Source organism: Pleurodeles waltl, chromosome 4_2 (genome assembly GCF_031143425.1).
Source record: "Pleurodeles waltl isolate 20211129_DDA chromosome 4_2, aPleWal1.hap1.20221129, whole genome shotgun sequence".
In the NCBI taxonomy this organism is placed as follows: Eukaryota; Metazoa; Chordata; class Amphibia; order Caudata; family Salamandridae; genus Pleurodeles; species Pleurodeles waltl.
The window spans coordinates 636,454,317-636,526,405 of NC_090443.1; positions in this window are offsets into that span (position 1 = coordinate 636,454,317).

A 72,089-nucleotide genomic window follows, 5' to 3' on the forward strand; every position below is an offset into this window, starting at 1 on the left:
TGTAGGGCAGTCAACCATTGTGACTGCCATCCAGGGACTGGCATCCCAGATGCAGCAATGCATTGCATTACTGGAGGGCATTCATGGTGGTTTGCCAGTCCAACAGAGATCGATTCAGGCTCTGGCCTCATCTCTAATGGCAGTCATTGTCCCTGTTTCTACCATCTCCTCTCTAACTTCCACTTCCCAGTCCCATTCTCGTCAACCCCAACACATCCCAAGCACACAGAGAGACGGGCATGCACACAGAAGCCAACACCCAAGTGTGGCACAGGCAAACACAAGCACTATACTTCATACCACAGGCACTCACGCAAACAACATACTGTTGCAGACACAACAACATCCACAGCCTCTACTGTCTTCCCCTCCTCCTCATCTTCCATCTTCCTGCCTGTTACGCCCACACTCACACCTGCATGCACTACATCTACATCTACATCCACTATCAGCATCACCACACCAAACAGAACACACACAACACTGGCAGACACCACCACAACATCCATGCACGTGTCCCCTGTGTCCTCTCCCACAGTGTCTGTCCCCCACTCCTAAAGTACACAAACGCAAGCACTCAGACACAAAACAGCCATCCACCTCACATCAGCATACAGCCCATGCACCTGCACCAAAATCCAGCAGACATACACCTCCAATAACCACACATCCTCCACTCCCATTACTCCTCTCTCCTCCTGCCCCAATGTCCCTAAAAAGCTTTTCCTTGCCCAACTTGACCTCTTCCCTACCCCCGTCCTGCACGTATGAGCAGGGCTCCAAGGACATAGCCCGGCACCTCAGCCAAACAGTCTACGGGGACAGTGGTAGCACCACCTACTCGTGCTGGTAAGGATACCAGACCTACGACACAGAAGGGGATGGAGCCAGCACCACCAGGAATGAAAGGGAAGAGTACTGCACCAGCTATGAGGAAGGGGAAGGAGCCTGCACCACCAGGCAGAGAGGGGAAAAGCCCATCCACTCCTGCCAGGAAGGGTAAGGGACCCCGACCCATGAACAGGAGGAGACGGGGCACTCTACACCAGCAGAAGCTGTTAGGCAAACACCGCTACCACAACCGGCTGTCATGGGGCCCCCACCGCCAGCTGTGGATGTGCAGCCATCAGTGAGTGCAGAGGCAGCCTAGGGGCCTCCTCCAACAACCACCACCATGCAGCCATCAGTGAGTGCAGGGACTGCCCAGGAGCCTCCTCCAACCACCACCACAGTGCAGCCGTCAGCGCTGGTGGACGCCATGTAGGCCACCCTCCAGGGCCTGCTGTGTGGGCTGCCCCCTCCAGAACCAGTGGGCAAGTCACCCACTCGAGAGACTGTGGCCTTGCACTCTTCAGGACAAAGCAATGGGCAAGTTGCTTCCTCCAGAACAAGTGGGAAAGACACGCTCTCCTCAGACTGTGACCTTGCACTCCCCAGGACAAAGCAATGGTCATGTTGCCCCTTCCATAACCAGTGGGAAAGACACCCATTCCAGAGACTGTGGCCTTGTACCAAATATGTCAGACACTCAGTAGCAAATACAGGTGATCTGCACAGATGGGAGTGGTCTGACGCCTTAAAGCTACATTTTCACATATTCAGAAGTTTGTACCTGGAAATACTAGATGGGTAGGATGACACAGTAGCTTGCATACGTATGTATGGCTGGGTGGAGCCGCACATGTGACAATGTCAATTGTGCATCTTTACATGCAGTCATAGATATACCTTGACACAGGTGATCTAAACATGCACATGACCAACTCTAATGCAAGATCTCCATCTATTAGTCAGGCAATGTAAGTATTATGTATTCCCACTAGTCTACATCCATGTAGCACCTACTACATTGTCACAGCTGCTAAAGTGTGACAGCAAACACCATACTACCAGAGCTGAGTACAAGGATACAGTCAGTATTTACTCACTTTTGGCTGCTGTGATGCCCTCAAATGCACATTCACCAAAGGGAAGGCCACCGCCACAATGCGGGCCATTGGGGGGGGTCAGGGTCCAACGGGCCCCCCTCCCTGTTGTGATGACATCCCCAGCTGGGCCTCAAAGGTCTTTTGGGCCCAGCGTCTCAGGTCCTCCCACCACTTTCTACAATGGGTGGTCCACTGGCTGTGGACCCCCAGGATCCCCACTTGCTTGGCGAAGGCACGCCAAATCCCCTTCTTCTGAAAGGCTTCGACCTGCATGGATGACACAGCTAAAAGGAGAAAGTCATGTATACATGCACCATACCAATAGGAGTGGTCAGTACATATCAGTCAGATCAAGAATGCACACATACCCATCCTCTCTACTCACACGCCTTCACATTATGCCATCTGCATGCATTTACACCCTCACAAGTTTACATTCCCGATGCAATGTCACACACAACACCTATCACACATGGTTAGGGCATTGGACTCACCTGCTCATTTGGTGCCCATATAGGGATAGGGCCTCCTCCACCAGCCTCTCAAGCTCTTCCGGGGTGAAGGCAGGGGCCCTATCACCTGCAGAACATGGCAGTATACAGCAGCTCTCATCGTGGAGGTCTTGCTGGTAGCAGTGTCAGGAGTCAAGTGAGCAATACTACAGAAAATGGCAGTCATAGCCACCACATACAGGACCGTTACCGCCGGCGGTCATACCCATTGGCCCAAGTCTGCCAAAGGCAGCAATGTTAACCAATGGCAAGTTGCACAATGGTTGTAACCGCCTACTGCCATCACGACTCCCGCCGGTGGAGTTAGGTCACTTCCAATTGTCCACTACAGTAGGTTTGGCCATTTTGGGCATGCCATTGATGGATGTGCTTACTAATCTGCATCAGTCACTTACTCCTCCAAAACACTGTGTATCTGTATGTAGTGCCATAATGGTTGTGCAAAATATTATGCCACATTTTACAAAATGACATGTTGAGGGAGTATGTATGGTGAGAACTATGTAAAGCTCCTCTGAGGTATATTGCATAGGTAGATATTGGTAGAATCTAAAACATATGTTTTAGTCGCACACACATGTACCATAACATTAGTTTCATATGTACAATCCCATTTACATGTTAGCCAATGTGCAGCAATGAAGGTGAAGGATATTAGGTGTCAGCTAATATACAATGTGTTAATGATGAGTTCATACTGCATAACTCATAGTATATTCCTTTCTCTCAACATAGTTATCCTACCATGAGGAAAGTGAGACAACCACCAGTGTACTGTCCACTAGTAGACCAGGTAACCATGGAGGAACGGCATGTCATCCAGACATAGGCCCTCATTCTGACCTTGGCGGTCGGCGGAGAGGCGGCGGTCGGACCGCGAACAGACCGGCGGTATTAAAAATGGCATTCTGACCGCGGCGGTCACCGCCACGACTGACCGCCACTTCCCCACTCCGACAGCCACGGCGGTCATGACCGACGGGCTGGAGTCTGCGCACTCCGGTCCGGCGGTCGACCCAAGACCGCCAACGGTATCATGACCCTGCTTTCCGCCGCGGTTTCTGGCGTCCGGGAACCGCCATGCGAACCATGGCGGTAGGCACTATCGGGGCCAGGGAATTCCTTCCCTGGCACTGATAGGGGTCTCCCCCACCCCCCACTGCCCCCCCGAGTCCTCCCCCCACACCCTCCACCCCCCTGCCACCCCCCAGAGGTGGTACGAACCCCCTCCCCACCCCCACCCCGACATGCACATACACGCACCCCGACATGCACACACCCCCAACATGCACATATACACACCCCCTACACACACACATACACAACGGGGACACATACCCGCACACATACATGCCGACATGCGCACCCGCCGAACTACACACATTGCCCATAGGCACAGCAGCACTCCCCGCCCGCATGCACGCACTCACACACCCCCTCTACACACTCACACGCACACCCCCATGCACGCACACATCACACAACACCCCCCCAACCCCTCCCCTCACGGACGATCAACTTACCTTGTGCGTTGGTCCTCCGGGAGGTGACAGGAGCCATGGGGAGGTGACCGCCAACAGAAGACCGCCAACAGAAGACCGCCACACAGAAATGTGGGTCGTAATTCTGTGGGCGGTGTTCTGCTGGCGTGGCGGTGGAGGTTGACCAGTCTCCACTTTCCCGCCGACCGCCAGTGTGGCTGCTGGCCGCTTTCCGGCGGAACGCTCCCAGCGGTCAGAATGCGCACAGCGGCATACCGCCGCGGTCGGCGGTCTTCACCGCGGCGGTAACTCGGCGGTCTTGCGAAAAGACCGCCAAGGTCAGAATGAGGGCCATATTGTCTGAATCCTCATTGTTAGACCTGGCATCTTTGGTGTGGTCTCCCCCATCTTTTTTGCTTCTGCTTCCCATGTTATTACCGTGTGCTGGACTCTGTTTTTGCTGTTTTTAGTAGTCTGGGTACTTTACCACTGTTGACCAGTGCTAAAGTGCAGGTGTTCCTTGTGTAAAATGTATGTTAAATATGTTTTTTCTATGATTGGCACATTTGATTTACTAGTAAGTCCCTAGTAAAGTGAACCTGATGGGCCCAGGCCCTGTAAATCAAATGCTACTAGTGAGCCTGAAGCACTGGTTGTGCCTCCTACCTGAGTAGCCATGTAAACATGGCTCAGACCTGCCACTGCAGAGTATGTGTGTAGTTTTACACTGCCAATTCAACCTGGCAAGTGTACCACTTTCCAGGCCCAAGCTTCCATTTGTACACATGTGCGGTGCCCCTAAGGTAGGCCCTACGTAGCCCCATGGGCAGGGTACAGTGTATGTTAAAAGTGGGTCATGAACTAATGTATTTAACATGTTCTAACAGTGATAAACTACCAAATTCATTTTTCACTATTGCAAGGCCTATCTCTCCCGTAGGTTAACATTGTAGCTGCCTTTAAATATCTTTTAAGTGTATTTTTCCTTTAAAAGCAGATAGAAATTTGCAGTTTGGTGTACCTGAACTCACAATTTAAAAATACATATTTTTGTAAAATTGTTTTTGAAAATGTCAGTTTGAAAATGCCACTTTTAGAATGTGACATTTTCTTGCTTAAGCCATTCTGTGACTCTGCCTGCTTCTGTTTTATCTGTATGGTTCAGACTCACAGTTGGGCTGAATGTGAATCCCTTATAGACAGTGACACAAAGTGAGCTGCGGTATAGCCTGCATATCCTGATGAGGCATCTAAGCTAGAGTGGAGGGAGGAGTGGTCACTTATGCCTGAATGGGCTGTGCCTGACCTCACACTATGCAGTCTCTAATGTCCTGGTGTGTGTCTGGGGCCAGGCCCGGGCAAGGCAGGATATTGTGAACGACAGAGGCTTTCCTTTGAAGTTTGCCTACTTCAAAGGCAGAAAGGGGTATAACTAGTGGGCCCAAAACCCTAGATTTGCATACTTCTGGAACCAAGAGGAACCTCTGCCAAGGAAAAGAGCTGATGAGCTGGAGGAGGAGTATTGCCCCTTTGCCTGTGACTGTGCTTTGCTGGGTTGACCTACAGTTGATGCATCTGCCTGAAAGAGGACAAAGACTGGACTTCATGGTATATTCCTGCTTGTGAAGAATCTCCAAGTGCTTGGACTGAGCTGGCCTCCTGTTTTGAAGTCTCAGGGCCATCAAAGACTTCCTCTGCCAGCACCTGGACTCTCTGCTGAGACTCCTGCCCTGCCAAGTGGTGCCCTATCCAGTCCTTTGGCCCTTGAAAGGTGAAGCTGGTAGAACAAGGACTGAAATCCAAGCACAGGAAGCTGTGCAAGGAAAGGTTTGACGCACCACTTGCAACACTGTACAAACAACACGCCACCTGATTTGCGGCTGAAATTGATGCACCAGCTGCATCGTGGTGGGGGAAATTGATGCATCACCTGCATTGCAGCTGGAGAAACGAGTCAACATCCGCTTGAGTCTGCTGATAATGATGCAAACCCACAAAGCATTGTTTTCCATCACTGTGAAACCGGATTTCTCATGCATTGTCACTGGGCGTCAAAATCATCGTGAACCTGTGGTGATCCAAGGTGCCCCATCTGGAAATGGACTCATCGGTCTCTTGCAGGAGAGAAAATTACGCATTGCCTTCCCGACCGGAGAAGAAATGACGCACGGCCTCACATGGGAGTAAGGAATAGACGCATCACAGACTTTTCCAATGCACTCTCACTTGTGTGTCTTTATTTTTGACGTAAAACAGGTACTTTGTTTAAAAACAACATTTCCATTGTTTTCTATGGAATAGGAATCTATTCTTTTGAAAATTCATAACTTTACTTGTGTATGTTAGATTTTTGTTGTTTTGCTTGTTTGGTTTAGAAAAATATTGCCTATTTCTCTAAACTGGTGTGGTGTCCATTTCGTAGTGTTTTCACTGTATTACAGTGTGTGTTGGTACAAACATTTCACACATTGCCTTCGAGATAAGCCTGACTGTTTGTGTCAAGCTACCAAGGTGGTGAGCAGAGGTTGTCTTAGGAGTGTAACTCCCTTACCCTGACTAGAGTGAGGGTCCCTGCTTGGACAGAGTGCAAACTGACTGCCAACCAGAGACCCCATTTCTAACAGCCATACTATCATGGATCTTTGTACACAGGTGGGGCCATATCTGATGCCTGCCATTCTCAATCCATATGGCATACCTCCCATTGTTCAAGCCTTGTCAGTGCTACACTTCCTGCCCACAGGGTCCTTTCAAAATACTGTTGCCTTAACAACAGGGATGTCTCAGCCCATGTTCAGTCTGGTGTTGAAGGATGTACTGTGTGCATTGTTGAAGCACCTCAACAGCTAAAAAAGGTTTCCTCATTGAGCAGATTTGGCCAATGTGAAGGAAGACTTTTATGAGATGGGACACATTCCTCATGTGATAGGAGCCATTGATGACAACCATGTAGCCCTGTTTCTGTCCATTGTCAATGGACAGGTGTATAGGAACAGGAAGAACTACCACTCAATCAATGTACACCAGTACATCTCACAAATCACAGCCAAGTTTCCAGGATCTGTGCATAAATCCTCCATCATGCGGAACAGCAATGTCCCACATCTGATGTCACCACCCCAAAGAGAGAGGGCCTGGCCGCTTGGTACGTTTGCATTGTAGTGTGTGTTTGTGTGTTATGCCACCTGTCATCACAATATAGCCAGTCACAGGACCTGTTTATGAGTTGTTCAACCACTGTGTTCACAGGTGATTCAGGCTATCTAAGCCATCCTTGGCTGTTGACACCAGTGAGTTACCCAGCCATGCCAGGGGAACTCTATTACAATGAGGCCCATGGGAAGGCAAGGCATGTAATTGAGGGAACATTTGGGCCCCTGAAGGCAAGATTCAGGTGCTTGGACTGATCTGGTGGAGCCCCCATCTACTCACCCCCACAAGGTAGGCCAAATAATCATTGCCTGCTACATGCTCCACAATCTAGCCCTGAGATGTCAGATAGCATTGATAGCAGATGAGGAGGCGACGGATGGACCATTGGCTAGAAATGCTGATGTAACAAGTGATGACGAGCCAGAGGAACAAGGAGGAGGTGACTCTAGGGCAGATCTCATCAATCAGTACCTCCACTGACATACAGGTGTGTGAAGTGGACCTTTTGATGTGTTGAATGTGCACACCTTGAAGTAGATGGCTGCCGTTACACTTTCTGACTTGATTCAACAGTGGGGGTGTCATGAGCTCCAATGCCTATGTGTGAGTTGTGGATGAAGACTGATAGATTGTACAATGTACAGTACAATATGGTCTGCTATATTATGTAATGTTACATCTGAGCCTAACATACACTTCTGTAATAGACTACTCAGTATTTAGGTATGTTTATTGCATTTTCCTATCCTCTTTTCCTTCCACTCACTGAATTGCTATATCGTGTTTGGCTCTGCAGCCTGGGCTTGAGGTATTCATTGTCAGTAGCCAATGGTAATTGCTGACAGACATTGCTGACAGGCATGAGAGGTGTACTTGACAGATAGCTGGTAAAATTGATATAATTACAGTGGGATGGTACCTTGTTAGTACTTCCTTAATTCAAGTGGGGTTGTGACTCCTTAGTCCTTTCCTATTACCAGTGGGGTTGGGGGGATGTGAAATGGTGTATTATGTGTCATTTGATGTTTGTAACCCATGTGTCATGATTGGATTATAGGCTCTGGCTTCAAAATGGGTGGGGTACTATGTGATGACCATGGGACTTTGCTGTGTTTGTATTCTGATGTTGCTGTCTAAGGTGCACGTAACTGTATTCTGGCAAAGGTGTGTGACAATCCTACATGCATGGGGCCTATGTTAGCGTATGGTTAAAGTAATGGGTTCCACAGTGATGTTCTTTGTTTGTTCCATGGGATATGTGGTCATGGAGCTATGGTGTGGGTATGTGAGGAGCCTGTGCCTGGTGATATATATTGGTCCAATCTGGGTGTCCCTTATTTGCAGTTAGTTTACCATGGGCGTGACTTCCATTATCTGTATATGTGCATTGTATGCCACCATGCCTTCCATCCTGATTATACTCTTTGTCATGCTCTATTAGCAGATTGGAATACTGACTATACTATTGTGATACTCTGGATTCCAAGCTCTCTGACATCTGTCCTGTGACATTTCTGTTGCCATGTGTCTCCTGCTGTCTGATGACCATTACACTGGCTGTTAACTGCAGATGGCCATGACCAGACCACAGTTGACAAGCATGACAGTTGTTGGTGTATTATAAAAGACACATATACAGTAGCTGTGTCCAATTGTGATTTATTGTGCATATCAGAATACTAAAAGTCAAAATAAAAGTGCATAAATGAAAATTAAGGTGATGAGTGAGGTCATGGTAGATGGATTCATCAGAGTAGCTGCTACATCCAGTTGGTTACACAGGTCCAGTATCCTTGTACCAGGGAATAATGTCTCAGAACTGTCTACAGGGTGTCTCAGAGGCATACAAGGGTTACAAATCAGGAGATGGTCACTTCATGGCAGTGGGTTTGATCTTGGCATCTGCTCCAGCTGAATGTTTGGATGGATGTCCCCATTTTCAGGGGCTTTTTTGGCTACAGAGAAAAGGGTGTCTGAGGCATGTGGTTCCCTCCATTCCAATACCTGTCACAGATGTAAATGGGGTAAATGTTAAGTTGCTAGTGGAAGAGGCCTGATGGTGTGTTGAGAAACCAATCAGGGTAGTATTGATGCCCCTCAGCACCCCTGCAATGGAGGCCATGTGGGTATTTTGTGCCGGCCACTGCTGCATGACTTCCTGGTGGTAGTCACTCTTCAGCCTTTGATTTTCCCTCAACATGGTGATTATTTGTCCCATCCTGTCCTGGGAACTTTGGTATGCTCCTAGGACTTGGGAGATGGGTTCCTGGTCAGTGGAGTCCCTTTGAAGCCCCATCCTCTGGCCCACAGCATCCCTCCTACCACTGTACCCCCACGTGCTTGTGCCCCTTGCACGGTGTGCCCACTCCCAGTGGTAGCAGGACCTTCATTGTCGGAGATGTCATGGTTCGACTCAGGTCCCTGTACTGTGGGGCACACAATTGATTGAAGAGTCCTTGGGACAGATGTTTGGGGGCAAATAGTTGCCAGTGATGTGGGTGCACCAGGGGTGAGGGGGTTGATGTGTGTAGGGTGAGGCACGGAGTCGTTGACTGACCAGGTATCCCAATTGGGCCAGGTTGTTCATCATTGTTCAGATATCCAGGCATGTTGTCCTCACTGGAGCCTCCATTCTGAGGAGGACTGGAAGTCTCAGATATCCTTTCTAACGTGGCAATGGCAGGGTTACCTGTGGACGGAGTGAGATACAGAGTTCAGGTTAGAATGTGTGTTTGGTTACCTCTTTGTGAGATGCAGACAGTGGCTTTACATGATTCCCTGCAATGACATTGACAGATGCTGCACAGCATACCTTTATTGTACATACAAATCTGTGACTTGACTTCCATACTCTATGTTGGGAGCTGTCATACAAGTTTAGTACAGATTGCACTGCAGTTGGGTTCTGGTTTTGTCTGATAATTGACATGACTGTTCACCTCTGTTACCAACAGAGTAGTCAGGTTTGCTAAATGTCACACCTTAAAGCTGCACAATGATATCCTAGTGGGAACACAGTATGCAAGTATGCAAGAGTAGCAGTCTGGTAGCTAGATGTTGTGCATGTGCATCGATTCAGCCATCTTACTTTCCAACCCAGGTCAGTCTATTTCTGGCTTGGGATATTTGATCTGTGGCCATTAGGAATGGTCACATACCTGTAGCTGTGTCTTGCTTTATTTGCTATGGTGAGTGTGTCATTGCATTGCTGTCATTGTCATGTACTGGTCCTCTCTAGAACAAGCTGGATGGCATAGCTAGTACTTTAGTTGTACATGGATTACATGTAGAGTGTTGTGCACATTCCAGGTTTTCACAATGATGGGTTAGTGCATTCTGGGAGTCGTAGTGATATGATTAGCCAGTAGTTAACATGCCATTGCCAAGGGCTGTGAGGGCAGTTTGGCTGAGTGGAGTGGTGAAATGCAAGAGAGGGGCATTAGGTGATTAGGTGGGAGGTGTAGTGGGACATTAATTAAATAGGGAGTATTTGGGTGATGAGGAAGCATGCAGGACAAGACAAATGTGTGACATGACTGTTGTGGGTGCTTATTAGATTCCAGTCCCCCAGGTATTCCAGTCAGGGCCTCAGGATGCAGTATGTCCATGATGATGTGAACTGGGGGGGAGGAGATGGGGGCCCACAACAAGTCTTCTGCACGGCTATCATGGAACACACCTTCCCCCTGAGATAGCTCTGCATCTCCTGATGTCTTCCCTTGTTTGTGGATGGCTGCCTAGTGAATTGACCCAGTTGACTATCCTTTGCCAGAACTCCATTATTCTGGCAATCAATGTTTGTTGGGCCTGTGCTCCAAACAGTTGTGGCTCTACCCTGACAATTTCATTCACCATGACCCTCAACTTCTCAACAGTGAAATGTGGTTATTTTTGTGGGGACATGGTAGTGGTTGTGTAGATGGTGTGTGCGGTGTTGTGAGTGTAAGTGTGCACTGTTGGGTTATTAGTGAGGTGTGGGTGCTGCGTTGTGAGGGTGAGATGGTTGTTGCGGATAGTGAATGCTAGTGATGTGTGTATTATGTTCGTTGTACTGATGTGGGGTGTGTGCTGAACTTGATGTGTTCATGTTCCTATTGTGTAAAGGTGCCATATCTATAATATTCTCTACTCTCTCTGTAACTGAATGGTGTTTTTTTGCAAAGGATTGTGGGTTGTGTAGAGGTGTGTTATATAGTGCAGTGAGTAGGTGTGTCAGGTGTGTGGATTTTCGTCAGGTGTAGGGTTTTCTATATATCCAATGTGGTGTGGTGTGGTGTTCTGTCTGATGTGAGTTCTGACCGCTGCAGTTCGCACTGCCAATGGTTTTCTGCCATGTAAGAACAACTGTGGTGATTTGTGTCTCGTAATCTGGTGGGTGGATTTTTATCAGGCTGGCGGTGTTGGTGGTTGGACTGCCTCTTTCCTGCCTTCCAGTGTCCTGACAGTTTTGGATTTTTGTCTGTATTTTGGTAGACTTCACAGCGTGACTCTTAACACAGCAGTCGGATTACCATCTAGATTACAGTCTTTTGGCAGCCGCCAACGCAGCGTTCTTTCCAAAAAAAAAGCACCAAACTTGTAATAAGGCCCTATGTCTTCTGACACCTTGTTGCTATTTCTTTCAACATGGATATTTGGGCCACGATTTATACTTTTTTTGCACCGTATTACCATAATTTGTTTATGCAAAACGCTTTTGTATCAATAAATGACAATAATGCGGCACAAAAAATATATAAATCAGGGCCTTGGTGTTTTCTTTCTCTAACTGCAAAGTAGGAGGATTTTGTAAAATGAACTTTGTGATAATCTTGGTAGTGTGAAAGGGAAGGCTGCAGGATATCATTTTTTAGTATAATAATTTTATTAGTACCAAAAATGCAGCACAAAAATAGAAGCTATGTATAGCAACTGCCATATGAACAGTAATAACTGTGATCATACCTGTAACAAAATATAATTATCCAAACTTTATAATAGAAAACAAAATGTATATCTAATAAACAAGAAATGTAAATTATGCATTAAAAAAAGAAAAAAAAAGGAAACAAAAGGAAAGAAGAAGAGAGGAATAAAGAGAAAGGTGATATTATAACCAGTAATGAAAGTAACATAAAGTAGTATGTATATTACCATGCATTGAGGTAATCAGTAAGTTGTGCTTGATTAAAGAATGTCACAAAGGGTAAGTAGATATTCCTTAAAATGAGCTAAATCAAAGCAATTGACTAAATAGATTGTTTTGATAAGTAGGTAGTAGCTGGTAACCACAGCTTTTCAGGTTTCATAGCTATGGGGAATTAATTTAAATTGCAAGTATCTAATCTGTGAATGTGACACATTAGAGTTCACCATAAATGGACAGATATATTATATTTCATTTTAAAACTGGAAGAAATAACCTGTAAAGCAATAGCTATTAACATATCAACTAATTTTATTAGCAAATTGTCAGAAGACCAAATAACATGAACAGCATCAAAATATCATTTTTATAGATAAAGGCAAGAAAGTCCCAGTAATACAATTTTTCTAAGATCATACTGACTTCCAAAATTCAACTATTCTAAAACAAATAAAAAACATATGTTGATATGAACCTTCAGAACTATCACATCTCCAGGCCATCTGTTGTCCAGCCAGAACAAACCTGGATAGTTTTTCAGGGGTAAAGTACATCCTACTGTTAAAAATGTTGCATTTGCAATACACTGGCAGAAAGAGCTACAGGGTGCAATTTTAACCATTTATTTCCAAATGTCTAAAGACCAAGTACAACCTAAAATGTATTCACATATTCAGTCTATATTAAATTAATTCTTGTGGATCCTAATCAACCCAGAAATGTATACAAATTGAGGCTTAATAAAATGTCCAGTGGTGGCCCAAGATCCATTTTAGAAGATTATCCACTGAAAAATGTATAGTTTGTTTGAACAAATTCAACTTAGTGTTAAACAGTCAATAAACCTTTGTCTGCCCAGTCTTTTTTTGTAATGCATTTATCATACCATATGAGACTTGTGAAGAATTTGTGCAAGGTAGGTTGCTTACATACCATAAGGTGTTTTAACAATGTACAAGAATGTGTTACTGTAGATAGTAACCAAATTTTGGAAGAGAAGAGATAAAAACGTATGTGCATATAGGTAAAGGAAGAGACAAATGTGAGTTGTAGGTGAGATCAAACTAAGCAGTAGTGTAAGTAGAAGATGTTATGAAACTCTGAATTTGTTTAATGGTAAATTATTTGTGATAATACAAAAAATATGGACAAATACCACATCATATTTGGAAAGCTTGCATCTTCCAAGGCACTTCCATGCATTTTTTCCATTCCATAAAAAATTGAAAAGATACTATCAATTTGTAGAAATTGTGTCTCAGAAAGTTTAAGTAGAAACATCATAAGCAAAAAAAATTATAACTGACAATATTATTGTTTTAATTGTGTCCAATATACCCCACCAGGTGAAAAATAGAGGATACTATCTCTGGGTAGTGCTGCAGAGATTTTCAAATAGTTGAACAATATTGGTTGTAAGAGTGTCCCTAAGGGAACTGTAGTACCAAATACCTAGTACTTTAATCTTTGACTAACTCCAAGCCAAACCTACATGAGAAAACTGATCTCAGTGACAATATTTGTTAAGGCATAGTAACTCTGATTTAGGTATGTTAAGTTTATAATCAGACACTGGAAGACAGTTGTTAAGTTAATTAAAAAAGACAGGAGAGAAGATTCTGGAGAAAACATAAATAATAATATATCACAAAACAAAATAAAATGATGGATGGAGTGTTGAAACCTTTCAAACACTTATCCCCAGTCACAGATCTGGGTTTAATTCATTGTCATTTTGCTCATCACATCAGCCCAGTTTAGACCCAGCCATATGCAAATCAGTCTTGACCCTGTTAATTGGGTTAATTGAGCGGCATGTGAATCCTTCTCTTTGGATTCTTCTTTGTCTTGTGTAACATTTTTTGTACACTGATTTACACATGTACGATTTATTGTCTCTCTATGTGTGTGGGATGTAAAGTTCTCCGACACCGTACACTGGTATGAGAGGTGCTATCAAACAAATTAAATACATGTGAGAGAGGGCTACAGAGAGAAGAGAGACACTTTTGGAGGGTGATAGTGAGGGAATCATTAGAGAGCCCCAACAAATATTATCGCATCCTGGTGCACTGTAAGATAATCTTTTAATGTGTTTAAAACCTAATAGAACTGAATATTGGAAAATGTGTTGTACAGTGCACACTTTTGCCAGTGGTCAGGTTTGCTCTCTGTGCTCACTCACTATGCACCGTAGTGGGGCTGCTCTGACAAAATTTGCCAGGGCTGCTATGCATTTCCTGTCCGGCCCTAAAGGCATGAACAATCTTACTTCGACAAATGTTAACTCCCATGAACCTTCAGTCAAGTAAATGTTTGCCTAAACCAGGAAACATATTGGGTCAGGGGTTTATCAGTGAAAATGACATTGTGCATTCAAAGGAACGCCTATGCTTTGAGGAAGAAGAACAAGGTTGTTTGGGAGGTGGCTGGCCCAAGTCTGTTAGTGAGGTTCAGTCTAATAAGGATTCAAACATTGAGAACAACATTTTTTTTTCTTGTCCAAAGGAGGAAGATATAACAGCAGCTGACATTAGTTATGTTCAAAATTATAGAAATATGTTGTTGGTGCATTTCCTAGCCTAAAGCAGTGACAAACTGGCCTATAAGACAATAAGGCAGTTCCTGATGGGTTGGTCTAACAGGTCTGTGAGTGGGGTGCTTTTGCAGCATTTTATGGTCCTGTTTTAGGCCGGGTAGGAATTTTTTTGCGGCTGATTTGCCTGTTATTACCACAAACATTGCCTGTAGCAAGCACAAATCCATGCAGTCTCTCATACCTTGCAAAATACCCATACAGCGTGGTTTTTGCAAGTCCAAAGCTGGTTTGATTTGCAAATGTGGGCCACTTTTTCAACAATCTGGTTCGCTAATAGGGGCCACTTTAATTTTGGTCCCTGGGACTATATTTTGCCTTAGTCTGACCCTGGCCTAAAGTGGACAGTTTTTATGCTGTTTCAAAGAATCTCCACTTATTTTACTGAAATCTGTCTCTGAGAGTTACAGCACAGTTTTCAACTGAATTTGTCTACACTTTCTAGAACATGTGTAAGCAGAAGAATGTTGGCCATCAGTTGGAATTCCATCTCTTCCCGACTATTTGACATTGCTGTCTCTGGTCAAACACAGTATTGTTGTTCAGGTAGGTATGTGCGTTGCCTGTCTTTTCTGTGGCAAGTTAGGTTTTCCTGAGATCTAATACTGCTGATTCTTACTTTATCAATGAACTTGACATTGTGAGTTCCACATGTCCTGTAGAAGGCAGGAAATCAAGTTCAAGAGCTTGCTTATTACAGTATGAGTAAGTAACTTTAAATGTCTGTTTATAAGTAGAGAGTACAATGTCATCCACCTCTACAAGTATGCACTTGAAAAAATAACTGTTTTCCTAAAAGTCTTGGACACTCATTTTCTACCACCTTTCATGATAGTTTTGATCGCAAATGCCCTGCACAGTATAAATGAGGGCACGGTTGTAAGAAAGAGTATCAGCTGTGACTGCCATTTCAAACTGTATTCTCTCTCCTGTCTTTACATTTTCCACCTTCAAAACGGTCATTTTTACGATATTGAATGTTCCACATCCATCACACACTTTTATAAATCTACCCGTATTTCATCTTGAACTATCTTCATATTCAACATAATTTCTTCCCACTTTCTTCACAACTATAGATTCAGAAAATGCAGACTTACCCTTGTAAACACACCATGGCAATTTGATTCTAACGTTTTGACCAGTTGACACCTACAACTCCTTAACTCAAAATTTCTTTAAAACTTGCTCTTGCTTTGTCACAACTCTTGATGTCTAGTATTTTCCCCTTCACACACATGGAAACAGCTAACTTAGGTTGCATTCTCTTTAAAAAATCTAATGTAGATTGACCAGTAGTACAATGTGCCCCAGTTCTATTCACCATCCCACATTTGCATTAGCATACTGTGGGGGCCTGTGGTCAGTCTGAATCCTGAGATGAGTCCCAAACATTTCAATTTCTTCGGTGCCCAGACAACAGCAAAGATTTATTTCTCAAAGCACTCCACCTCTATTTCTTGGATAGTTACTTCTTAGAGATGAAAGCTACAGGTTGGTCTAGGCTCTCCTCACTGAACTGTGAAAGGACTACCCCTATTCCATATTCTGAAGCATCAATCTGTTCTATAAATTGTTTGGAAAAGTCAGGGGCCTTGTGCACAAGTGCTGGTCACATGGCCTGTTTTAGGGAGCTAAAGCCTTTCTGGCAAGCCTCTGTCCAAATCACCATTTGTGGCTGCTTCTTGGAAGTCAGCTGAGCCAAGGGAGCAACAATGGTACCATACCCCTTGACAAACCTGTAATAATCTGTGAGGCCCATGAAGGCCCTAACCTCAATTTGAGTTTTTGGGGTCTCCCAGGCCAGAATGGTCTCTATTTTGGCCCTCTGAAGCTGCACTTTACCCCTGCGCACAAGGTGACCCAAGTACACCACAGACCCTTGCTGTATTTGGCACTTACTTGCCATGATAGTCTGGCCTGCATTCTGCAGGGCCTGAAACACTTCCTGCTGGTTGAAGAGGTGGTCCTTTCAGCTGCCACTGAAGACACCTATGTCATCCAGGTAAGCAGCACTGAAGGCCTCCGTACCAACCAAAACCCGATGCATCAGTCTCTGGAAGGTGGCAGGAGCAGTTTTCAGTCCAAAGAACATCAAGTTAAACTGAAAGTGGCCCTCTGGAGTAGCCAAGGCTGACCTTTCCTTACCCCTTTCAGTTTGGGCAAACTGCCAGTACCCTGAAGTTAGGTCAAACGTACACAGGAACTTGGATGCTCTTAACCTATCAATGAGCTCCAGTGATGGGCGTGAGTATCAGTCTTAGTGACTGAGTTGACCCCGCTGTAGTCCATACAGAAACAGAGTTCTGGGGCAGCGCCCAATGGGGAAGCTTTAGGTATAAGCACCTCTGGGCTGCAACAGGGACTATTGGAGTGCTCAATCACCCCTAACTCGAACATCTTAGAGACTTGCTCCTTGATGCCAGCCCTGACTTTGTCAGGCAGCCTTGATATTTTGGTTTTGACCCAGGGCTGTTTCCTGTATCAATGACATGGGTGCACAGATGTGCAAGCCCAGGAGTGAGGGAAAACAGTGCAAAGTGCTACAATAGTTAGTGCCAGTCCCTCTGCTTTTCTGGGGTCAGGGTGGGAAAGAGGTTGACACCTGCCACTGACCCACCTTTCTCTTTTGATGATAGGGTTTCAGGGAAAGGTTCATTCTCCTCTTCCTCCCCATCATCTATCATCAACAGCATGGTGACTTCAGTGTCAAGCACTCATCTGAAGTTCCCACAGGAGTGAGCTGTAGTATATGATGTTGAGTCCCAAATCCACTACCAGGTCTGAGTCACCTAGCAAAGTCAACTGCTTAGACAACCCTAACCTAATAGGAGAAAGTGGCAGAAGAGACACTACTCCAGTTATCTGCACCATCCTTGGCCTTGCCTATAGAGCTATTCTTCTTCTAGTTCCTGTAACTAGTGAGGCTAATATAGATAACAATGTAGAGCATACCCTCCATCTGCCTACCCTCCTCTTTCCCACCTATTGCTGTTTCACAAATGAGTGTTGGGAATGGTATCTGGTTATCACTGGAATTAGTTCACTTTTAGAAACACTCAAAAGAGGTATAATCAATGGCTGTCCATTGGTCATATGAGGAATGAATCATATTACATATCAGAAAACGGTTGGACATATACAATGAGCAATAATGTGATGCAATGATGATCATGAAACAATTATTAACCCAGAGTAAGTATCACCACATTTGTTTGAAATGATTCCTCTATGTAGTTTATCTATGTAACTTTCATCAGCTGTTAATATACATTAACTGTCCAAAAAGTTTAATAAAAAATGGGAATAAATTTGCAGTTGCCAAGTGGAATAACTGAGTAAATGTTACAACAAGTTTAACAGAACAAGTAGCGGTTAGCTATTAATCCATTGTTAGCTCATCACCCAAATGAGTCTGTTAACGGTTAAAGGTTAGCCTTCAACAAAGTGAGGCACCTATATTGTTTTTTCTGTGTTTGCAGACCTTACTAGTCTGAACAGGAGTGGAGCCTGGATTCAACACGTTGAGCTAAGAGGAATGCCCACACAAACAGGATGAGTATACCAATTGCACATGTGGTGTTACCACCATAATGTGCAGATGTAATCTGTTTTTCTCTCTTTCTCTCATTCCCTTTTTAGGTCAGTTCAGTATCATCAGAGGCTCTGAGGGGTTCATGTGAGGTTCCAGAAAACTGACAACAGGAAACGCTGCTGTCACGAAAAGGTAAGCTGGGAAGAACTGGAGACTCTTCACAGGCTGATGGTAGGAATGACAAGTGGTCCTTTCTGGATAGGTGCAGTTTAAACAGCCAGTCACACCCAGCAACACCTAATATGGCCATTCAGTCTTGTGCGGCCTCACAGCTAGCAGAACTTCAGTCTTTGTTTATGAAAACTGAAGCCCAGTTCTGGGATTGGGGAGCAACTTGAAATTCATGTGAAATATGCATTGGTGCTTGGACGCATGGTACCCTGGATGCAAGATGCACACTAGTGTGCACAACGTTAATGTCTTCCTCACAAGCAGAATCACAGATGCTTCCAGGCTCAGAAAAGTCTAAATCATCGATCCATTCTTGCACATTGTTTGGTTCAACAACCAAGGTTAGACAAGGCTGACACTCAATGTGGCTTGAGAAGGTTGATGTAGAGGACCCTGAGGGGGTGTCTAAGGGTCTTGAGGTCCACCAAGTAGGTGCCCCCCCTTCCGATCAACCTTTATATAAGTCCCAGTCTTGGGAGGTTCTTGGATGCACTGATTCTATGACCCATACTTTTTTCCCAGGGTGAAATTCCACAGAGCCACAGAGGTATCCGTCTGGTCATACCATTTCTTAATGACCTCCTGACTAGCCCCAAGTTAACATAAAACTTCTTCCAGAACTTGGTCCTCTGGTACCGGAGTACTAGCATATACTTAACTACATCCTGGGAAGGTCCTTAGGAGCTTTCTCCCACCCCTCCTTAACTAGACTGAGAGGTCCCCTAACAGTTTACCCATATAGAAGATTTATAGAGGGTGAATAAAACCATCTTCTGTGCTACCTCACTGTCGAAAATATTAAGATGACTTCCCATTTCCACCTCATGGGTTCAGATAGGCCCTTAATCATGGCAATCAGGATTTTGTTGAATCTCTCAAAAAGCCCATCTGTTTGTGAATGGTAGGGGGTGGAGAACTCATAGCTAACCCCTCTTAGACACCACTTCCTTGGGGAAACCCTGTCTGGTGAAAATCCCCATGAGCGCCACAGCCACTGCAGGTCCAGTTTCAGTGCTCAAATACATAACCTCTGGGTACCCAGTGGCATGGACCACCAAGTGTTGCCAGAGGCTATGTTGGGGTCCGGTGGCCCTACAATGGCAATGTCTACCTCTCAAAGGGAGTGCCAGAGACAGAAAAGGAATTCAGGGGAACTTTCAGCTTCTTCCCTGTCATCCCACTAGCCTAGCAGACTAAGCAAGACCTACAGAATGTATATGAGGAAATCTTCATCTGGGGCCAGTAAAAATGGGGGACAAGCCAAAGGTCTTGTCTCACCCCAGATGTCCTGCCAGGGATATCTCAATGGCCAGGCCTGATGAGAATGGCAAGTAGCACAGATGCCTTAAACTTACTATACTGGAGTTAATTCTCCAAACAGATGTTTTGATTTCCAGAGGTATCAACAGCTGTCTGGGCTTCAGCCTGTTGTCTTATGCCCTCCAGGACTGGGCACTCCCTCTGTGCCTTAAAGAACTCCTCCCTGGTGGGACCCCCTTCTGCTTTCCATTCAGCAAGCTCAGGCAGGCGATGAAGGGAGTCAATCTCCTGCCCAGTGGGCTCCTGGGCATATCCTTGGGTGACCCACCTACCTCTTCTGTGGGACATTCAGGGGCTTGTTTCTCACATCCCTGGCCCTTCTCTCCCTAGACACCTCTCCGGGAAATTTTTCCATGATCCAGACCACCTTGACTCCCTTTCTGGGCAGCCATGGACCTGGCCGTCACTACACTTATTCAGGCAACCCCAACATTTGCAGGTGTGACCTGAGCTCCACTTCCTTCAAGGCAGTGTGCTCCAGACCCTGCCCTAACAGACAGTGCTCAGGCATAGCTCACAAAACCTTTCAGAAGACCTGAGACCCACTCCAACTCAGAGGGAACTAGAACCAAATGGAAGAGGCTATCCTGGCTGTCTGCTACTACAACCTGGTGGGATGTATTAGGAATTACTTGCTCTGAGGACAGCAGATGACAGCTTACCATAGTCATACTGGCGCCTGTGTCCCTTAGAGCCTCCATCCTCAGCCTATTCATGGTCATCCACTGCCCATACTTTGCAGTATTTGAAGGAATGTGGGCTTTGGACACAATATCCATGTCACCCAGGGACACAGTGGCCCTCATTACAACCCTGGCAGTCGGTGTTAAGGCGGCGGTAATACCGCCAACAGGCCGGCGGAAAAAAAATTGAATCACGACCATGGCGGAAAACGCCAACATAGACAGCCACTTTAACACTCCGACCGCGACGGCGGTAGACACAAACACCTCGGCGGTCACCGCCAACATACAGGGGGAGAACAAAGTACTGCCCACCATATCACAACAGGCCTATTTGCCACCTTTTCCGGGGTGGAACCAACGTTCTCAAAAGCACGGCGGAAACAGTATACAGAAGGGAAACCACTCACCTCTCGACACCCAATGAGGAACCAGGACGCCATGGAGCCTGAACTACAGGTGTTACCAATGCTGATCTTCCTCCTGCTCTATCAGGAGCAGGACAGACGCCGTCAACGGCCACGGTGAGTACTGTACCTACAACACAGGGGAGGGGGAGGGAAAAGAGAGTGACACACACACACAACATGCAATACCCCCACCCCCTCCCTCACCCGCAACAATACACACACAAATACATGCAGCAACATTACATATACACTCCCCACCCCCTGGAAGAACGCAAGGACAAAAGGAAATGTTTGTAACGATTGTAATCATGAAAACTCTGATAGTGAAAGTTCAAAATTCAGTATATACAAATGTGTACACCAATACACAAGTCCGGATAGTGTACCAAACAATGTCCGTGGACCAGTGGTCCCAAAATGCATGGGTGAAGCCCACTCAAGATACCTGACTCAAAATGGAGAGAACACTGCTGGGGCATCAGATTGAAAACAAACAGGCACCTCAGGGGGAAGGGAAGAGGGGCATCTCAGGCGGATGAACGCATGATGCCACTGCTGCATGAGGAGGCTCCATGCCCACAGTTTGGTCCTGGGGAGTGCAAAGCCACAGTCTCTCAAGTCTTTCCAGTAGGTGGTTTGCCCACTGCTTTATCCTGGGGAGTGCAAAGTCACAGTCTCTCAAGTCTTTCCAGTGGCTGGTTTGCCCACTGCTTTATCCTGGGGAGTACAAAGCCACGGTCTCTCAAGTGGATGACAGTTTCCACTGGTTCTGGAGGGGGCCTGGTGCCCAGAGTGCTTCATCCTGCCAAGGACTGAGGTAGTGGATGTATGTCTCCACTGGTTCTCGAGGGGGCATGGTGCCCAGAGTGCTCCACATGCAGTGTGGCCGGTCCCATTCACTCACCTGGGTGTGTGTGCCACGAGATTGCGTAGGAACAGGTAGCATTATACGCCATGGAGGCAGAGACATACCCCACACTGCTGCGGCTTCGCCTTCCACCTACAGGTGCAAACAGTGATGGAAGTCAGGCCTCACGGAATCTGGGCAGGGTCCAGGAAGTTTCCTACAGCCTCGGACGACTGACCACTGGGGATGGTAGCCATGTCAGCAGTGGTGCCACTGTCCGAGCACGTCGCAGGGCTGGTGGGGGTGCTTGCGGCGGTGTCTGTGGGGGCAGTGCTGGCAGTAGTGCATGGGTCAGCACCTGTTGAGGGACACAGCAGGACGTCTCCTGCAGCCTCGGACGGCTGCCCACTGGGGAAGATGCTGTGGACTGTTGCTGAGGCTGCAGACGTGCCGGTGGCTGTGCAGGTGGCGGTGCAGGTGGCAGTACAGATGGTGGTGATGGTGGCGGTGAAGGTGGCGGTGTTGGTGGCGGTGCTGGTGGCAGGGCAGGTTGCGGTGTTCGTCGCTGTACGTGTTGGTGGAGTCGTGGACTGAAGGGGTGACACTAGTCCCTCAGTCGGTGCCACTGTGCCCTGTCCTGACCTGCTCTTCTGCTTTTGTCCCTTCCCCACCTTTGATGGGGCCACAGGTGTCTTGCCACTGTCCCTTTTTGTTTTGGCGGAGCCCTTGGTGGCTGGTAGGTGTGGCTTCTCCCTCCGGGATGTGGGCACCTTCTTCACCTAGGCAGGTGTCGGAATGTCCTTGCCCTCGCTACGTGGCACACTGGCAGCCCTGATGGGTGGCGCACTCCATGACCCTGCAGTTGCTGGCACCACTGTAGCTGGGGATTTGGTGGCTGAGGTGCTGGGCTGGGACCTGGAAAGCCTGGCCCTAGGGGAAGGACGGGGGGGAGGTGATGGGAAGAGGTCAAGGTTTGCCAGAAAACGTTTTTTAGACACACTGGGACTGGAAGATGGAGGGGGTTTGGGAGTGGAGGAAGGGTTAGTGGTTGTAGGAGGTGTACGTTTGCTGAATGTGGGTGACGGTGCGTGGGCCGGAGGCTGTTGTGAGGTGGATGGCTGTTGGGTGGGTGTGTGCCTGCGTTTGTGTACTTTGGGAGGAGGGCTCACAGACACACCAGGAGAGGACACCGGGGATGTGTGCATGGTAGTGGGGTAGTGATTGCACGTGAGCGGTGTGTGGTGATGGGCGTGCTGGTGATGGAGGTAGTGGCTGAGGATGTAGTGCATGCAGGTGTGTGTGGAGATGAGACAGGGAGGGAGGAGGAGGACGTGGAGGAGGGGGACACAGTGGAGGCAGTGGATGTTGCTGTGTCTGCATGGGAATGGTGCTTGTGTGAGTGCTTGTGGGATGTGTGGTGCTTATGTTTGCCATGTCCACTCTTGTGTGTTGATGAGTATGCATGATGGTCTGATGGTATGCTTGGGATAGGCTGAGGTACAGGGGATTGGGTCGGAGTGGAGGAAGTTGGAGGGGGGAGGCTGGACACAGGGACAATGGCTGCCATCCGTGCTGAGGCCAGAGCCTGAAATGCTCTCTGTTGGGCAGCCTGCCCAGAATGAATGCCGTCCAGGTATGTATTTGTTTGTTGCAAATGCCTCTCAAAACCCTGGATGGCATTCAAAATGGTAGATTACCCAACAGTGAGGGATCTCAGAGGTCAATAGCCTCCTCACTTAGGGCAGCAGAGCTGACTGGGGCAGGGCCTGAGGTACCTGGGTCGAAGGAGATGCCCACCCTCCTGGGTGAGCAGGCATGGGACACACGCTGAGGGGCTGCTGGGAGGGCGGTGCTGGTAGGGGGGGTGGCGGCTGTACCTGTTGATGCGGTGGGTACAGAGGTGCCCACCACCACAAGGAAGCTCCCATCAGAGGAGGAGTCGATATCACTGGTGTATGCTCCTGTCCCCGTAGTGGAGCTCCCCTTGCCCTGCTTCCCACTGGTGGCTTCAGACTCCGTTGCTTCACCCTCCAGGGCCAAGTGGGTTGCAGCTCCCTCCTGCTCCGGTGCCACTGCTCCTCTGCCAGATGATGCTATTGCACACAAGAACAGGGAGACAAAACAAAAAGGGGGGGGAGACAGAAGAAAAACATTTTCAGTGCATGCAACACCACTACCGTTGGCGGACACAACACACAGGGAGCAGCCCTCTCCACTATGTGATGCACTAACAGTTCCTGGAAAATTCACATGCCCATGGGGTACGAGGCCTAAACCCAATTGCTGCACACCTGGAAGTCACAGGAGCCAGACTAGGTGTAGATGGCTATTACCACTAGTGGGGTTGGGGTACCACAAAGCCTGCCTAACGAGGGACCTTGCATACCAAGTTTGCCCTGGCCTACCTCCCCACCCAGACACCTCGTAATGCGCGCTGAGTCGGCTGAATGAGAGTGTACTCACCCCCTTGTGGCTGTTGTAATGCCCTCAAGCGCCCATCTAACTCCGGATAGGCCACGCCAGGATCCGGTACATCAGGGGGGTCATGGTGTGATGGGCACCCCTTCCACTTTGGTAGGCCATCCCCAGCTGGGCCTCTACCGTCTTCTTGCTCCAGCGGCGCAGGTCCTCCCATCTTTTACGGCAGTGGGTGCTCCGTCTGTGGTAGACCCCCAAGGTCTGGACGTCCTTGGCGATGGCACACCAAATACCCTTCTTCTGGTGGGCGCTGACCTAGAAGAAAGGTACAGGAGGAAAGGAAATTACTCACCTGTCTGGAACGTCATACTCATTGCCCACCAGTTCCCACCCATGCCCTGACAAACATACACTCACCATCCACACATGCAGGCCTCAGCCCACCCCATGTGTCTTCCAGCCACACCACTCAAAACAGGCATTGCCCATGCAGCATGCTCACAGTGTACTCACCTGTTTGTGTGGAGGACCGTACAGTTGCGTGTACTCGGGGGGGGACCCCATCCACTAATTTCTCCAACTCCTCCGAAGTGAAGGCAGGGGCCCTTTCCCCAGACACTGTAGTCATCGTCGCTTCCAGCACATGTCACAGCAGCACTTGCAGTGTAGGTCCTCTCCTGTTGAAGGGCAGGTATCAAGTGAGGGAACAGATAGCAAATGGCGGTCACGTCCACGGCGGTGCGTACCGTAACCGCCGGCATACAACGTCATTGGCTCCTGGGACCCCTGGGGCCCAATGTTAACCAATGCTGAATTGCACCGCGGCCTCATTTCCCCTTGTCCCACCTTACAGGTCAGGCAGCGGCCATTTCAGGGGGCCACATGGGATGGACAAAAACTGCGTCACACCTATCTAGGCCAGGAATACAGACAGATACCGGCACATTGCGAATTACCAACGTTTCAGCAAATAACACATTGTGATACCTCTGTGTTGGATGACCCTCTGCTCGCTGTTCTCCTCCATAGGGCACGTCTGCTGGGGCAGGTGATGAGATGGAGGAATCCTCCGGAGTACAGACCCCGGGTGGACCTGTCGACAATGGAAGAGAGACACATCATAATCACATACAGACTTGATCATGCAACAATCCTGGAACTGTGTGCTCAGTTGGAGCCAGACCTGATTTCAGCAATACGCCATCCCACAGGAATTCCCCCTCTAGTGTAGGTTCTGTCTGGACTCCATTTCTTGGCCAGTGGGACTTTTCAAACAACAGTGGCCATGGCATCAGGGATGTCCCAGCCAATGTTCTCTAACGTGTTATCCAGAGTGTTATCTGCCCTGCTGAAACACATGCGCAGCTACATCGTTTTCCCTTAGGTGGAGGATTTACCCACAGTGAAAGGTGACTTCTATGCCCTGGGACATATCCCCAACATCATTGGTGCCATTGATGGTACACATGTGGCATTTGTCCCCTCCGCAGGAATGAACAGGTGTATAGAAACTGCTAAAGCTACCATTCGATGAGTGTGCAGATGGTGTGTTTGGCAGACCAGTACATCTCCAATGGGAATGCCAAGTATCCTGGCTCAGTGCGTGACGCTTTACATTTTGAGGAATAGCAGCATCCCTTATGTGATGGGCCAACTCCAGAGGCACCGTGTGTCACTAATAGGTGAGGCCAAGGTCCTAACACAGTTGACATAGGTGTCTGGGTATGGGGTTGTCCGTAAGGGTTAGTGTGTGTCTAACAATTGTCCCTCGACATTTGCAGGTGACTGGTTACCCCAACCTGTCATGGCTACTGACCCCAGTGAGGAATCCCAGGACAAGGGCAGAGGAACGCTACAATGAGGCACATGGGTGGACTAGGAGGATTATAGAACGCACCTTCGGCCTCCTGAAGGCCAGATTCCGGTGCCTCCATCTGACAGGTGGCTCCCTATACTACTCACCGAAGAAGATCTGCTGTATGCTGCACAACCTGGCTTTGTGAAGGCAGGTGCTTTTTTCTGCATTTTCTGCAGGAGGATGGGCCAGATGGTGGTCTTGTGGCAGCTCTGGAGCCTGTGGACAGTGAAGGAGAGGAGGCAGAAGAAGAAGATGTCAACAACCGAAACAACATCATCATGCAGTACTTCCAGTGAGACACAGGTAAGAAGATGTAACTGCTTCCCACATCTCATACTATTGTTGGAGCTAGCATAAGTCTGTCATTTTCACTCAGTGTATGGACCCTGAGTTGTTACTTTGGCTTTCCATTTCACAGATCTGGCTCCCACTTTGTGCCCTGTGCTATGTTTACTGCTGGCCTACAGCTGTGTTACATTGGTATGTGATCACGTACATTGACATTGCTATATTCCAGAGATTTTGCAATTACACATTTGTGAAAGCACAGACTGACTCCAGCTTGTTTTGTGATTCAAGTGTGTTTATTTGTGTGCATATAAGTGGAGGGGAGAGTAAAATGGGCTGGGGTGATGGTGGAGGAATGTCCATGGCAGAGTCCAGTCTATTTGTTTCACAGGTGAATTGTCCAATGGGGCATAGGAAGTGGACCAATGGCACTTTCATGTGGACAGGCTGTCAAAGTGGGGCAGAAGGCTGACATTCAGGGGTGTCTTATTTCCTGGTGGGTGTCTTGGCAATGTTCTCTGTCTTGTTCCTGGATCTCAGGGACCGTTTGCGGAGTGGTTCTCCATCTGCAGGGGGTGGGGTGCTGGTGTCCTGTTGTTCCTGTGGCGGTGCCTCCTGTCCACTAGTTCCGGCGGAGGTGGAGGGCTGTTCATCATCCAGGCTAGTGTCAGTGGCCCATTGGTGTGCCACAGTGTCCCTCCTGGTGTTGAGAAGGTCTGCCAGCACTCCAGCAATGGTGACCATGGTGGTGTTAATGGACTTCAAGTCCTCCCTGATCCCAAAGGTAGTGTTCCTCTTGCAGCCGCTGGGTCTCCTGAAACTTGACCAGTACCGTGCCCATGGTCTCCTGGGAATGGTGGTAAGCTCCCATGATGTTGGAGAGTGCCTCGTGGAGTGTCGGTTCCCTGGGCCTGTCCTCCCCCTGTCGCACAGCAGTCCTCCCAGCTTCCCTATTATCCTGTGCCTCTGTCCCCTGAACTGTTTGCCCACTGCCACTGACCCCAGGTCCCTGATCATCCTGTGTTAATGAGGTTGCCTGGGTTCCCTGTAGTGGTGGACACACTGCTGAATGATGTGTCCTGGGGACAGAGGGATGGGCCCGCTGGGTGGGTACTGTGGTGGGTTTCCTGAGGGGGGAGGTTCAGTGGTGGTTTATGACTGTGTCAGGAGAACCGACTGTCCTGAGGTCCCTGATGGGCCGGGCTGGACATCTTGATCCAGGCGTGCAGAGCTGCTGTCGTCACTGTGGGCCTCTTCTGTGGGGGGACTGGATGTGTCTGGCACCTCCTGTCTGGTGACGTTGGGTAGGGGCGCTGTTGGGTTGTAAATGCATAGTTATTGTATGTGTGTGTGCCATCTTGTGCAATGAGTGAGTTACATTCTACTCCTGTGCTTGCATTATTGGCTTGGCCCTTGCGTGATTGGTGATTTTGGGGCATGAGTGAGTCTCTCTACTGGAAATGCTTTGGTGATGAGTGTCCATGTATTGGTGTTACATGCAGGGCTTGGTTTTGGGATGTGTGGTGGGGTGGGTGGATAAAGTAGTAAAGATTTGCCTTACCAGAGTCCAGTCCTCCTGATACTCCTGCAAGGCCCTCAGGATGCATGATTGCCAAGACTTGCTCCTCCCATGTTTTTAGTTGTGGGGGAGGAGGTGGGGTCCAGTCCTCTGTATAGCAATCTGGTGTCTGGATACCACGGAACGTACCTTCCCCCGTAGGTCGTTCCACCTCTTCCTGATGTCATCCCATGTTCTTGGATGCTGTCCCACTGCATTAACCCTGTCAACAATTCTGCGCCATAGCTCCATCTTCCTTGCAATAGATGTGTGCTGCACCTGTGATCCGAATAGCTGTGGCTCTACCCGGACGATTTCCTCCACCATGACCCTGAACTCCTCCTCTGAAAACCTGGGGTGTCTTTGGGGTGCCATGATGTGGTGTGGGTGATGTGTGAGGTGGTGTGTGTTGTGATGTGTTAGGGGATGTGTTGGTGTGTGTTGTTTGAGGTGCGTGGATGTTGTATGAGTGATGGTGTTGTGTGTCTGTGGATGCTGGTGATGTGTTAGGTACTCTCTCTCTCTGGCCTTCTTTCAAATTTTTGGTTGTAAGGGTTTGTGGTTGATGTGGGTGTGTGCTTTATATTGGATTGGGTGTGTGGATGTGGTGTGTGTATGTGTATGAGGTGTGTGTATTTTGAATTGTCCAATGTGGTTGTGTTTTGTTAGTGTGTATATTTTGAGCGCGGGTTGTGTACCACCAATGGTTTACCGCGATTGTAAGACCGCTGCGTTGATTCGTGGGTCGTGATACTGTGGGCATATTCCTGTTGGAGTGACGGTGTAGGTTTTGGTATCGCCAGTTTATCACTGATCTTTGGTGTGGCAGACTTGTTTGGGTGTCTGTATTGTGGCGGATTCCGAGCTGTGGGTCATAATACCTGTAGCGGAATTCCGCTGCCGCAACAGTATGTTGGCAGTCTTCTGCATGGTAGAAAGGGGGATTTACCGCCAGGGTTGTAATGAGGGCCTAAGTTCTTTGCTTCACTAATGACCGAGCTGAAACACTCATGCACTGACAAAAATCTCCGGAATGCGCTTCTTATTCTAAAGAAGACATTTATTAATTCACCTTGCAAGGTTCGTAAAGGAAGATTAGCATGCTGAAAGCACACGTTCAAAAATGATCACAGCAATTAAATGAGAACATGTACAAATGATTCTCCACTGCAATATACCCAGCAAATATATGTATCTACATGTGTATTTAAAAAAAAAAAAAATATATATATATATATATATATATATATATATATATATATATCACAATGAAAAGCAGTTAACAAGAATTAAAACGTATGCACCACCATGAGGCACGGGAACATCTGCATCATCTCCCTCCTATAAGCATAAGATCTCCCAATCCCAGAATCGATAGAGGAGAGAGAGATCAATTAAACTCATTGGAAGAATGACACACCCCAGTGTCCTGGGCATTTACGAGATCTGATTCACTCTCGGTCCCCGGTCCATCTGGTCTCGGCCTCTTGTACTTTGAACAAACAAGAGAGGAAAATTCTAGAACCTCCCTCTCACTCCAGAAGTTTATTATTAAGCTTTGAAAAGAACACGTTGGGACTTGGCCACAATCCCAAGGTGCTCCTTCAAAACAAGACTGTTCCCTGTCGTCTTAGTACATTCTTATCAGCAGAAGCCCTTGGTGGGAAAGAACACGAAAACAAGTAGAATGAAAACATGACAACGTGGACGACTACTTGCAGTTTTTAACGTGGCAGTCGCTAATGCTAAAATAAAGTCAATAGGCATAATAAAGCTGGTAGTCACTAATGTGATGGTGTGCTGTTAGGCTAAGTGCAACAGGAGTCAGTGGTCAAAAGACAAATATCATTAAACTATGGTAACCTCACTAACCACCCCCCAACAACTTTGGCCAATTCTCCCCCAAGCACTACACTAGCCAACCCTGGGGTTCTCCTCCACTTAGATTCTGTGCCCTCTTTGGGCACTTCGGATTGTTGTGCAGCCATCATTTTATAAACATTATTTTAGCAAACTAGACCTGCCGCTGTGCACTTTAACCAAGATGTATTTTATTTAGCTTTGTTATATTGTTTTAACATTAGCCACATTTGGGGTCTTGTTTTATTTTCTCTATCTAGCTGTTCTTCACCAAGGTCAGCACTGCATTCTTAAACAAGACATTTCTTTCACTCTGTGCTTCTCTCAAGGCTGCAGTAAGATAGGTTGCAGGCAAAAGTGGTACGCTTTATCTCCAATGTTCACAGAAACATACATACTCTTACATGGGGATCCTTTCTTGGAACATCAGATGTTTTATTATAAAAACACTACTTAGACCCATGTAGGTTACAGGGAGATTCCCACCAGTTGACCACGACTCTATGCTGATGGCTGATCGCTTCGCTACAGCTGCTTATGTAGATTACAGGGCTCTTGCTCAGGTAAGATAGATGATGTTTTCCCAGGGGGAACCTTATAGGCAGAATTAGAGATTAACATGCTGTGTTCTAACATAGCTTAGCTAGGAAATATCCCTACAAACCATAGTGACAGTATGTTAGTGTTATTCTTATGTTTTACTCTCCTCACCATTTTAATCTTATTGTGCTTCATCATCCTAGTTATTGAAATACATACTTATTATCTAAGATGCATTTACTTCAGTAAAACCTTATTGAACTTTACTCTGCCTCTGATTGTCCTTGCATTTGTGAGACTAATGTACCTAAGAAAAATGGATGAGATCTGAGTGACCATGATTTCCCTGAGGAGTCATGTATGTCATGCGCCCGGTAGCCCCATCATCTCTGCTCTTGGGTGGAGATGAGGCACTGCTAGTTAGCCAGAACAAACCCCGATTAGGCCGACAGGTGTCAAATGGTGCTGGATCAGACTCATTCCTCTGCCGTACAGGTGATTTTGCCACCCAAATCAAGTAGTCTCATTAGGATAATGAGAACCTAAGAGACAGGATTACCCTTGTAATACCCATTCTCACAACATTCATATCACCTGGGAGCAGGGTTGTTATGAGTTTTGTCGGAGAAACCTTTTTTTCTGGTGGCCATATTGGGAGTGAGACTCTTTCCTTGAGAACTATTTTGGGGGCCTAGATAGAACTCCTTCTTTTTATCACCCCTCCTTCTTCTGGTAGAAATCCTGACCACCCTTTTAAGTGTCCACCCCACCAGATTCTTTCTTCGACATTCTGGGGGTATCCAAGAGGTCTACCTCCCCAGTAGGCTACCTAGGGTCAGTAAGCTTGCAATCTATTAGTTGCCAGGTTGCACATCCCATTTACATCATCTACCTTGCTGCCCCATACCCAGCCCTTCAGTGTCTTGCTGGAGCAATCTAAGAAGTTGATCCACAACGGGTTTGGGACTTTATGGCGGTCCCTGAATCTCTGTCTGTACTTCTCAGATGTCAGTACAAATTTAATAAGGAGAATGGACTTCATGGGGGCACACTTGTTCTGGTCCTATAGCTCTAGTGTCAGGAGTGCCCCCCCCCACTTTGTGTATGTACCTCCAAAACCTACCCCGCAGTACTCCTCTGGGACCGTATGTACACTCAGAGATATGTTATAAGCTAAAAACTATTGGTCTATATGTCTACCACCACATAACTGGGCACAAGGTCATTGGTTATCCAGAATCTCGCCTCTCCACTGGAGGCTGCTGATGTGCTGCCACCATTACTGCTAGACTGCACCTGCTTGGATCTCAAGCCAAGCCATTCTGAGACTGAGATCATGGGCCATCCTCCTCTCCTTTGTGGCCAATCTATTTTCCTCCATGGGCATTACACCATTAGCCTTTTCCTTCTCTAGTCTCCACTTGGCTAGCTCCAGTTTCAGTTTCCTCTCTACTTTCCTGTCCATCAGCTCCTTTGAGGTCAGGCCCCTGGTAGGCACACTGCTTCATGGTCCATCCTGGACACCCAGGGCATCCAGGTCATCTGCTGGGGTGGAGTTGGGCTCTCCTGGCAGCACATAACCCCTGGCTGGGTATTCTCTCTACTCCTCCTCTGTCTGTGATCTCTCCTCCTCATTGTGATCTGCCTCTTCCTTCTCTGAGGTGACCTGCCATTGCAGCACCTCTTCAAAGGCCCTGAGGGCTACTTGGAGATCCAACTTGTTAGCCTTCAAGTCTGCTTTCAGTCCCTTCTGCTTGCAGAGTTTCAGCAGCTCAGTCCAGCCGAGGATGTCAAAGTTGCATGAATTAATCTCCTGGGTGCAGAAAGGAAGTTAGGGGCCTTAAGTTTAGAAAAGGTGAAAAATAACCAATTGAAAATGTAAGGAAGAATTTAAAAATGGGTCACTCTGATGTCAAGGTATTAATCTGGGATGTTTGTGTAACACAAATCACTGTACGGTACTGCACAAACACAAGTCCTGACCCACACCATTCAATACCGATGTGAGAAATTGGGTTGTTGGTTTAAAGGGGTGTGAGCCGTGGTCAAACAAGAGCTACAATCCTTTGCAGAGTGAAAGACAAGAAGTCAGTAAATTAAACTGTGCTTATCCCTAGGCAGCTTGGCACACAATGCAGTCAGGCTTAAGTTAGAGACAATGTGTAAAGTATTTATGAAGCACACAAACAGCAATAAAATGAAAACACAACACAAAAAATCCCCAACCAATTTAGAAAAATAAAGTACATTTTAATAAATTACTTGGCAACAAAATGACAAAAATTCTGTGAAACCGCATTTATGATGCTTTAAAGTTTTTTGTGAAATGTAGTTTGTAAAAGATCAGAGCTCCAATTGTGGACATTTAGTTGCACAAAATCAGGTCAAAGTTTAAAGTAAGGCCAACAATGATGGAGCATGGTTCAGATAAAAGAAGTGGATTTGGTCCAATCAGCACTTACTCTCAGACTTAAAAATATTTCTGAAGAAAAGTGTCTGAGAAGGTAGACGTTGAGTAGGACAAGACTGCAGGAGTATCTGAGGAGGAAGCATTGTTATCATATAGGCCGTGGAGCGCAGCTACAGTAAAGATTTTTACCTTTGGACTTTATCGTCCAGTTGGAAGAAGCAGAGGGCTGTAGCCCAAGACAGTTCCACAAGGTTGGATACCCCTTTGGTGAAGGACCTCTGAAACGGATTGACTGCTGTGGAGAAGAATGTAATAAGCCACAAAGTCAATCCGACTGGTGATGCACCTCTGGCGGAAAGCAAGCTCCTGGCTCTCAGAGCACATTTTGGCCTCAAGTCTTCAAGTTTTGGAAGCTGGCCATCCTGGCAGCTTTAGCACCATAACCAAGGGTCCAGGACTGGTGGGACATCTCGTGGGGGTTCAGGACTCACTCAGGCTAGGCCAAGGTATGGGTTCAAGATGTTGAGAGACTATTATGTCCCTGTGGTGCTAAACAGGAGGCAGAAAAACAAGCCCTTGGAGTCACTTCTGGTAGTCTTGGGTGCAGGTGTAGATGCAGGGCTCAATAGCAGCACTGGGCTCTGAGGGTGAAAGGCAATGTGGGAAAGTACCATCTTTCTTGGCATGTTACCCCCAATTTTACCTGTATGTCAGTATGTTTTTGCCCGTCTCGCTGGGATCCTGCTGGTCAGGACCCCAGTGCTCATAGGTTATGGCCTAATGTGTGTGTCTGTATAGTGCTTGACTGTGTCACTGAGGCTCTGCTAATCTGAACCTCAGTGCTTATGCTCTCTCTGCTTTTAAATTTGGCACTGTAGGCTAGTGACTTGATTCACCAATTTCTAATGGCACACTGGACCACCCTTATAAGTCCCTAGTATTTTGGTACCTAAGTACCCAGGGCATTGGGGTTTCAGGAGATCCTTATGGGCTGCAGCATTTCTTTTGCCACCCATAAGGAGCTCAGACAAACCCTTTCACAGGACTGCCACTGCAGCCTGCCTGAAATAACGCACACATTATTTCACAGCCATTTTCATTGCACTTAAGTAACTTATAAGTCACCTATAGGTCTCACCTTCACTTGCTGAAGGTTAGGTGCAAAGTTACAAAGTACGAGGGCACCGTTGCATTAGCAAAGGTGCCCCCACATAGTTCAGGGCCATTTCCCTGGACTTTGTGAGTGTGGGGATGCCATTACACATGTGAACTACATATAGGTCAATACCTATATGTAGCTTCACAATGGTAACTCCGAATATGGCCATGTAAGGTGTCTAAGATCATGGAATTGTCCCCCCATTCTAAATCTGGTATTGGGGAGCCAATTCCATGCTCCACCATGGACCCTCAGTACTGCCAAACCAGCTCTCTGAGGCTTGCACTGCAGCTACAGCTGCTGCCACCTCACAGACAGGGTTCTACGCTCCTGGAGTCTGAGCAGCTCAGTCCCAGGAAGGCAGAACAAAGCATTTCCTTTGGGAGCAGTGTGTTACACCCTCTCCCTTTGGAAATTGGTGTTACAGGCTGGGGAGGGATAGCCCCCAAGTCTCTGGAACTGCTTTGAAGGGCCCAGATGGCGCCCTCCATGCATAAGCCAGTCTACACCGATTCAGGGACCCCTTGTCCCCTGCTCTGGCGTGCAACTGGACAAAGGAAAGGGGAGTGACCACTCCCCTGTCCATGACCACCCTAGGGGTGGTGCCCAGAGCTCCTCCAGTGTGTCCCAGACTTCAGCCATCTTGCTTTGCAAGGTGTGGGAGCACGCTTGAGGGCTCTGAGTGGCCAGTGACAGCAGGTGATGTCAGAGACCCCTCCTGATAGGTCCTTACCTGATAAGGTAGCCAATCCCCCTATCAGGGCTATTTAGGGTCTCTCCTGTGGGTTCTCTTCAGATTCTACTTGCAAGTTTCCTGCAGGAATCCTCTGCAATTACCACGTTATCCTCTGACCTCGGATCAACCGCAGCCTGCTCCAGGAACTGCTGTAACGGCAACAAAGTATCCCAAAGGGATACTTTTCTTCTGCAACTTCAGCTCCATCCAGCAACAGAAACAGTTTCCACAGTGTGCACGCTCTGAGTACTCCCTGTCTTTATCCTGCACCAGAAGGACCAAAGAAATCTCCAGTGGGGTGAAGGAGTCACTCCCCTGCTCACGCAGGCACCTTCTAAGTCGAGGACCAGTTCTCTTGGACTCCTCTCACAGCGACGAGTGTGCTCCTTAGAACACAGAGGGTGGACCCTATCGACAAAGACTGTCCTGAGGTCCTGCTTTCACAATTTGGAGGAGGTAAGACCTTGCCTTCCCCCAGAACTACAGTACCCCTGTGCAGCGCGTCTTCTTCACCTCCTGAGGCCTCTGTTAACTATTTGCAAAATTCCTTCATTCACAGCCTGGCCCAGGTCCCAAGCACTCTATCCTGTGATGGTTAGCTCGCTGAGTTGATCTCCGGCAGCGTGGGACCTTCCTGTGTAGTGCTGCACCAACTGCATTTTGCACCTCCTTTGTCCCCCTATCCTGGGACTCCTGTGGGTGCGATCTGGTGCCCTGAGAGCTCTCAGAAGTGCTGAGAGCCTGCTCTTTCTCCTCACACAGAGTTGAGGCCCCCAGGTCTCCCCTGGGTCCAGGTAGCACCTAGTTGACGCAAAACCCAACTTTTCCAGAACCAAGGCTTGTTGGAGGAATCCAGCACCAAAACTCACCTGCATCCAACTTCAGGACGTGGGACATCCTTTGCATCATGCAGAAACCTGCTGGCATCTTCCTAGGGTGCATTTCTGCAGTCTTCGTCTGACCGGGACTCTTCTTTTGCACCCTCTTCTGGGTTGGCAGGGGCTCCTGTCCTTCCTGGACCTTCTTTAGACTTCTGGACTTTGTCTCCTTCTTTTGCAGGTCTGCAGATCCAGGACTCCACTCTTTGTTGTTTGCAGACTTGGTTGGTTCTTGCAATAATTCCAATCACGAGGTGTATTGTGTCCAAAGGAAACTTGCAGTACTTTATTCCTGCTTATCTGGGCTCTGGAGTGGGGTAATTTACTTACCTTTACTGTATTCTTACTCTCCCAGCAATTCTGAACACACTACACTTGTCTATGGGGGAATTCGTGATTAGCATTCCACTTTCTTAGTATATGGTTTGTGTTGCCCCTAGACCTATTTTCTCCCATTGCATTCTATAGCATTTCCTATTGTTTGCACTATCCTATATCTAATTACTTACCTTATTTTGGTGTCTGCTGTATATATTGTGTATAATCCTTACCTCCAGAAGGAGTATGGCCTCTAAGATATTTTTGGTACTGTGTCACCCAAATAAACTTGTATTGTCTTTACTTGTGTATAAGTATTGTGTAACTATAAGTGGTATTGCATGAGCTTTGCATGTCTCCTAGTTCAGCCTAAGCTGCTCTGCTATAGCTACCTCTACCAGCCTGGGCTGCTAGAACACTACTGCTTCACTAATAAGGGATAACTGAACCTGGTATAAGGTGTAATTACCCAAGGTACCCGCTACAAACCAGGCCAGCCTCCTACAGGCAGGCTCTAGGCACCAGGACAGTCCTTCCAGGTAGAGCAGCTGTCTGGCCAACTGTACAGCCACTCACAGTAGCAGGCAGTCCTCTAATAGTCCATCCACAGCTCCAGTAATGAACTCAAGAGTGGGTCTGAAGGTCCTATTTTAATACTCCGTGCCCTTCTTCTGGGAGGTGAGAGACGTTTTCTGCAAAGGTCCTTTCAAATGCGTGGAATTTCCTGACTCTCCTGCCCTGGCTCCAAGCTGGCTGCAGTGACAATACAGGATCATTAGGCCTATTGTATTGACCCAGGACACAGCCTTTTCAGGTGTAAGTGGAGCTGTGCTCAGTGTTGCCCCCATTCCTGCCAGTTGATAGCCCAGTGAGGTACACATAATCTCTTTATTGGGTGGCTGTCTGGGAGGAATTCAGAAAGTCTAACCATCAGCTACACCCAGTCATGTGACAGGCTGCAGGTACAAAGAGCAGAAAAATGCCAACTTTCTGAAAGTGACATTTACAAAACTGTAATGAAAAAACGACCTTAACATTAAAGAGGGTATATCATTAAGATTCCATAGGTACCAAGAATGACAAGTCAACCTTTTCTCAATTAGGAATTATAGTTTAATAAAGGTAATAAGGAACATCCAATGTTATCCTATGGGAAGGGTCGTCCTCACAGAAGTGAAAGACGAGTTTGGGAGTTTTTCACTTCTAGGACATGTGAAACTTAAGAGTACATTTCCAACCTTTTAATTCCACAGCACCCTGCCCTAAGGGATAACTAGGGCCTACCTTAAGAGTGCCCTATATGTAAATAAAAAGGGAGTTTAAGGCTTCTCAAGAGGGTTTAAATGACAAGTCAACATGGCAGTGTGACATTGCTTTCAAGCGGCAGTGCAGGCATGGGACAACTTTTAGAATGCTACTTAGGTGAGTGGCACAGGAAGTGCTGTAAGACCACTGGTAACATTTAGTTTACATTCCTGGGAAATATGGTACACCACTATAAAATGGACTTACAAGTAAATGAAATATGGCAATTAGATATTGGTCAATCAAACCATATTTAGGGGAGTAAGCACAAACATTTTAGTACTGGTTAGCAATGGTAAAGTGCACAGAACCCGAAAGCCCAACAGAGGCAAAATCCAGCAAAGACTGTGGGTACGTAGGCAAAAGGTTTGGGGGTAGACCACCCTAAAGCTGACAGGTCTAACAAACACCTTACAAATGAGCACACAAAACCCAATATTGAAAAAAGGCATACTATGAATTGATTTCTATGAACTAGTGAGTGACACCCATCTTGCAATTCTCCACTAAATAACTCAGATGAAATGGTTTCTCATTAATGGCATTACCGTGACATTGTTTTTCTGTTAAATCACAATCAACCATCAAAAGCATTTTGTGATTGAGGCTGCATATCTGTACATCAGTGTCTCCCAATGAAGCCAAATCAAGTGGGAAACTAAAATCATACCTTTGTTCTTCAATTACATTTATTAAGCAATGTTGCATACATGCATTCTGGAAAGCCCATAAGTCTCCATTTTGAAGAACTGAGGCTTCAATGTATTAGTCTTGGGTCAGAGAGTGAATGCAGTGTTGGTGTAATGACTGGTTTGTGATTCAAGAATGTTTTTGCACTACAAGAGCTGTTCTGACATTACAGAGTACAGAAATTGACATTTGGGAGGATTCCCAAGAATCCTATCCCATGCATAGCAATGGAACAAGATGCCCTTAACGATTTCAACTTGATGACTGATGATGAAGGGATGAGTCTTGCACGAAACAGCAGACCTCCATTTTTGTTTTGAGATTCACATTAACTGAGAAAAAGTGTCAATTATGAATAGCTCCCACTTTGCAGAAGGATACCACCCTCCTCCTGGCATTGATATGCAATCAGGTATTTGCTACTGCAAAAATCTTTTATACATTAGGCCCTGAAAGAATTTGCCTTCCTAGTATAACAGATTATTGGGCAAAATTTATTTCTGATGCTGGCACATTCTATATTGTATATCCTAGTGCAACCTAAAGTACTTTTAAGCTTATTGTTCTACTAAATGTCTACAAATGTGAAAACTTTACCTTGATCCACACTACCAAAATCCTGTTTCCCCATTACTGGAAAGGTTTTAAACTTCCCTTTTACTAGCCTCAAAGTGGCACCCTGTCTGTTTTTTTTGTGCACCTCCATCACCCTATTGGTGTCATGTTTTATCATCCGGTCTCATCCTAGTCCCTATAAACCAGGATGTGCTCAACCATATTCCAGGGTGCACATATCATATTTTCATCAACAGGTGTTTAGCTTCTAGAAGATAACCCTGGATTCCAATTAATGTTGGGTGCCCCAGGCATGGTTAAAAGCATGTGATGTTGGTGTCTATAAGGAGATATTGGCCCTCATTAAGACCCTGGCGGTTGGCAGTAACAAAAATGGAATCACGACCACGGCGGAAACCGCCAACACATACAGCCACTTTAATACTCTGACCGCCACGGCGGTAGCAACAAAAACTGCGGCGGTAACCGCCAACAGACAAGCGGAAGCCAATGTACCGCCCACCCAATTACAACCCGCCCATCTGCCAGCTTTTCCTGGGAGGTACCAACAGCATCAAAAGCACGACGGAAACAGTACACAGAAGGGAAACCACTCACCACCCTACAATCAACGAAGAACCAGGACGCCATGGAGCCCGAACTACAGGTGTTACCCATGCTGGTGTATCTTCTCATCTATCAGGAGTACCAACGGCGGTGGCGACGACCACAGTGAGTACTGCACCTAGCACATAGGGGAGGTGGGAAGGAAAAAGAGAGTGACACAAACACACGCAACATGCAACACCCCCACCCCACCCTCACCCCAAAACCATACACACAAACACAAGTATCAACTTTACATATACACCTCGTAACCCTCTGGAAGAACGCAAGGACAAAAGGAATGAAGTCCAACGAGTGTTATATTAGAAATAGTCAGAAATACTTTACGAATCCAAAAACAGTATTTACAAAATATACAATATGTACAAAAGGCAGTTCAATGACCACTCAAAATGTCCGTGGGCCACTGGGTCAAAACTCATAGGCCAAGCCCACACTTGACTCCTGCTTCAATACAGAAAGAACACTGCAGGGCCATCAGGTCGAAAACACACAGGCACCTCAGGGGGAGGGTGAAGGGGGTGCACCTCGGCCGGTAGATGGTAAAATGCCACTGCTCCTGGAGGGGGCTCCATGCCCACAGCGATGTCCTAGGGGGTGCAAAGCCACAGTCTCTCAAGTGGGTAGTTTGCCCACTGCTTGGTCCTGGGGAGTGCAAAGCCACAGTCTCTCAAGTCTCACAAGTGGGTGGTTTGCCCACTGCTTGGTCATGGGGAGTGCAAAGCCACAGTCTCTCACATGGATGCCTTTCCCCACTGGTTCTGGAGGGGCCTTTGTGCCCAGTGAGCTTCATCCTGCCAAGGATAGGGTGAGTGGGTGCCTTTCTCCACTGGTTCTGGAGGCAGCTCTGTGCCCCATGATGCAGCACTAGGGCGGTGGCAGGTCACAGTCCCTCACCTGTGTGTCAGAGCCACAAGATTTGCAGTGACCAGGATGCATGATAGTCCATGGAGGCAGGGTTAGAGTCCATTCAGCAGCAGCTACGGCTGGTAGTGCTGGTGCTGGTGGGGGTGCTGCCAGTGATGGGGGGAGGCTCCAGCCCCTCTCCTGCAGCCTTGGACAGCTGCCCACTGGGACTTCTGCTGCTCACAGTGGTGCTACTGTCAGGGGTGCAGGTGGCGGTGCTTGCGCCCGGGCCTGCGGCTGGGCTTGCGGCGGTGCAGGAGGAGGTGCTGGCCGCGGTGCAGGTGCTGCCAGTGGTGGGGGGAGGCTCCAGCCCTTCTCATGCAGTCTCGGACAGCTGCCCACTGTGGCTGCTTACAGTAGTGGTGCTTGCTGTGGTGCAGGTGGCGGTGCAGGTGGCAGTGCTTGTGACGGTGCTGCTGGTGGTGCTGGCCACGGTGCAGGTCGCGGTGCTGGCAGTTGTGATGGTAGCCACCAGGCCTTCACCTGCAGGCTCGGACGGCTGAAGTGCCTTGGCCGGTGTTTTGTGCCCATGCCTGCTCTTGGCAACTGGTGGTGTCACCTTGGGTCTAGCAGCTTAAGTCTTTGAGGTGGCCTTGCTGGGTGTTTGTGGCTCCTTCCCCTCGCTGGATGCTGTCCCCTTCTTTGAGTGTCTGACAGTTTCAGGACACCACAGCGGACGTGGACTTGCTGGGCTGGGTTTTAGCCACCCTAGCCCGAGGGGAAGGACGGGGGGAGTGTTAGGGAAGAGGTCAATGTTTGCCAGGAATAGGGACATTGGGGTGGTAAGAGGGTGAAGTTTGGGAGTGGAGCAAGAGGGAGTGGTTGTAGGAGGTGTCAGTCTGCTGTGTTTGGGTGCAGGTGCATGAGCTGGACGCTCTTCTGAGGTGGATGGATGTTGGGTGGGTCGGCGCTTGCGTTTGTGTAATTTGGGAGGAGAGGTCACAGACACAGTAAGAGAGGACACAGGGGACGTGTGCATGGATGTGGGGGTGGTGACTGCCAGTGAGGGGCGTGCAGTGATGGGCGTGCTGGTGATGGAGGTAGTGGATGAGGATGTAATGCATGTGGGTGTGAGTGGAGACTCTACTGGGAGGGAGGTGGACGAGGAGGAGGAGGGGGACACAGTGGAGGCAGTGGATGTTGGTGTGTCTGAATGGGGATGGTGCTTGTGTGAGTGCCTGTGAGATGAAGTGTGGTGCTTGTGTTTGCCAGAGCCACTTCTGTGTGTTGATTTGGGTGAATGCTGGTCTGAAGGTGTGCTTGGGATAGGCTGGGGTTGAGGAGATTGGTACTGGGTAGAGGAAGTTGGAGGGGGAAGGCTAAAGACAGAGACAATGGCTGCCATCAGTGCGGAGGCCAGAGCCTGAAATGCTCTCTGTTGGGCCGCCACACCAGAGTGAATGCCCTCCAGGTATGCATTTGTTTGTTGCAAATGCCTCTCGACACCCTGGATTGCATTCAGAATGGTTGACTGCCCAACAGTGAGGGATCTCAGGAGGTCAGTAGCCTCCTCACTGAGGGCAGCAGGGCTGACCGGGGCAGGGCCTGAGGAGCCTGGGGCGAAGGAGATGCCCACCCTCCTGGGTGAGCGGGCATGGGAAACACGCTGAGGGGCTGCTGGGAGGGCGGTGCTGGTAGGGGGGTGGCAGCTGTACCTGTTGTTGGGGTGGGCACAGAGGTGTCCGCTACTGCCAGGGAGCTTCTGTTGGAGGAGTCGCTGTCTGTAGTGTCCCCTCCTGTCTCTGTCGTGGTCCTCTCCTCGCTCTCTGTCCGACTGGTGCCCAGACCCTCGGTGGATTCGGCCTCCAGGCCCATGTGGGACACAGCTCCCTCCGTCGCTGGTGCCTCTTCTCCTCCGCCAGATGATGCTAATGCACACAAGGACAGGGTGACAAACCTAAAAGGAGGGGAAGGAGACTGAGGATACACTTGGTCAATGCGAGCAACAATACTACCATTGGCGTACACAACTCACAGGAAACAGCCCTATGCACTATTCCATGCACTACCAGTTACAATGGTAGTCACCAGCCCATGGGGTACAATGCCTAACGCCATCAGCTACACACCTGAAACAAACAGGGCCCTGACCAGCAGTAGATGCCCACTAACACTATTGGGGTTGGAGTGCTTCAGAGCCTACTCAACAAGGGACATACCCTGCCATGTTCGCCCTAGCCTAGGGGCACCCACAGTCCACATCCCCACCCAGGTAAAATCTTAATGCGTGCTAAGTCATGAATCTGAATTTGTACTCACCCCCTTGTGGCTGCTGTAATGCCCTCAAGCGCCCATCCAGCTCAGGGTAGGCCACCGCCAGGATGTGGAACATCATGGGGGGTCAGGGTACGACAGGCACCCCTTCCTCATTGGGAGGCCAGGCCCAGCTGGGCCTCCACTGTCTTCCTTGCCCAGCTGCGCAGGTCCTCCCACCATTTGCGACAGTGGGTGCTCCGCCTGTGAAAGACCCCCAGGGTCCACACCTCCTTGGTGATGGCACGCCAAATACCCTTTCTCTGATGGCCGCTGACCTGCAAGAAAAAGACAGCAGAAAAAGGATTAGTTATACCGTTCGGACCGTCACTCTCATGGCCCACCATATCCCTCCCATCCCCGAATGAACATACATTGGCCACCATACATGCAGCACTCTGGCCTGGACACCTCAGCCCCCCTACATGTGGCTTACACACAAAACACTCCATACATTCAAGGCCCATGCATCGTGCTCACATTGTACTCACCTGTTTGTCTGGAGGACCGTAGAGTAAAGTCTACTGGGGTAGGACCCTATCCACCAGTCTCTCCTACTCCTCCGCAGTGAAGGCAGGGGCCCTTTCCCCAGACACATGAGCCATTGTCACTTCCAGACACAGGTCTCAGCAGCACTTGCAGTGTTAATCAATCAATCAATCAAAACATTTTATTAAGTGTGCTACTCAGCTGGTAGAGTCTCAAGGCACTGTGGGGGGGAGGGGTATGATGCCACTTTACTGTTCAAAAAGCCATGTCTTGAGGTGTTTTCTGAAAGTCAGGAGGTCCTGGGTCTTGCGTAGGTTGGTGGAGAGGAAGTTTCAGGTCTTGGAGGCAAGGTAGAAGAAGGATCTGCCTCTGGAGGTAGTGCATTGGATGCGGGGGACTGTGGTGAGGGTAAGGTCAGTAGAGTGGGGGAAACAAGTGGGTGTGTAGAAGTTCACTCTTTCATTGAGGTAGGCTGCTCCAGTGTTGTGGAGGGATTTGTGGGCGTGAATGAGGACTTTGAAAATGATCCTTTTGCTGATGGGTAGCCAGTGAAGGGATCTGAGGTGGGCGGAGATGAGTTCATGGTGTGGGAGGTTAAGGATGAGACGTGCGGCTGCGTTCTGGATCCTCTGGAGTTTCTGCTGAAGCTTGTCTGTGGTACCAGCGTAGAGGGCGTTTCTGTAGTCTAGTCTGCTGCTGATGAGTGCATGGGTGATGGTCTTCCTGGTTTCTATGGGGGTCCATCTGAAGGTCTTTCGCAGCATGCGGAGGATGTTGAAACAGGAGGAAGTTATGGAGTTGATTTGCAGGGCCATGGACAGAGATGAGTCTAAGATGATGCCGAGATTGTGTGCAAGGGTGGAGGGTGTTAGGGGTGGTCCTAGGGCAGTGGGCCACCAGGAGTCGCCCATACTGTCTTGTTGGGGTCGAAGATGATGATTTCTGTTTTGTTGGAGTTGAGTTTGAGGTGGCTTGTTGTCATCCATTTGGCGTTGTTGAAGAGTCCAGCATGGAGGTTTGTTTTGGCGGTGGTGGAGTTTGTGGTGAGAGAGATGACGAGCTGGGTGTCATCTGCCTACGAAATGATGGTGATTCCGTGAGGGCGGAGGATGTTGGCGAGCGGGACCATGTAAATTTTGAAGAGGGTAGGGCTGAGGGAGGACCCTTGGGGGACCCGCAGATGATCTTGGTTGCTGGGGACTGGAAGGGAGGGAGGCAAACTTTCTGGGTTCTTTCAGCGAGTTAGGAGGAGAGCCAGTCCAGGGTCTTGTGTCAGATTCCTGTGTCGAAAAGGTATGCTCAGAGGATTTGGTGGCAAACAGTGTTGAAGGCTGCAGAAAGGTCAAGGAGGATGAGCGTGACAGTCTCGCCCCTTGTCAACTCTGGTTCTGATGTCATCAGTGCAGGCGATGAGGGTGGTCTCAGTGCTGTGGTTCTTGCAGAACCCAGACTGGGAAGCGTTGAGTGCGTTGTTTTCCTCTAGGAAGTGAGACAGGTGGGCTTTCACTATCTTCTCAGCGACCTTGGTGGGGAAGGGGAGAATAGAAATGGGGCGGTAGTTTGTAAGGTCTTTTTGATCTGCTTTGGGTTTTTTGAGGAGTGCGTTACTTCGGTGTGCTTCCAGGAGTCTGGGAAGGTGGAGGCGTTGAAGGAGCTGTTGATTACGACGTGAAGCTGGAGAGCGATGATTGGGCTGGCCTTGTTGAAGATGTGGTGGGGGCAAGGGTCTGTTGGGGAGCGTAAGTGGATGGAGTTCATGTTTTTTTTCGGTTTCTTCATCGTTGGTAGGGGCCCAGGTGTGCACTTGGTTGGAGTGGGGGGGTGTGGTGTTGTTGGTCATGTCAGTGGTGGTGATGGTGGGTGCAGGTGGTGTGAAGCTGTTGTGTATGTCTAACATATTTAGGTGAAAGTGGTTGGAGAGGGAGTTGCAAAGGTTTTGCATGAGAGTGGGGTCGATGTTGCAGGGTTTAGGTTTGGTGAGCTCTTTGATGATGGTAAAGAGTTCCTTGCTGTTATGTGAGTTACTATCTATGAGTTTTTTGTTGTAAGCCCTTTTGGTGGTTCGGATGAGTTGGTGATGTTTGTGTATGGTGGTTTTCAGGGTGGAGAAGTTGATCATGGAGGGTTCTTGGTGGCAAGCTTTCTTGGTTTTGCGGCATTCACGCTTGGAGGCTTGGAGTTCAGTGGTGAACCGGGGGGGGTCTTGATGTTGCGGGTGGTGTTGTTGCTTTTCAGGGGGGGCGAGTGAGTCTGCGCAGGTTGTAATCCATTGTGTGAGGTTGTGGGCAGCGATGTTGGGGTCGATGGTGAGGGGAGGAGTTTGTGCAAGCTTGGCTTTCAGGTGTTCTGTGGGGCTCTCATCCCACATACAGTAGGGTCTGGTGTGTTGTCGGTAGTGGGTGGGGAGTTTTGTGTAGGAAAAATGGACGCAGTGGTGGTCGGTCCATTGGAGTTCGGTGGTGTGTGTGAATGTTATGTGATTGCTTGAGGTAAAAATTGCATCTAGCGTGTGTCCTGCTGAGTGAGTGGGTGAGGTGACCAGTTGAGTACTAGGTTCGTGAGGTTGTCTAGCAGGGTTGTGGAGTTGTGGTCATAGGGGTTTTCCAGGTGAAAGTTGATGTCACCAGGGAGGATGTAGTCTAGGATGTAGTGAGGATGCAGTGTAGGTCCTCTACTGTTGAAGGTCAGGTAGCAAGAGAGTGAATAGATAGAAAATGGTGGTCACGTCCACGGCGGCACGTACCGTCAATGCTGGAGGACATTGCCATTGGCTCCTGGAACCCATAGGGCCCCAATGATAACCAATGCAAAGTTGCGCGGTGGTCATAGACCGCCTACCGCAACAGCGTACAACGCCAGCGGAATTACCTCATTTCCACTTGTCCCTCCTCACATGTCAGACAGCCGCCATTTCAGGGGGGTACAGGCCATGGCACCTAACTGCGTTACAGCAGACATTGGCACAGCAACTGTCTCTAGGATTCACATACTGGTTCTGTAAATGAAGAAATGCATCGTTATTGCAATAGATGTGTGAATATGACCCTCTGCTCACTGTTTTCCTCCATAGGCTTCAACCGCGGAGGATTAATATGAGATGGAGACATCCTCCAGTGTACAGACCCCTGGTGGACCTTGCGGCAATGGAGGACAGACACATTATCCTAACCTACAGACTTGATCGGGCCACAATCCAAGAACTGTGTGCCCATTTGGAGCCAGACCTGATGTCAGCTATCCGCCAGCCCACAGGTGTCCCCCATCTAGTGCAGGTCCTGTCAGTGCTCCATATCCTGTAAAGTGGTTCCTTCCAAGTGACAGTGGCCATGGCATCAGGGATGTCTCAGCCAATGTCCTCCAATGTGCTGACCAGAGTGTTGCCTGCCCTGCTGAAACACGTGCACAGCTACATAGTATTTCCCCAGATCGAGGATTTGGCCACAGTGAAAGCTGACTTTTATGAACTAGGACATATCCCCAACATCATTGGTATAATTGATGGTACATGTAGCATTTGTCCCTGTCCCCCCCCCCGCCTGAGAAATGAACAAGTGTTCAGGAATAGAAAAAGCTATCACTCTCTGAATGTGCAGATGTTATGTTTGGCGGACCAGTACATCTCCCATGTGAATGGCAAGTATCCTGGCTCTGTGCATGTCGCCTTTATCTTGAGGAATAGCAGCATCCCATATGTGATGGCACGACTCCAGAGGCACCGGGTGCGGCTAATAGGTGAGCACATGGTCCCCACCCAGTATATGTTGGTGTCTGGGTATGGGGTTGTCCCTAAGGGTTGGTGTTGGTCTAACAGGTATCCCTCGATATTTCCAGGTGACTCTGGTTACCCCATTCTCTCATGGCTACTGACCCCAGTGAGGAATGCCAGGACAAGGGCAGAGGAACGTTACAATGAATAAAATGGGCGAACAAGGAGGATAGTTGAGAGAACCTTCGGCCTCCTGAAGGCCAGGTTCTGGTGCCTCCATCTGGCAGGTGGATCCCTGTACTACTCACCCAAGAAGGTGTGGCAGATCATCGTTGCATGTTGCACAACCTAGCCATGAGACGCCAGGTGCCTTTTCTGCAGGACGATAAGCCTGGAGATGGTCTTGTAGCAGCGGTGGAGCCTGTGGACAGTGAGGAGAGGAGGCAAAAGATGACGATGTGGACAACAGAAGTACTATCATACAGCAGTACTTCCAGTGACACAGGTAAGACACTATAACTTCACTTATCATTTCTGTTTGCTGTGGGACATTGTACCTGTCAGCCTGAATTCCCTATATCTCTGGCCACTTACTGTACCCTTTGGCATTTCTATTTTCAGATCTCTGTGCCCCACTCTGGCTCCTTGTGTGTTTACTGCTGCCCACCACAGGTCATACCAATGTATCTATAACTGTACATATGAATTGAAATGTTTTAAGATTGTTGTATTAATACATATTTCAATCGACAGACTCCAGATTTCTATTTGTTCCAAGGGTGTTTATTTAAGTGCTAATAAGTAGAGGGGGATTTTCAATGGGCTGGGGTGATTGAGGAGGTATGTCCAGTTAGAGTCCAGACTCTTGGGCCCATATTTATACTTTTTTTAGCGCTGCATTTGAGCTGCTTTTTGATGCAAAAACCGTGCAAACTTACAAAATACAATTCTATTTTGCAAGTTTCCACCGCTTTTGGTAAAAATATGACGCAAATGAGGTTCTAAAAAAGTATAAATATAGGGCTTGGTATCACAGGTGCATTGTCCAAGAGGGCATAGGAATGGGAGCAATGGCAGTTCAAGGTGGACAGGGTGACAGAGTGGGACACAAGGGTGACAATTAGGAGAGTCTTATTTCCTGGCAGGGGTCTTGGCAATGTTCTCTGGCTTCTGCCTGGATCGCAGGGACCATTTGCAGGGTGGTTCTCCTTCTGCAGGGAGTGGGGTGCTGGTGGCCTGCTGTTCCAGTGGCTGGGCCTCCTGCCCACCAGCGCCGGCGGAGGTGGAGGGCTGTTCATCACTGTAGCTAGTATGAGGGACCCGTTGTTGTACCACTGCCTCCATCATGGTATTGGCCATGTCAGCCAGCACCCCTGTAATGGTGACCAGGATGGTGTGGATATGTTTAAGGTCCTCCCTGATCCCCAGGTACTGTTCCTCCTGCAGCCGCTGGGTCTCCTGCAACTTGGCCAGTATCTGGCCCAAGGTCACCTGGGAATGTTGGTATGCTCCCAGGCTCCCTGCAAGTGCCTCGTAGAGAGTGGGTTCCCTGGGCCTGTCCTCCACCTGTCGCACAGCACTCATCCCAGTTCCCTGTTGTCCTGTGCGTCTGTCCCCTGAACCGTGTGCCTATTGCCACTGACCCCAGGTCCCTGATTGTCTTGAGTTTGAGGGGTTGCCTGGGGTCCCTGTAGTGGTAGACACACTGCTGATTCACGTGTCCTGGGGACAGTGGTATGGGCCAGCTGGGTGGGTGCTGTGCTGGTGTTTCCAGAGGGGGGAAGCTCTGTAGTGGCCTGTCCCAGTGTGAGGGGAACCGACTGTCCCGAGGTCCCAGGTGGGCCGGGCTGGTCATCTAGATCCAGTTGGACAGAGCTGCTGTCATCACTGTGGGCCTCTTCTGTGGGTGGAGTGGACATGTCTGGACCCTCCTGTCTGGTGAAGTTGGGTAGGGGTCCTGCAGGGGTGTAAAGCCATGATTATTGCATCTGTGTGTGCCATGGTGTGCAATGGGTTGGTGACCCTGTACCCCAGTGCTTGCATTCCTGTGTAGGACCTTGTGTGATATTTGGTTTAGGGGGGTGTATGGTTATGTGCAGTGGACATGCTTTGGTGATTGGTGTCCATGCTTTGATGTTACATGCAGGGCTTGGGTTTGGGATGTGTGGTTTTTGATATTGGGACATATGTAAGGAGTTCGAGTGATGAGGGTGAGGGCGAGGGTGGGGGTATGTGTTCAGGTGGGAGGGGGATGAAGTAGTGAAAGATTAGCCTTACTAGAGTCCATTCCTCCAACTACTCCTGCGAGGCCCTCAGGATGCAGTATAGCCAAGACCTGCTCCTCCCATGTAGTGAGTTCTGGTGAGGAGGTGGGGGTCCGCCGCCAGTCCTCTGAACCGCAAGGGGGTGTCTTGAGACCACGGAACGCACCTTCCCCCGTAGGTCATCCTACCTCTTCCTGATGTTATCCTGTGTTCTTGGGTGCTGTCCCACGGCGGTGACCCTGTCCACGATTCTTCGCCATAGCTCCATCTTCTTAGCTATGGTGGTGTGCTGCACCTGTGATCCGAATAGCTGTGGCTCTACCCGGATGATTTCCTCCACCATGACCCTGAGCTCCTCCTCAGAGATCCTGGGGTGTCTTTGCGGGGCCATAGGGCGGCGTGGGTGGTGTGTGGGGTGGTGGGTGTTGTGATGTGTGGGGTGATATTTAGAGGTGTGTTGTGTGAGGTGCTTGGAAGTTGTGTGAGTGATGGTGTAGGTTGCCTGTGGATGTGATTGTTCTTTCTGGTGGTGTCTCTCTCTGGCCTTCTGTCGCAATTGTTGATGTAAGGGTTTGTGGGTGATGTGGGTGTGTGTTTTATATTGTATTGGATGTGTGGGAGTGGTGTGTGTATGTGTATCAGGTGTGTGTATTTCGAATTGTCCAATGTGGATGTGTTTTGCAAATGTGTGTGTATTCTGAGCGCGGCGGTGTGTACCGCCAATGGAATACCGCGGTTGAAAGACCGCCGCGTGGATTCGTGGGTCATAATAGTGTGGGTGTATTCCTGTTGGCGTGACGGTGGAGATTGTGTTATCACCAGTTTATCACTGACCTTTGGTGTGGCGGACTTGTGTGGGTGTCTGGATTTTGGCAGATTTCAGAGCTGTGGGTCATAATGACTGTGTCGGAATTCCGCAGCCCCGGTGGTTTGTTGGCAGTCTTCTGCACGGCAGTAAGCGGCTTTTAACGCCAATGTTGTAATGACCCCCAAAGTCTTATACCCTTTTAGCATGATTCAGCACACTGTAGGACGCCACTCAGGGTTTGAGGCTTTTGTCTGGACTGTTAGTACCTTTCTGTCTGTGTCTGTGTCCTGGTTCTTTAATCCTACTAGTCGAAGTCTCTTAAGACACACTGGGACATGCAACACAACATAAGCTAAGAAACAGGCAGATTCGCCTGTCATTGGAGCATGTACTAATGTCCTAGGAAGTGTTCAATGGTGTCCCTCAGAGGTGCAGGCTAGTCACAGTCTCACTATGAGTACTGTGCCTCAAAGCACCTATTCATGCTCCACTCTGTATCGTGTACATACCACTAAATGAATTAACAAAAAGTTACTTTCTTCAACTTTCCATAAAATTAATTAACTTTCATATAGAAATCCTCAAATTGTGGTGTTACTAGATGACTACGGCCTGATGTACTTAAAAACTGGTGGCAAAACTGGACGCAAATTGTGCATTAACATTTTCGGAGCAGTGTTTAATTTTGCCATGCAACCTACGTACTAATAGGTCACATCACAAAATGTCCTGTCTCAGGTAGTTGCAGAATGAGCTGGTTAAAAAACTTTAACTAGGCAGATCAGAACGAACCAACCTTTGTTCACCTACAAACACATGGATGTGTTTGTATTCAAAATCAGGAAAAGCTTTTTTTTTAAGCAGCCTATATTACTTGCAGGTAATAGTGCAGATGTAGAATAATCAGGGGAAAACAGGAGGTAATCTCCTGGACCTCTGGTGGCTAACCTGAGGTCACTCAACATGTATCAGGGTGAGATGTTCTCTGGGACCTCATTCTCTTTCATAGTATTGTTTAATAGTAAGCCACCTCTATCGACTGATATTTCTTTGTTTAAATCAGAACCGTCAATAAATAATCTAATGCATGCGTTATGTACTAACTAAATAAGTAAATATAAATAAACTAATACATTTTTTATAAAATATATAAATAAATATATACATAGGAAAACTGTAGTGAAGGGAAACTTTATTCATGCACATATGCGTTCTTTGTTCAGTTTTGAAGAAAACTCTCCTCCAACATTTCCCAAGTTAAAAAGTCATTTCTGTTTTCGCAAAGGACATATGTTAATAAAACATGAAGCTATAGATAACGAAGTAGATGTTCTTTAAAAACATAAATATTTCAAATAAAGTGGAGTTGCAGGATGTTAAAGTTTGTCATTGCATTTTTTTCTTGAATTAGTATTGATCAGTGAAATGCTGAAAAGACATTATCCCTGATCAAGTGATATTTGAAGAATCCGTGTCTGAAAAATCTTTATTGCTTTGCGATGTTAACTCTGAATACTGGCTTTGAAAAGACAGCCTTGGGGAAATTGCATTGATCTTTATTTACTGAATGAAGTATATTTTTTTGTACTTTAATCTATATGAAGTATAATTGATGAATATTGATCCAAACACCATCATATATAATTACAATGCCATTAATTCAGTAACTGTAAATTAAAAAAAGAGTTTTAGGAAGTTCTTATCTATATCACACTACAGTCTATAAATAACATAAAACAAAACACCATTGGTGTAGAAAGGAAACTAATTAAGCACAATGGACATAATCACACATTATAGGCCTTATTACGAGTTTGGGGGTCCTGTGACTGCCATGTTGCTGGTGGCGGTCAAACCGCCAACAGACCGGTGGAGAAGACCAACAAATTATGACCATTGTGGTATTCACAACAGAATACAGCCAAAGCACCATCAGCACCGCCACTGCGGTCTGGCTGCCATGAAAGACGGTTGCTGTGCTAAAAAAGGGGGGACCCTATACCTCTACCTGACCTGGGTACTACAACATGCAAAAACAAAAAGTGGTCAGCAGGTAGGAAAAAATTCAAACTTTCATTTATTTAAGAGACCAGTGCTAAATCCTGTCCTCATGGGTCAATTACTTTCCCTTATTTATTTAAATATTTTTTATACAAGGTCAACAGTAGCTCGTCGAGGGAAAATGCAACAGAAATATGAACATGACATAACAAATATTAACTTACATATACACAAACAATTATACTAAAAGTCAATGTTGGCAAAATGCCAGAGGAGGGTAATGCCCAGCAGCATTTCTTTACATTGTGGTTACTGTTACAAGTGTGATTGTAATCCACTGGATTGCGATGATAAAAGATTTAGATGCAACCAACTAACAAATACCTATTTGTTTTTTTAAAGGTATTGTGTAGTGCAAATTAGGTTCGTCATCTGAATTAAATCACTTAAAACCTCAATCTCGCAACAATATGTCAACACGTTTTGGCCTCTTCAGTCAGGGCCTCATCAGGACTATCAGGGGGCGATGACGCCACTTTTTTCTGTTGAAACCAAAAAAAACAGAACTTGTTGCCCCGAGTTACCCAGATTAAAACAGCTATAGCTTTTGTTGGTACCGATTAAGAGCAGCTGCCCCCTACTGAGGTTCCGATAATGAGTTTGCGAGCTCTCTTGAAATAATAAAGATTCGACAAGATAATACATGCAGTGACTTTCAAGTACTAATAATTCCAACAGAAAAGAGTCCTGCACCGGGCCCATGGGGGAAGTGCTAGCGCTTCCCCCATGGGCCCCCCCACACCTCCAAGTCGGGGATGGAAGGGGAATCCCTTCCCGTCCACCCATACCCCCCCCCCTCGGCAATCTGATGACGTCAGCGCGCTCACAGCGTGCCAGCGTCATCAGAAGCTGTAAGCCATTTGCTTCAAGCGCGTCGGCGGGAGAGGACATCAACGGTGAGTCTCTCTCTTTTGGGGGTTCTGGGGGGAAAACAGACATGGGGGGAAAGGAAAGAGTTTTTCCTTCTCCCCTGTGCCTGTTTTTAGTGGATTCCTGATCCACGATCGCAGGCGGGGCCCGCGATCGTGGACCAGGAATCCCCACTAGGCGCCAGGGATTTCTTTTCATATTTATTTTTGGGAGCGACCCCTTGGGCAAGGTTCGCTCCCATGGGGCTATTTTTTATTATATTTCGGCCCCCCCTCCCCCCCCGGGGGCAGATCATCCGTTTTTTCGGCCGATCTGCCCCCAGGAGGGGTCAAAAACCACTAGACACCAGGGATTTTATTTTCTTTATGATTTTTTGGGGAGTGACCCCTTGGGCAAGGGTCGTTCCCCTTGGGGGCCATAAATAATCCTATTTCGGCCCCCCCTGGGGAGCAGATTGGCCATTTTTTTTAGCCGATCTGCCCCAGGGGCAGTCGAAAACCACTAGACCACCATTAGTTATGTTTACCTTATGTTTTTGGGCATCGACCCCTTGGGCAAGAGTCGCTGCCCCGAGGGCAGTAATTTTTTATATGTTTCAGCCACCCCAGGGCTAGTTCAGTCATGTTTTTCGCCGATCTCACCCCTGGGGGGTCAAAACCCACTAGGCACCAGTGATTGTGTGGTGTGTTATGTGTGTTTGGGGGCACACTTTGGGCAAGGGTCCCCCCCCCAAAGGCGGTTAAAATTAGTATTGGCCATTTCTGCCCCCAAGGAGGGCAGAAACCACCATTACGCCAGGGATTTTTTTTTTTTTCCCTTTTTTTTTTGTACTGGGGATGCCCCCTTTGGCAAGGGTCGCCCCCTAAAGGGGGCACAGAGCTGCCTTGGGGCAGATCAGCCTATTTTTTTTTAGGCCCATCTGTCGCCAAGGGGGGCAGAAGCCACTTAGGCACAAGGAACAATTTCTAAGTTCTTGGTGGCTGGGTGTTTGTCAACTGCCGAAGTATTTGTATTTGTGATTATAACAGTTTATTTCTTCTTTTTGTTCTAGTTCAAAGCTTTTGCTTCCTTTGCTGTGGATCCTTGCGGTTTTGGCAGTATTTGTCCTGGGGTTTGCATAGTTGCATGTTTTAGGTAAGTGAAAGCAATTTACTCCAAAGGTGTATTGTTGACATGCATAAATGACATGTTTGTAGGTGGTGTCCTAAATGCAGGATTGTGTGTGAAATTGTCCTTAGATTTTAGCACAATGATATTTGTGTTGTCATATGTCTAAATTGATTTTTCTTTTTTCTTTTTAGTGGGATATCATTGGTGATTGCTGTGTCTGTGCAGAGTAGTTGCTGGTGAGTAGCTTTTTCAGGCAAGTGAGTGGTACAGTTTTTTAGTACATAACTCTTTGTGATAAAGATACACTTTGTTTATTACTTCTTTTAGTGCTAGTTGTTGTTGGCAATTGTTGTTGTTGTTGAGGATCATGGCTAGCCGCAGAGTGACGGCTCAGCAGGTTGTTGGCATGCTCTTTGAGTCATCTTCAGACCATGATTATGAGACTGACTCTGCATCTGAGGCAGAGGAGGAAGTGAGAAATTCTGGCAGTGAGTTTTCTGTCCGAGAAGATTCTTCTGATGAGGAAGCCACTCTCAGTGCAGATGAAGGGCCTGTTTTAGAGGAGGACATTGATGTGCCAAGAGTGCAGCAGCCTGGGGCTGAAGGGTTTCCCATTAGAAGACCTGACACCTGGATTGCCCCAAACATGGAGCAGCCACAGTTACCTGCATGTACTGGTCTCCCAGGGTGTAGAGTCAATACGGAAAACTTTTTGCCTGTCAATTTCTTTCACTTGTTTATGGACGATGTATTTTTGGAAGAGATTGTAGAGCAGAATAATTTGCATGCAGAGCAATAATTGAGGGACAACACAGCCAGACTTAGGCCTCAGTCTAGAGCTACTCAGTGGGTTCCCACATATCTGATAGAGATGAAAAAGTTTTTAGGTTTGACTTTTTTGATGGGGTTGATAAGGAAGCCGTCACTGGCTTCTTATTGGTCTATTAGTCCCTTGATGGCAACGGCTATATTTCCTGCAACTATGACACGTAATTGCTATTTGCTTCTTCCTCATATGCTGCATTTTGTAGACAATGCTTTAGCCTTGCCACAAGATCACCCTGATTGTGACTGTCTTTTTAAGATTAGGCCTGTCCTTGATCATTTTGTAGATCGTTTTTCAGAGGTCTATGTTCCAGGCAAAGAGATAAGTGTGGACGAGTCTTTGATCCTTTTGAAGGGGCGTTTAGTTTTTAAGCAGTAAATTCCTAGTAAGAGGGCACAGTATGGGATTAAATTGCACATGCTGTCAGAAAGCAGTACAGGATACGTGTATAATTTCCGGGTCTACACTGGTAGAGATTCCAGTATTGACCCTCCTGGTTGTCCGGCCACTTTTGGAGTTAGCGAAAAAATTGTGTGGGAACTTGGTAGACGACTGTTTAACAAAGGTCATCATTTGTATGTAGATAATTTCTACACTGGAGTGCAGTTGTTCAAGGAGTTGTTTAAGGTGGACACTGTTGCTTGTGGCACAATCCGTTCTAACCGGAAAGGCTATCCAAGGGAGCTTGTATGTAAAAAACTTGAGAGGGGACAGTGCAGTGCCTTGCGGAATAATGAGCTGCTAGCTCTGACATTTTCAGACAGAAGGGATGTGTACATGCTATCTACCATCCATGATGAGAGTACTTCCCCTGTGAGTGTTTGGGGTCAGGTTGCCGAAGTGCGCAAACCCGAGTGCATTTTGGGCTACAATAGGCACATGGTTGTTGTTGATAGAGTAGATCAGAGGTTGGAACCTTACACTGCTCTTCATAAGTCTTACGTGTGGTGTAAAAAGTTGGCCCGACATTTGTTTCATTTGGCAACTTTTAATGCTTTTATTGTGTTCAAGGATTGTTCACCTGAGTCAAGGATGAAATTTGTTAAATTTCAAGAATCGGTGATAGAGAGCCTTATTGTGGTGGAAGAGGCAAGAGTTCCTAGGGAAGCAGTGGTAGAGGATATGGCTAGATTGAAAGATCGCCACTTTCCAGATCACATTCCTCCCACTCCCATAAAAGATTTGCACACTAATAAATGTAGAGTATGTGCCCGAAGAGGTATCCGGAGGGAGAGCCGGATGTACTGTCCCAATTGCCCTTCAAAGCCTGGGCTGTGTGTGACCGGCTGTTTTAGAAGTTACCACACAAACAAAAAAAATTGGGAAATACCGTGAGCGTAAACTGCCTATTTTATATTTTCATATGTTCAATTTCACAGTTGGCATTACGGTCATGTATTTAGTTAGAGCTTTTGTGTTTGTAGTTTTGTACTTATTTTATAATTAGTTAGTGGTTTCTTTGTTGTTTATAAACAAAAAAAGTGATGGCGGTGTGCGTGGGGTGGCACTTGGCTTGCAGTGTGGGTGGGGTGGAGCTTGGCTGGCAGTGGGGTGGGGCTTGGCTGGTGGTGCGCATGGGGTGGTGCTTGGCTGGCAGTGTGGGTGGGGTGGCGCTTGGCTGGCGGTGTGGGTGGGGTGGTGCTGCATCAGCTAGTGTGACTGCTGTAAATCAGGCATGTGGGCGTATGTAAGTGATGGGCCCTTGAGTGGCGCTGTCTGTCAATGCGAGTGTTGTAATGTGCTGGGCCCGTGGCTGACAGCATGAATGGTCTTGTGCATGTCATGTATGAAAGGTGTGTGAATGGACTGTAAAACGGTTGGTTCCTTGACGCGGCTTTACAGCTCACGATCTGTGAATCATTGGTCAGTTTTTTGGCCTTTCAGTTATTAGCAGTGCATTTCACTTTTGTGAAATCTCTTGTTAATAAAATTTGATCTAATGAACCATCACTCACCCTCATTCCAAATCCAACCAGTATGTGTGATACAAATGACAAAACCTGCTCTGCTGTAATCAGGCATCGCAGCACACTTGTGACATGCTAGGTGTCTCAGGCGGGACCCTGATGATGAAGCATGCCACCAACTTGGTTGGTGGGTGAGGGGTCTTTTTCACATAACCTAAGTGTGTTTCTTTTTACAATTTTAGTGTTTGGCACATCATGGACGTACGTGGACACATCAAAATGATATATTGCAAAACTACCTGTGTTTGGGGGAAGGGAGCAGCTATGTTTTTTGACCTGGGTGCGGCCTTCATCTAGGGAAACCTACCAAACCCAGACATTTTTTTAAACTAGACACCTCAAGGAGTCCAGGGAGGTGTGGCTTGCGTAGATTCCCCAACATTTTCTTACCCAGACTCCTCTGCAAACCACAAATTTGCTTAAAAATGCATATTTTCTTGACTTTTCTTAGTAGGACCACTGCTCCAGCACAAAATTCCTACCCCCCAGCATTCCCCTCAGTCTCCCAAATAAAATAACACCTCACTTGTGTGGGTCCCAAAAGCAGAGTCAGCCTAAAGATGTATAAAAGAAGAATATGTGCTTATCAACTCGCTGTGCTATCTCCTCAATCTCTACAAGTTATTGGCCTTTTCCTGTTGTGGGCACTAGGCCTACCCACACAAGTGAGGTATCATTGTTATTGAGAGACTTGGGGGAATGCTGGGTGGAGGGAAATTTGTGGCTCCTCTCAGATTCCAGAACTTTCTGTCACCGAAATATGAGGAAAAGGTGTTTTTTTAGCCAAATTTTGAGGTTTGCAAAGGATTCTGGGTAACAGAACATGGTGAGAGCCCCACAAGTCACCCCATCATGGATTCCCCTAGGTCTCTAGTTTTCAAAAATGCACAGGATTGGTAGATTTCCCTAGGTGCTGGCTGAGCTAGAGGCGAAAATCCACTGGTAGGCACTTTGCAAAAAACACCTCTATTTTCTGTGTAAAAATGTGATGTGTTCCGGGGCAACGCTGGGTGGAGGGAAATGTGTGGCTCCTCTCAGATTCCAGAACTTTCTGTCACCAAAATATGAGGAAAAAGTGTTTTTTAGCCAAATTTTGAGGTAACGGTATATTGCTTTCAAAAATCTGACATCACAGGAAAAAGATAGAGAGTAAAACGTAGAGAAAAATTGCTGTTTTTTCACCTCAATTTCAATATGTTTTTATTTCAGTTGTGATTTTCTGTAGGAAACCCTTGTAGGATCTACACAAATCATCCATTGCTGAATTCAGAATTGTGTCTACTTTTTAGAAATGTTTAGGTTTCTGGGATCCAGCATTGGTTTCATGCCCATTTCTGTCATTGACTGGAAGGAGGCTGAAAGCACAAAAAATCGTAAAAATGGGGTATGTCCCAGTAAAATGCCAAAATTGTGTTGAAAAATTGGGTTTTCTGATTCAAGTCTGCTTGTTCCTGAAAGCTGGGAAGACGGTGATTTCAGCACCGCTAAATCTTTGTTGATGCCATTTTCAGGGAAAAAACCACAAGCCTTCTTCTGCAGTACTTTTTTCCATTTAAAAAAAATAATAAAAAAATCACTGTATTTTGGCTAATTCTTGTCCTCCTTCAGGGGAAGCCACAAAGTCTGGGTACCTCTAGAATTCCTAGGATGTTGGAAAAAAAAGGACGCAAATTTGGCATGGGTAGTTTATGTGGACAAAAAGTTATGAGGGCCTAAGCACGCCCTGCCCCAAATAGCCAAAAAAAGGCCAGGCACCTGAGGGGGAAAAGGCCTGGCAGCAAAGGGGTTAAACGGCTTATAAAGAGTTTGGCAACGCACTAATGTTACCCATTGAAACATAGACAAAAATGACATGTCCAGCAAAGGGGCCTACTTAGCACAAACAATATACCCACAGATACCCACAGGGGGCATGCCAACACCTTCAATACAATGGACACTAATCATGTGAATAAAAGCTACATTTAACATGAATACCTACATCACTTACACATGTACTGATGTGTAACCTAACACCTCAGGACTGAAGTAACACTGACCTAATCTACTACAAATGTAACCATGATTGACACATACAGAAAGAGTGGAGCAAATTGACTCACAGCATATCCCACTGCATCCAACATGTGTTTGTCAGATGGAACCCCAGCTACACTATAAAGTGAGGCAGAAATGAACTGATCAATTGAAAAATCTGTCTCAACTACCTCAGATTAGCAAAGGTAAGTTTGGCACAGTAAAGGCCTCAGCATAACTATAGGCACGATGTTACTATTGACACATGATGTAGCCACAAAACAGTGTATGTTGCACCCATATAGGTATGCTACAGCCCTATGTAACATGGACAAAATACATGGCCTGAGGGATCAGCAGGCTAGCCACTTACCTTCTCTATACTATATACATGGTACAAATTGTTTGTAAGCACATGCCAATGATATATCTAGTACTGTTAACGCTTGATTTCCACCATGCTATTCATGATGTAGGATGCCCACCCTCATCAACCTTCACAATTGCCAATGTATAGTTCAGACAAAACAATGGGGAAACCTCCTTACACCTCAAATGGCCTGTAGTAAGTATGCCATGTCACATTCCTGTTTGTATGACAGCCTCACATGACGTTCCCAATTATTTCAGGACACAGGATTACTTGGCCCTGTTACTCATCTATCAGACCCTATGTTGCACATAGAACTAGATCCAGTGAAATAGGAATTGTCAGAGACCAAAGAGCTGGACAACTTATCATTCGGGCACATGGACTGTGGAACAGTAGGTGGGAAGGATGACACTACAGGTTACACATATGTATAGCAGTGTAGAGGTACACATATGACAATGTCACATGTGCATAACCACATGCTGTCATACAATGTGGTTGACATTGGGGAGTAACATGGCCCTAAACACAATACTATGTCCACATCTGTGTACCAAAGTTGGCAACTGAAGTACTATGTCTCCCTAGGTGACCCTTTACCACTTACTGCATTGTCACAGCTGAGCCACTCAGATATCATACACTTAACTGTCATAGACATAAACATGTGTTAAGTCAGTACTTACCCTCTTGTGGCTGCTGTGCTGCCCTCAAATGCCCATCCACCTCAGGGTAGACCACTGCCAAAATGCAGGCCATTGGGTAGGGTCAGGGTCCAACAGGCAGCCATCCCTCATTGGCAAGACATCCCCAGTTGGGCCTCCATGGTCTTCCAGGTCCAGTGTCTCAGGTCCTCTCACCACTTCATACAGTGGGTGCGCTGACGACTGTGGATCCCCAAGGTCCCCACTTGCTTGGCGATAGCACACCAAATCCCATTCTTCTGATGGATGTTGACCTGCATGGATGACACAGACAAAAGGAAAAAGTCATGTACACGTGCACCATAACAATAGGAGTCGTCAGTACACATCAGTCAGATCAAGTATTCACACATACCCATCCTCTCTAGTCACACACCTTCACATTATGCCATCTGCATGCATTTACACCCTCACAAGTTTACATGCCCGATGCAACATCACACACAACACCTATCACACATGGCTAGGGCATTGGACTCACCTGCTCCTCTGGTGCCCCATATAGCTGTTCATACAGGGGTAGGACCTCCTCCACTAGCCTCTCAAGATAGCTCTTACGGGGGAAGGCAGGGGTCCTATCACATGCAGAAGATGGCAGTATACAGCAGCTCTCATTGTGGAGGTCTTGCTGGCAACAGTGTCAGGAGTCAAGTGAGCAATACTAGAGAAAATGGCAGTCATAGCCGCCACATACAGGACCATCACCGCTGGCGGTCATACCCATTGGCCCAAGTCTACCAAAGGTAGCAATGCTAAATTCCCTTTTTTTGATAGGCGTTGACTTGCATGGATGACACTTAAAAGCAAGAAGTCAGGTCCACATGCACCATACCAACACAAGGGGACAGAACACTTAAGTGACAGCAAGTAGGCAAACATTACCACCCTCTCAGTTCACACTCATGCACAATTGATCATCTGCATGCATTAACACCTATACAACTTCACATTTCAGGTATACCATCATACACCCAAACTCACACACTTTGGTATACCATTGGATTCACCTGCTCCTCTGGTGCACCATATAGCTGTTTATACAGGGGTAGGACCTCATCCACAAGCTTTACCAGCTCTTCAGTGGTGAAGGCTGGGGTCATATCACCTGCAGGATGTGGCATGATAGCTCCCAGAGGCAATACACAGCAGCTGAGGTAGTGGAGGTCTTGCTGGCAGCAGTGTCAGGAGTCAAGTGAACAACACTGCAGAAGATGGCAGTCACGTCTTCCATGTAGAGGACCGTCATCACCAGCGGACATCACCACTGGCCCAAGTACGCCACAGGCAGCAATGTGTTCCAATGGAAAGTTATGCAACGGTGATGACCGTCTACTTGCCGTGACAACATCCGCCGGCGGAGTTAGGTCACTTCCACATGTCCAATACAGTAGGTCAGGTGGGTGCCATTTTGAGCACATTTCATGTATGGATAAGCATTTTGAAACTGCGTCGTTATCAAATGCCTATATTGTGCTAATTATCAGTAATTGATTTCTTCAGTTTTTTTTGGTCCATTTGTGCTTGTGAGTATTTAAATCAGTGTAACAGAGGGATACGTGCTGACATAAATGTACACCTATTTTCAAAATACTATGGGGCAGATTTAAGAAAAGTAGGGCTGCACCTAGTGCAGCGCACACTTTCCTTGCACACCTTAGTGCCCCCCTACTGCCATCATGTGTGCACCGTATTTAAAATACGGTGCACCATGGTGCAGGGTAGGGGGCAATAGCGTCATTTTTTTACGCTATTGATGCACTCTGCATGAGTAGCACCAGAATGTTGGCGCTACTCCTGCAGAGCACATAGGGGCGCATTATAAATAATGGAAGTCTCCTTTTAACACCTGCTTTGAGCAGGCTTCAAAAGTGCTGAAAAAAATGGTACAAGGAAATCTCTTAGTTTCCTTGTGCCATTTTTTTGGCCCACCTAATAGGGGAACGCCCCACCTAGGCATACTTTGACTCACTTTGTAAATATGGCGTGCGGAAAATGTCACTTTAGCACTGTCTGAGCATTATAAAAATGATTCTATTGTGGCGCTAAGGTGGCGCTAGGGGTTCTTAAATCTGCCCCCCATGTGTGTTGCTTATGTAGATAATGTATGCAAATGTATTTCACATAATAATGGACTGACAAGCACTGACAGTCACAGATTGATATGCATGTACATTACGTTAGATAATTGGAAGCATGTGCATCAAGGGGAGTGTCATAGGATGCATAGCAATTTGTGGTCCTGTAAATGGCAAGTGTTATAACCAAACTAGATTGCAGATATGTGTGAGTTGCATATGTACATGTTCATTAAGGGTACATTGTTCATGTTACACACAATATTCATATGTTTCCACATAGCTATCCTGGCACGGAGGAGAGGAAGACAACCTCCAGTGTACTGCCATTGGGAGACCTGCAGTCCATGGAAGAGAGACATACTATCCAGATATATCAGCTGAATAGGCATATAATCATGGATCTTTATTATGAGTTGGAGCCTGATCTGATACCTGCCATGTGCAATCCCTATAGCATACCTCCCATTGTTCAAGTGATGTCAGTGCTACAGGCCCTGGCCACTGGTTCATTTCAGATTACACTGCAGGGAGCTCTAACTGCAGGCATGTCTCAGTCCATGTTCAGTCTGGTTTTGAAGGATGTTCTGCCAGCTACATCAGGAATCACCAACGTGTGTATTTGGCCTATGTGAAGGTAGAGTTTCATGCAATGGGACACAGTCCACATGTGGTTGGAGCCATAGATGACACCAGTGTAGCCATGGTTCCCTCCAGTTCAAATGAACAGGTATATATGGAAAGGAAAAACTATTACTCTTTCAACGTTCAAGTTGTGTGTTTGGCAGACCAGTACATTTCACAAGTCAGTACTAAGTTTCCAGGATCAGTCCCTGAGTCCTTCATCATGCGGAAGAGCAATATCCCACTGCTGATTACACGAATCATCACAGAGAGGGCCTGGCTGATTGCTAAGTCCAATTTGGCATGTGTGTTTTCCAAACTTATCTCCTGTTATCACAATTGTGCAAGTCATTAAAATATGTTTGTGTATTCATACCTATTTGCTTACATCTGACTCTAGCTATCCTAACCGTCCTTGGCTGCTAACCATCCTTGGCTGTTGACAACAGTGACGTACCCGACCAAGCTAGGGGAAGTCCTCTACAATGAGGTCCACGGAGGACAAGGCGTGATGTGGAGCGAACATTTGGGTTCCTAAAGGCTGGACAGATCAGGAGGACCCTCCTCTACTCACCCAACAAGATATGTCAAATCAGAGTTGCCTGCTGCATGCTCCACAATCTTGCCATGAGACGTCAGATACCACTCCAACCAGATGAGAGGGAGCCAGCAGTACCTGTGGGTGGGAAATGCTGACTTGCCAAGTGATGATGAGAGGGATAACGATGAAGCAGGAGGCTCCAGGGCAGATCACATCAATCAGTATTTCAACTGACTCAAGGTATGTGATGTATTCCTGATGCAGTGATTAATAATGTAAACCTAGGGTTGATGTGTAGCATGTCATCTCCTCTTTGCCATCAGCTAAGAGGTATTAAGTAGCTGAAATGCCTATGAGTGAGTTGTGCAAGCAGACTGTAATGTGGTATTGTGGAAAGAACCGACTGGTGTTGTTAATGCACTTGCAAAGTCACTCTTGTGAACATGACTTGTCTGAATTGAAGAATGTTTTCTGCTATGTCCTATTTGTTGTTGTATAGCTATTATAGCCATGTTTTAGACATGTTGTTTTAGCCTACTAGGCCTTCCGCTGTGCACTTTTGATCCAGTTACATTTTATTAAATTTGCTTGATTTTTCTAGCAATAGCCACAGTTGCAGTGCTGTTTTATTGTCTTTATCTCATTGTACTTTCACCTAGGAATGCTGTGTCTCCAGCATTCATAGAAATCACACACTCATACATGGGGACTATTTCTTAGAATGTCAACTGTTTTTTTAATTTAAAAAAAAAACCTTTGTCCTAGTCACGTTAGAGGGAGATTCCAGCCAGATGACCACGACTGTATGCTGATTGCTCCGCTGCAGCTACCTGCTTAAACGTCTGGACCCCTGATCCACTTGGGGACTGTGTCTCTCTAGACTACAGGCTTCTTCCTCCATTTATGAGGGATGACGTACCTCCAGGGTGAAACCCTAAGGGCAGATTAGGCTTACAACGCTGTGTTCAAACATAGTATGGTAGGAAAAATATATATCAATCCTAGTGACAGTATGGTAGGACTGTTCTTGTCTTTTACTCTGTTATTCACCTGCTTGTTTTTATTGTGTTTTATCATCCTAGTTATTGCAATACATGCCTTTTTTATCTAAGATGCAGTAACTTCAACAAATCCTTACTGAACTATATTTTGCCTCTGTTGTCTTTCCCTGTATGAGACTTTTTGTAACTGAAAGAAAGGGATGAGAACTGATTGACCATGATTCCCCTGGGGGGTCTTTCTTGTCATGTGACCGGTTGCCACAATCATCTGAGTCAAAGATGAGGCGCTGCTAGTTAGCAGGAGAACCCGGATTAGGCCAACAGGCATCATGTGGTGTGGAATCATACTTAGTATGCACAATCCATGTAATCTTGGCTCCCAAATCCAGTAGCCTCATTTCTAGAATGAGAACCTATGCACACTGTCATCTATGTCATTCACAAATTGTGTGACTTTCAGTTTAGCTCATCATCATTGGCAAGTCACAGACAGTGTCAAAGGCAGACAGATACTCTAGGCACACATGAAAAGTGAACATGACTGAATCCAGGTTACCCATCAAGGGTACTGGAGGTGGTCAAATAGTGCAATTGGTGTGCCAATATGTGTCTGACTCATGTGAAAATGCAGAACCATAGCCCCTACCATCACAATGCTTTTTGTTGTATGTAACCTACCCTGGACCTAGCTGTCAGTGTGTTCCTGCTTTGCAGACAAATGTGCATGTCTCTCTGGACTGACATAGGTGAGTGGCAACCCTACAGGTACGTGACCAATGGAAGTTAGAGATGCCTGGACTGGGGACATCAGCACTGATATCTGTCTGTACCATGGGGTAGTTATATTAGGGAGAAAAGGTATGATCATGTGATAAGGCTTCACCAGGTGATATCAAGGACCAGTCTGTATGCCTTCTGGCTTGTAGGAAGACTGATATGTCACTAACCTCTGAATCCTGTGGATTAGCAGTGTCTGCCACCTTAGCAAACATCTTGATCTTACCAACAGTTATAATCAATGTGTTGTTTGCATGTCTACCAATCAATGTCTGTAGATGTAGCATGCAAACATGTTTTAATCTGTCCATGCTTGCCTAATGTATTGAGTCTTAAGCTGATAGTGTCTACATGTGATGTCCATAACATAGGTTGTACAATATAGAGGTGCATATTGATAGCACCGTAGCCATGCATCACAGTTGTATATGGTTGATAAATGACACATACACAGGACCTGTGTTAAAGTGTGATTTATTGTGAACAGTTAAACAATAAGTAACAAGTAAGTTACAATGACACTATATAAACAGTGATGGGTTCAGTCATGGTGGTTGGAATCATGAGGGTAGCTGCTACACTATTTGAATACACAAGTCCAGTGTCCTTGTACCATGGAAAAATGGAGTTTGCTTTAAGAGCAGTCAACAGGGTGTATCTGTGGCACACAAGGGGAACAAGTCAGGAGAGGTTCACTTCCTGGCAGTGGGTTTAGTCTTGGCCTCTGCTCCTCCTGGATATCTGGGTAGATGTCCACGATTGGTTCCCCTGCTACAGAGTGTGGGGTGTCTGAAGCATGTATCTCTCCTGGCAGGGCCTCAGTTCCACTAGCAGCTGCAGTTATAGAAGCTCTTATAGACTCATTGCTAGTGGAATAGGCCCGATGTTGTGCTACTTTCCTATTCAGGATAGAGTTGATGTCCCTCAGCACCCCAGCAATGGAAGCTAGGCAGGCATGTTGTGCCTGCCACTGCTGCATGACTTTCTGGTGGGGGTCCCTCTGCGGCTGTGCATTTCCACAATCATGGTGGTTACCTGGCCTATCATGCCTTGGGGATATAGGTATGCTCCCTTGGGAGATGGTTTCCTGGTCAGTATTGACCCTTGGAGCTCCCAACTGCTGTCCCACAAAATGCCTCCCATGCTCCCTACCCCCCACGTGCCAGTGCCCCTGGCACAGTGTACACACTCCCAGTGGTGGCAGGTCCATCATTGTCAGGGGTGACAAGAGGAGACTCAGGTACTTGGACTGTGGGACACACAATGTGTGATACAGTCCTTGGGACACAGGTTTGGGGGTGAGTGGTTGCCTGTGATGTAGATGCAAAAGGGCTGGGAGGAGTTGATGTGGGCAGGGTGAGGCTGACAGTTGTTGACTGACCAGGTGTCCCTGATGTGCCACCTTCTTCTTCAGTTTCCACACATGTGGGGGTGTTGTCCTCACTAGGGCATTCATCCAGAGGGGACTGGCAGTCTCTGGTATCCTGTCCATGATAACATTTGCAAGGTTACTTGTGGGAGAAGTGGAACACAGAGTTTCTGTTACATTTAGAGTATGGTTGAAGTTATATGAGATGCAGACTGTGCCTTGACATAATCAACAGAAATGACAATGACAGCTGCTGCACAATTTTAGGTAGTACAACATGAGACTCTGTAATCTCAGTACCATACACCCTGCTTGTGGCTGTTAAATGATGTGGGTAATGATTGGACTGCTGATGCCATCCTATGTTGTCTGATTATTGCCACGGGTATTCATCTGTGTTGCCTACTGAAGTGTCTGACATGATACATGGCACAACAAAGAGGTGTACAATGCACAATAGTGTCAGAGTAGTGATACAGTATGGGAGTATGCAATAGACACTGACCTGTAACTGGCTGTACTGCATGTGCATCCACTTTTACGTTAAGGTTTCCATCCCAGGTAAGTACATTTTAATATTAGGAATCTTTCTTCTATGGGCATTGTGATTGGGCACTCAGCTATAGCTGGGTTTTGTTGGTTATGATAGTGGGAGTGGATCATTGCATTCCTGACATTGCCATTCACTGTTACACACTTGTATAATCAAGATGGTTTATATTGGTAGTTAGTTTCACAAGCATGACATCTCACATTTTGTGCACTGTTCTGATTTTCACAATGGTGGGTTATTGCATTCTGGGAATTGTATTTCTATGAGTTCCCAGTACTTCACGAGCTATTTCCAAGGGCTGTGGAGCCAGGTGTGATTAGTGGACATGTGGCATACCAGAGAGGGGTATTGGAGCATTTGAACAGAGATGTAGTGGGTGGTATGTGAATTTGGGTGGGTTCAAGTGGTGAGGGAGCATGTAGGACATGACAATTGGGTGACATGTATTTTGTGGGGTCTTACCAGGCTCCACTCCCCCAGGTATTCCTGTCAGGCCCTAAGGATGCAGTATGTCCAAGAACTTCTCCTCCCAAGATGTGAAAGTAGGGGGAAGACATGGTGGCCCACCACCAGTCTTGAGGACCGCCAGCTGGTACCTGACGGCCATCGAATGCATCATACCCCTGAGGACATTCCATCTCTTCCTGAGGTCCTCCCTTGTGCGTCGATATCTGCCTACAGAATTGACCCTGTTGACTATTCTTTGCTACAACTCCATGTTCCTGGCGATTGATGTTTGCTGGACCTGTGATCCAAACAGGTGTGGTTCTACCCTGACAATTTCGTCCACCATGACCTTAAACTCCTCATCCGTGAAACGTGGGTGTTTTTTGTGGGGACATTGTAGTGATGGTGAAAATGGTGTGGTTGTGTTCAAAGTTAAAAGGCTGGAGTAAAAGGTAAGTGGTGAGGTGTAGGTGCTGTGATGTGAGTGGGTGATAGTTATTGTGGATTGTGTGTGGTAGTAAAATGTGTGTTGTGTATGTTGTGGAGGTGTGATGTGTGCACAGTAAAATGTATGTGGACGCCTAATGTTGGTTTTCTTATTTCTGTGTACAATTTTGCTTGTCTGTGGGTGTGTGTGGCTTTCAAGTTGCAAAGGGGTGTGTTATATAATGTAGTGTGTAGGTGTGTCATGTGTGTGGATGTGTGTCAGGTGTGGGGTATTGAACCTATCCAATATGGTGCTGTGTTCATTGTGCTGTGAGTTGAGACAATTGTGGTTCACACCACCAACGCTTTTCTGCAAGGGAAGTACAGCTGTTGTGATTTGTGGATCATAATCTGGTGGGTTGATTTCTGGCGGGCTGGCGGGGCTGGTGGTCAGACTACCTCTCTTCCATCCTCCAATGTTTTGGTAGTTTCAGAAATGTGACTATTTTTGGCAGACTTCTCAGTGTGTTTCTTAATACTGCTGTCGGTTGCCACCAACATGGTGGTCTTGAGGTGGCCGCCACCCATGCAGTCTTACTGTCAGACCGCCAAAGTCATAATCAGGCCCTATATCCTCTGGAACTTGTTAAATGGCTGGTGGGATATCTGTCACATCAGTGATGGAGTATCCCGTCCGTCAAGGTTGTAATCAGGCCCAAAGTCCTTGGTGCTTGCTCAAGACACCTTTTACTACTGTATTATGGAAAACAGGAGTAAGGAAGTGGCAATGTGTTGCCAGAATTTATGTGCACATGTGTTATGTAGAACTTATTTGTAGCTGCAATGTGTTTTTTTAACCTGCTGTATTTATGTGGTGGATTATTGCAATGTGCTTTTTTGTATTGTCCTGTGGTTGTTGTGTTGCACTCTGTTTTGATGATGTATTATGAGTTGCCATATAATTTTTTAATTGTGTAATGTTGCTTGGTATATGGTATTATGTTATGTTCTGCTTCCTACTTTAGATATGTCAATATATGCTCATATATTTCCAGCTAAAAGCAGCACATGCCTTGAAAGCCCTTGTCGCAAGCAATCCTTGACTGCTGTCTAAATGGTAAAAAACACACTGATCCAGCACTTAATCCATTTAAGATATCAGTCAGCTCAGAAGGTCCTGAAGTGAGTTGTTGCTGTTTATGAATGCAAGGCACACACAACATCAAAGCATGGAGACACTGAACAGCTTACAGTTTTATTTGACTGGTAATCCAAAATATAAGCTCCAGTTGCAGGGAGGCACAGAATTACCTGCAAAATGAACAATATTTTAGGCAGTTCAATATTTCTGGCCACCTGTGATTGGATACATATACTGGTATGGGGTCCTGCAAGAAACAGGACACCATCACTTTGATTGCATTTGTAAACTGGAAACGTAGGTGCAGATTTATGAAAAGTGGCACTGCATCTAATGCAGCGCCACCTTTTGTGCACTCCTTAGTGCCCCTAACACCACCATGTGTGTGCCGTATTTAAAATATGGCACACCATGGAGGTAGTCAGGAGCACTTGTGTCATAATTTATTATGCTAGTCCAGCGCTTTGAAGGATTAGCATAAAAAATGTTGACGCTAATCCTACAAAGCACCCAGAGGCCCATTAAACACAACGGGCGCCTCCCTTTAATACCTGCTCTCAACAGACATTAAAAATGCTGACAAAAGTGATGTAAAGAAATCTTTTTGGTGTCTTTGCTTCATTTATTCAGGTCCCCTAGCACCAGAACATCCCCCTTGCATCCATTATGCCTGCCCAGACATAATGTGGCGCAAGGGGTTACAAAGTGGCTCAATGTGGCGTTGGAATGGCGCTAGGCACTCCTAAATCTGGGCCTTATTTTTTAAGAGGAAGTCAATGTTCCTTAAAGAAACTGTTTGCCCTCCTAAAACAAAGGGTCTCCAGACCTCCAAAATTGAGGTAGCAGTCAGGACCGCTGCTGTTGCGGCAATCTGACTGCCACATTAAAACCCTGGCAGTCAGACTGCCAGGGAACCCCCAGCACCACCAGAATCCATGATCCCGGCAGCCTGGCATTGGCAGAGATCGTAATCTGCCAGGGCAGTGCTCAGTGCAGCGCTGCCTTGTAGATTCCGACCTCGTTATCACTGGTAACATCGTCATGAAAAGGTTGGCAGAGAACCGGTGTAGGGGCCCACTGGCGGGGGGGCTCCACTGCCTATGCACTTGGCATGGCTCATTTGCGGACAGTGAACATTACAATGGTGCTGGTGCACCCTGCGGGCTACAGCATTGCAGCCGGCTCGATTACAAGCCAGAAACAATGCCATAGCCTGTTTCCCGCTAGGCCGGCAGATGGAAAATGAGGTTTCCGTCCGCCAACCTAGCGGGAATCTCTTAATAATTATGGTGGGGTGGTCACCACGAAGGCTGCGGCCACCCTGTTGGGAGTTTGGCAGATGGGCTTTCCTGTCCACCAAACTCTTAACTAGGCCCAAAGTGTTTAATTTGGGAGTACATTTGGGGAGCAGACAGTTGTCCTCTGAACCTTGTGTGCTCCCTTTTAAGGTCACAGCACGATTTAGAAAGGACAAGGCTTCCAAAGGGGACTTTGGGCTAAATGTGCTAACATTAGAAATACCAATTTCCTAATTGCGATTTTCCCTGAATCGCAATTAGGAAATCAGTAGTCCTAATGTATGAAGTGATTCCTAGTGGGCTTCAAAAAAACCTGCCTCATTCATATTAATGAGTTTGGACACAATTTGTGAACCATTAGGAATCTCAGGCATCACAGAGATGGTTGCCTGCTGGGCTAAGCAGACCCCCATGTCAGTGACTGCTTTTCAATAAAGCAATCCATATTTTTTAAAATGCAGCCCATTTTTCTTAAAAGAAAACAGGATGCTTTTTTAAAAGAATAAACGAAACGCTGCAGTTTTATTTTTTAAAAGTATCATCATCTCCCACACAGTCATGCAGGTTCTGGCTTACAGATCTAGAAAATTCTGTTTCATCAGCATTTCAGGCAAACAGATTAAGTGACTTTCCGATATATCAGCACTACAGCACGTTCTGCATGTTACAAATGGGCTAGTTGTGGTCTGCTTGTCACATACTTAGTAAGACTGGTCTGATTTTCACTCACCTATGCTCGGCAGTCTGTTTATATTTTCTGCTATCACATCCCTGCTTGCACTATATGGATGTATGTACCATTGAACCCTTATCTACAGGTTTGTCTTGTATGATATTTAGAACAGGGGTGATGTTTTCACCACATCACTTGCCTCAAGATAAGCATTAGCATGATTCCTTGCATACCTTTTTATGTTTGCATGTGTCCCTACATCTTCCCCTTAAGGGTGTCCTGCTTTTGCACTCTTCACAAAATGCAGCGCTTTTGGACATTATTTTGGGATGGATCCCAGCATTTTAATTGTAAGGGTCTTTCTTTTCTTCTCCTGCTATTCATCCAGAGAGTGACAAACACCAATTTTGATTACATATTGATCCAGATCATTCTAGCTAGGTAAGACACATTCTTTTGTTTTCTTCTATCTCCTGCTCAATTAGATGCCCTATGTTCTCAGACTGACCATCTATGTATTTCATCCTTTTGGTCGCTACTAGTTTCTTGTCCTGATGAAGACTCCAACTGATTTGTCTTAAGTGGGGGTTGCAATTTTGACATTCTGTGGGCCTACCCATAAGTGTAACTGAAAGATTTCTAGATTAAATGCCTATAACATTGGTTTTTTTGTGATTGATTGACTCAAATACCCAATGGATACTGTCCCTCTGTAAATATTGTATTAAACTAATTATTTGTTTGTACTTTTTCAAAATGTTCATGCTCACTCTTTTTTATTTGCACTGTGCCATCACGTGGAGCACCTATTGTTGATTACAATATGATGATTAGTATTACTTGTCACATCTCCATTTGAATGGATTATTTTCTTCCACTTGGAGGTTGACCCATTGCATATACATTTATAACAAATAATTTCCTTTCAGGACATCTTTCCTTTCACATTTTATTACCCTTGTTTCAGGGGTACAGTGTGCCCCACTTGTTGATATAACTAGAGATATTGGCATATAATGTTTACAAAGTTTTAAATTACAGTTTTCTTTGCAAATAACATATATGTCAGGCTCTCGGAAACTACACTGAGCAAATTTGGAATTACAAAGCTCTTAAATATATCTAGAGATCAAGAAATTATTTAGAAAAATCCCTTTTTTTAACAAATTGAATTGGCAGCTTTACTTATTTCTTCCGGCACAATATCCTTTTCTACGAAGGAAAGGTCTACTGTGTGCACTGGGACTCAATAAATAGAAAGTAAACAACTAGTAATTGCTAGTTTTAATGGGATATTTCCCAGCATGTATAACTCTTGACTAAATGTTACACTTTCATCCAACATGTCCTCATCTTTATTAAAGTTATGACCTGTGTGAATTGAAATTTGGTTCTATCTGTTTTAACTTTTAGATAGTTTGCCAGTAGTTTTCCCAATTAGTTTTGTCCATCATAGTATTTAAAATGTTAATGGATAAGAAGATAAAAAGAGGCACAATCAGCAGAAACTTTATTCTAATGTGCTTTATACTTATTCAATTGAGTTATTGATATTCCCTTCTTTGAGTTCCAGTAACCATAGTCAGCCTTCATATTCATATTTAAAATCATCCTCAGCATTCCAATTTTTATTAGATACCTAACTGATTGTAGTCACCACTTTAAAGGAATCCCAAACAGTAGATAATTTTTGTGAACATAACAAATTCATATACAAACTCCTGAAATGTGGAAATTGAGTATTAGTCTAATAGCACTGCATTATTAAATATCGATCTTCAAGCTTGAAC